Below are 63,674 nucleotides of genomic sequence, written 5' to 3'. Positions count from 1 at the left end.
CTTGTTATACATAAGCATACACGGGGGGGTAATGGCAACCGTCTACCTCTTTATCCTAGGGTCGTAGCGAGGAGCTGAAGACAAGCTGACACAGGGGGCGTAAGGCGGGTCACAACCTGGACATGTCGCCGGTCCATCACAATGACAACTGTGTTGGGTGATCGTTGTAAACAAGCATCAAAAGGTGCTTTCTTCACATTTGAATTGTCTCATTTTTGGTTTTAGAGTATTGATAATTACGATTTCTTTTTCCTTTTTAACCCAAATTACCCATGGTCATTTGCCGTGGTAATAATACACAACTCCTTATATGGACATCCTGTGGGGGGGTGTGTTTATAGGTCACAAATTCAGGCTTTTTGAAAAAAATTGGGTTATTTTCATTTTCTTATGTGTTGTTGAGTCACGTTTTTTAGCAGCGATATAAAGTAGCAATAATTAGACGTGGTTTTCTTTTCTTTTTGTTCATAAAAACGAGCCAAGTGAACTTTGAACTCTGACTTATTTCACAAATTCAATCCGATTTTAAACATTTCGAGTATACTTTTTGCTCAGGTGTGTTTAAATAGTTGGTGAAAATAGGATATAAGACACTTTATATTGCACATTCTTATAGCCTCTGTATATACTGTACGTAACTGATACATTTAATACATATTGTTCATTTAGCCACTCCTGTTAATAATAAAATAAATACGATTTCTATTTGCTTTTTAACCCAAATGACCTGTGGTAATAATACACAACTCCTTATATAAGGGTTCTTAATCTTAATATGGACATCCTGTGGGGGGGGGTGTGTTTATAGGTCAAAAATTCAGGCTTTTTTAAAAAAAAGTGGGTTATTTTCATTTTCTTATGTGTTGTTGAGTCAAAGTTATGATTCACTTTATATCACTTTTTTAGCAGTGATATAAAATAGCAATAATTGTGCAGAGGTCAAATTTAGACATAGCCTCTGTATATACTGTACGTAACAGATACATTTAATACATACTGTACATTAAGCCGCTCCTGTTAATTATAAAATAAATAAATCAGGCCAAGTAGGAAAATATGCTGTTGTTTAACTTTGTCTACCTTTCTTTTTTTAATTATTTTACTGTACTTGTTTATGTGCTGTAAGCAAATAAAAATAAAACACTGGGCTCAGCAGAACCAGACAATTAAAGCACAAACGTGAGCCTTAAAAATGAACAAGTAAAACTGAAAAACATGTCCTTGGATTGAACAAAGCACTGACAAACTACTGGGAAACCACTACTCTACACTCTTAGAAATAAAAGTGCTAAGTAGAACAACATTAGGTTCTTCAGCTTGTCCTCATAGGAGAACCCTTTTCGGCTCCAGTCAGAGCCTTTTTACAAAGGTTCCACCAAGAACCCTTTTAAAACCCTTTATTCAGGAAAGGGCTTTTAAAGGGTTCTCTGGATGCAAATGGTTCTTACTGGAACCATTAGTGTTACCAAGAACCCTTGAAAAACTTCAGGAAAGGGTTTTTTCAGAAGCAAATGGTTCCAGGTAGAACCTCAGCCCTTGTAGAAGAACCCTTTTGGAACCCTTATTTCTAAGAGTGTACCAAGCTGGTAGAGATATCTCGATTCTGTTGTTGAATGAAAGAATAATCCCAACATATTGATTATTCAGTACATTAATGGCAACAGTCCATTACATGAGACTCCTGACTGTCTTAGATCTATCTATCTATCTATCTATCTATCTATCTATCTATCTATCTATCTATCTATCTATCTATCTATCTATCTATCTATCTATCTATCTATCTATCTATCTATCTGCAGATGGAGACAGACTGAGTCAAGACAGAAAGGGCGGAGCGAGAGTGAGAGAGTGAGAGAGTGAGATGAGTGATAAATCCTCAGTGCTGCAGTATTAATTCTTAATTGGAATGAGATGCTGTTGTTCAGCGTGGCGACGATTCTGCTTCTGCTTCATCTATCTTACATGAAGAAGAGACCCAGGGCAGAGGGCTCTCTCTGTGGCTGCTAACAGAGAGCTCAGCAGAAAAAGAATCAGTGGAAAACAGGAGGAGGAAGAAGACGAGGAAGACGAGGAGGACGAGGAGGAGGAGGAGGAGGAGGAGGAGGAGGAGGAGGAGGAGGAGAAAGCTGCGGCGACACTACACCCCGACTCCAAACAACCCCCAATTCATCATAACATTCACACATATGCACACGCCTCGCAGATTTATAGACCGATGGTTTCTCATTTGTGATTGGCCGCAAATCCCTCACTGCTTAGCTTAGCCCCCCCCCCCCCCCCCCCCCAAGATGAGTGGACCATCTGGCCCCGATTTCTCCGTCCAGAGCAGAATGTAGAGCACAGACGACTCTGGTCCTGAGTCAAAGTATCTGTATCTGTATCTGTGCTCAACAGCAACGTGTCACAGGTTTAACAACGATGAAGTGAGAACAACAAACACTGATTGAGGGAAAAAAGTGTTCATAAATGCTGATGCAGGGATTTACAGTCTAAAACCACACCTTCAGTCTAAGTGATGTATTACAGAGTCAGTGGATGTTATTGGCTCTGACTCAAGAGGTCGTGGAGAAGACGTGTTTTTTTCACGGCATGACATAAACTATTATGTTGTTACTTTAAAGTCTCTAAAATAATCCCACTGCACGAGAACATCAGACAAAGAAAAACACGGCGAGTCTAAACGTTACATTTCCTTAGATTCGAGAGGTTTGTGAAGGTAAAACATGCAGATATTATATAATATACACAATATGCAGCTCTTTCTTTTACGTTATATGGAATTTAACAAGATGTTAAATGTCCCCAGACTTGGTCACACACACCAAATATTAAACACCATTATAAACAAACATGAGGGTAAAATCCAGATTATTCCCCTCAGACTATAATCTACTTTGTTTTGTTATTAAATTCAGTTGATTTTTTTACAGATTATCTCTTTACTTATTGTCATTAATGGAGAACAATTGTCTTCCTGTTGTCCTGACATGTGCTTCACGTCTTAATAACGAATGACTGTACATGATAATAATCAGATTAGATTAAAATTAGATGCATCACATATGACTTAATTGAAAAAAATCTTGAAGAATCCGATTTTTATCTTACCAGGAAGTCACATTGAGATCAAACTATGTCTTTTAAAAGTGAGAGCTAACGATGCATGTGTTCAGTTTGACTCACTAAAGTGTGTTCAGAACGTGGACTAAAAGAGCTTTTACGTTATAATCTAATCAGATTATATAACATGAGGGGAATAAAAAGAGGGTGATGAAGTGTTTCTGGTGTGGACAAGACTGAAGTTGTCTCCCCCCATCATCATCATCATCATCATCACCATCATCATCATCACCATCACAGCATCCATAGTGTCTCTAACCCACGGTGGTGCACGGTGGTCACTTACGTGTACTGCTGTGGGAAGGTAAGAGCTGCTGCTCCAGGCCACGACGCGCTCAGGAAGACGCAGATCATCTGGACAGATACAAGACAGACGATACTCCAGGACCTTCTGCTGCTGATGCTCCTGCTGCTGCTGCTGCTGCATATCGCCATCTTCCATTTAAAAAAATAAATAAATATTCTCGTCACGGGGCGGGTGATGTCGGTGCGTGGATGAAGCGCGTTGCTCCTGTGCTGCGTGTCGCCGGGAGCATAAAGCGACGACACTCACTTGGGTGGTGTTTTGTTGTTGTTGTTGTTGTTGTTGTTGTTTTTAATCTATCTTCAGTTCCCTGAGCTTCAGCTCATGTCCGTCTATGTGCAGGATGTGACCGTGAAGGCATCACGGACGGTGGTGGTGGAGGAGGAGGAGATGCACTGATGCAGCTGCCGAGATACTGCAGAGTCTGTGCTCCTGCTGCTGCTGCTCCCACATACATACATATACACCACACACACACACACACACACACACACACACACACACACGCACGCACGCACGCACACACACACACACACACACACACACACACACACACACACACATTATTGTACTTGCTGCATACTGAGGACTGGGTTGCTGACAAAGTGAGGACCAGCATTTCCACTTTATAAATCAACACAATTACAAATATCTACTTCATGAATGACATCTATAAAGAACTACTGGTTGCAGTACCATAAAATGTCTGCAGGTGGAGCCCCAGAGCAAAAAGGGCACAAAATTTGACCCAACATTTTTGGTACAAAATTTGACAAAAACGTCATACTATAGTATGTCGTCCAAAATTTGCAAAAAAAAATGTTTTACCCAAAATGTTTGGTCCAAAAATTAAAAAAAAAAAATTGGTCCAAAATTTGACAAAAATGTCATACTATACTATGTCGTCCAAAAATTGAAAAAAATAATTTGACCCAACATTTTTGGTCCAAAATTTGACAAAAACGTCAAACTATACTGTCGTCCAAAATTTAAAAAGAAAAAATTGGCCCAAATTTTTTGGTCCAAAATTTGACAAAAACGTCAAACTATACTGTCGTCCAAAATTTAAAAAGAAAAAATTGGCCCAAATTTTTTGGTCCAAAATTTGACAAAAACGTCATACTATACTGTCGTCCAAAATTTTTGGTACAAAATTTGACCCAACATTTTTGGTACAAAATTTGACAAAAACGTCATACTATAGTATGTCGTCCAAAATTTGCAAAAAAAAATGTTTTACCCAAAATGTTTGGTCCAAAAATTAAAAAAAAAAAATTGGTACAAAATTTGAAAAAAAGGTCATACTATACTATGTTGTCCAAAATTAGATTTTTTTTTTTTTTTTGACAAATTGAGTATAGCATGTTATATCAACCTAAGGAAGTGATTTCAATGAAAACAAAATGAGGACCGGACAAAATGTCCTCACTCCGTAAAAATGACCTCACTTTGTTGGTTAAAAACCCTCACTGGTCCTCAGTATGCCGCAAGTACAAGAACACACACACACACACACACACACACACACACTCTCTCTCTCTTGCTCTCTCTCTCTTCACCAGGCAACAGAGGAGCAGCAGCAGTAGTTAGAAGTGTCGACTTTTTGGATTTATTTATCATAATCTCTGCAGAGCCACGTGAGATTAGCCATCAGCATATATAATAACATTATTATTATTATTCTCTTTATTCGTGATTGTACTGGTGAGTCCTCGATCATGGTTCTGTGCTGCTGGGGGTCACTGTAGTTCCAGGAGGACAAGTTCAAGGGTCTCTGAATGCAACTACATTAAAAAATAAATAAATAAATAAATAAGGTCATCTGGATTTAATGAAGAACAAGTTAGATTTATCTAAAATTAAACATACAAGAAAACAACAGCCCCCCCTAAAATAAATAAATAAAATAAACAAGCACACAGAAGCTTAAGCCTTGTTTCCACCACTACACAATGGCACATTACCCTGATCTGACTTGTGTTTCCACTTCAGGGTGAACAGTCCATAATAATAATGATAATGACATATAGATGTACATATCTATGGTATGGTGTGGACTGCAGAGTGTCCGACTCCGCCTTAAAAAAAAGGTCTGAATATACTACGTAAGTATGTTTGTATAATTATATAATACTATAATAAAGAAGACAATATTTGTATACGTACTTCACAGGTAAGGGCCTTGAGGCTGCCATCTTGGGTCCAAGGACCAGGTGATGTGATGGCCGACATCTTTCTTCTTACGCGAAGATCGTAGAAGAGTCCTCTTCGTCACTTTTTCACCTAGGCCACGTGAAAACATAACGGAAACATAACGTAAAACAATCTTTTTTCAAAAAGGTTCCCCCACAAAAGAGGGCATCGTTTCAATGAAATGTCTCCGTCCACGCGGAAACGACTCAAAACGCTGCAGTACATACGCCAGGACTGTGAGTGGCGCTGCAACCTTACACTACAAAAAACAGAGGAGACGACGTTGTACGCGAAACGGAGACAGAATGAATCGAGCCAGTGGAAAGACAGAGAAATAACGTCTACGTTTAAGTTTCGTGCTGTTTCCGTGTGCATATATAGCGACGCTAGCAGTGAATAATAATGTCTCAGCAGGTCCTAAAAACACCATCTCAAAAAAAGTAGATACATTCACCTAAATCCATTCCCGTGTGGACGGTCTGCTAATTCTTACAAACTGCACCTTTAAACGAAGGGTATCATTAGTCTTCCATCCACAGCCAGTGAACACAACACTCTCTTTATGACCCGCGTGGACCTGAACTGTTCTGATCTGTCCATCATTGTGTAAGTAAGTGTGTTCCATCTGCAGACGACAGTCGTAAACAGTCCTTCAGACACACACCTGAGCATCCTTCACCTGTTAAACATACAGAATATTTCAGGAACAAACACAAACAAGGGAATGATGCTGTTTACACACACTTTTCTATCAAACACAGCCTTTCATCTGGGACAAAGCCCTGATTCTGTGGCGTCTCTGCCTATTTGTCTTGTCGCCGGCTTTCACAGAAACCTCTATCTTATCACTGCCCCTTAATTTTGGAGCTCTATAATGAGCATGATCATCATCACTGAACAGAGCAGGTGTTTTAAAGCATTAATAGCATTTCTTACTGGGGGAGTCAAGGAGGGCAACAGATTGTTTTGAATTTGTTTAGTTTACAATAAAACAGTCCACGGTAACCAAGGAAACACGTTTCTCAAGAGTCGTTTCCAACAATAATGAGTTTTTCTGGTCGGTTTTGATGACATTAAAGGTGCATTATGTAATAAATCATAAAATCCTCCTAATATTTCACAGACTCAGGAATAATGTTCATATAACAAACTGAACTCACCAACAACAACAGTACAGACAAAATATTTGCATAAAAAAAAAATATTTTGCAGAATGCAAATCATGGTTTGGCATGTGGCGCCACCTACCGCCGTCTACCAATCATTGCAGTCAGTAGAGTCTCAGCTGCCGAGCAACCACGGGTTGCCAGTTACGAAATCTAAAAGACCTCTGTATTTTGAATTTGAATGTTGTAACTGTTTTTGGCCACATTCTTACATATGACACCTTTAAGTTAGGGTGGGAGATTTTCTGTAACCCACACTGACATAAAAACGTCAGTCAGCTGTGGAGCGGACAGAACTGTAAAAACACCATCCAATCATATTGAACGGCCCGAACAAATTAATTGGATTGTGATGCCTCAATCAAACTGGCGTACCACTCTTCATGCTAAGTCACGTGTCAAACTCAAGGCCCGGGGGCCAGATGTGGTCCGCCACGTCATTTTATGTGATTAATTGGTCTTAAAAATCTGTGTTAAAATAGGTCTATGCTGCTTTAAGGCGTGCGTTGACCATAAACTACATTTCCCACAATGCATGGCGATTGTGTTACCCACAAAGTGACGGCACCGCCACTAGATCGCAGTGTATCATTGTATATGCATCGTGCGACGAGTGAAATTGAATAAGTAATAAATACAAATAAAGTTATTTAGCAACATGTTACGGAGTAGTTTCCTTTATTTTACATTATATTTGGTTACGTTTAGTTACATCTATTCTGTATAACAGTTACATCTGGACCTTTGAGGGTAACCATTATGCTAATGTGGCCCTCAGTGAAAATGACTTTGACACCCCTGTGCTAAGTAGACAACGCCAGCGCTTAAGCTAGCTTTGCTAAATCCAACGAGGCTCTGTTAACTATATTTCTTTGAGATCTTTTTCGAGTATTTGTTGTTTTTTCCATCATCACGTTATCATTTGAACAAGTATCCAAAACACAGTTAGCGTCACGGGAAAGTACCGAAGGTTAGCGATGCCGCGCAGTCAGCGCTCGTGAATCTGTGTTCGTTGCGTTTTCCTGTGACTCAAAGTGTGTTTCCAGGTTTTCCAACACTACCTTTGAATGACATTGGAAAAACAAAACTTTACACTAAACCACGGCTAATACTGAACAAAAGCGACAAAATAATTAGCAAAACGGAACCAGGTCAAACTTGGCCAATAAAGCTGATTCTGATAAAACTGTAAAATGTGTTTTTTTTTTATACTCATTGCTCATTCAACAACATCCTATGACAGTGAGTGATATAAACACTATAGCATTGCTAGTATTGCTGCTATCAGCTGTTTTTTTATGTTAAACACAGGATGTGTTTACTCCTTTTAAGACGGTAGAGCCAGTATTTCCTCACAGGAGCAACACAGCTTGAATAGTTTATTTATATATTAGTAATTTTTACTTACACTGCCAAAGAATTAAAAAGCCACTGGAGTTGCTTCGTGCATTAGCAGCTGTTGATTTTGTACCAAATGAAAGGAATTAATCAACCCCAACATGCACAGGTTAAAACCCAGCGAGCAGCCAGATGGTGAACGTGATGCATGAAGCACTAAATCATAGTCCTGACTGCAAGAGAGAGAGTTCGTGCTATTTCAAGTGAAAAGTCTAAACTGATCTGCACCACGTAGCAAAAAAAAAGAGTCGCACAACATACAGCATGAGATGTGCACGTATGCTTCTGCGATTATTATCCATGCAAATGTGAATAATAAATATCCCAACACGATGTGGAACGGTGTAACAAGACAAGGACAAACAGGCTCAGTGTGACCACAGCGATGTCATCATCACTGAGATGCTGACAAATGAGACTTCACACTCTGATTCACCACAAAACAGCTTCACGTACTGTATATTAGAGACTACCGTTCAATAGTTTGAGGTCAGTTAGAAAAGTCCTTATTTCTGAAGGAAAAACACTTTTTCCTGTCAATGAATACAACATTAAATGAATCATAAATACACTCTATACATTGTTAATGTGGTAAACGACTATTCTAGCTACAAACGTCTGGTTTTTAATGGAATATGTACATAGGTGTATAGAGGCACATTTACACTGTTCTAATGGTACATTGTGTTTGCTAATGGTGTTAGAAGACTATTGATGATTAGAAAACCCTTGAAAACCCTTGTGCAATGATGTTAGCACAGCTGAAAACAGTTCTGCTGGTTCTTTGACCAAAGGGCAAAATTATTATTTTGAATAAAAAATCATTATTTCTAATCTTGTCAATGTCTTGACTATATTTTCTATTCATTTTGAAGCTCTTTTGATGAATAAAAGTGTGACTTTTAATGGAAAACACAAACAAAATTGTATAGGTGACCCCAAACATTTGAACGGTAGTGTACAGAGAGTGGTGAAGCTATAAGAGGCATAATCAACTCAGCAACTGCACTCTTAGAAATAAGGGTTCCAAAAGGGTTCTTCTACAAGGGCTGAGGTTCTACCTGGAACCATTTGCTTCTGAAAAACCCTTTCCTGAAAAAGGGTTTTCTAAAGGGTTCTTGGTAACACTAATGGTTCCAGTAAGAACCATGTTGATCCAGAGAACCCTTTAAAACCCCTTTCCTGAATAAAGGGTTTTAAAAGGGTTCTTGGTGGAACCCTCCAAAAGGGTTCCAGGAGCCAAAAAGGGTTCTCCTATGAGGACAAGCTGAAGAACCTTATATGGTTCTGCTTAGAACTTTTATTTCTAAGAGTGTATAATAAGTCTTTGAGTTGTTGTTGTAGTATATAGAAAAAGAACATGTGGGTCACCAAACTTTGGATCTTCAACGTCAAATCAGTCCTGATCTATGGATCACGGAGAACAACAAACACAAGACACAAACCTTCATAAACACCTGTGTGTCTGGGAAGAATCTTTAAAATCAAGCGTGGTCAGACAACATCAGTGACCTTGAGCTGAGGGTCAGAGCGCAGAGACAAAACCCAGATCCTCACGAGGAAATGTTCTGTACATCACCTGGAATCTACAGGGCAGAAATAAGAGAGGGAGGCTTTAAAACTGCTGGAGAAGAGCAGATGAGGAGTGTTTGTAACAAATGGCAAAACCTAAGAACGTAAGTAAGTACATGTGTGTGACATCTTCAGTGAGACCATAGCAGGGAGCATGATGGACAGGAATAGACAGGTTAATTCTCCCTATGAGGGTAAACCCTGCTGCTTGGGTGTGAGACCTGGATCCTCACCTGGTGCTGATCTCTGACCTCGAGGGACTTTGTAAAGTAAGAAGGAGCAGAAGGAAATGTCAAATAACTGAGTTTAGCCTCGACAAAGAGAGACGCGGATGCTGCTGCAGCTGCAGCGGTGGAACTTCATGAAAAGCTGAAACTGAGCCTTTATTGACTGAAATATCAAACCTTTTCAGAAACACATTGTTGTAACGTGTTTTTCAACATGAACATGATATAAAGAAAATATATTCTTTCCTGTAAAAGCACAGTGTGTGTGTGTGTGTGTGTGTGTGTGTGTGCAGACACTCAGCAGCTGACCTGACAGGATGACTGCACATATTCCTGCTCTCGCTCTCTCTCTCTCTCTCTGTGAGAGGAAGGATGTGGGTTCTGCTTTTAGCCTCCTCCTCCTCCTTCTCCTTCTCCTTCTCCTTCTCCTTCTCCTTCTCCTTCTCCTTCTCCTTCTCCTTCTCCCTGACGGCACCATGTGCTCTCACTGCTGTCATGTCCTGGGGAGAGAGAAGACTAATTACCGAGTGCTCAGTGTCTCTCTGCCGGTTCCCCTCGCAGAACCACATGCTGTTAATTGGATGACAAATCCAAAGGGAGTTGAACTGTGGATGAGTCTGGCCTTTACTGCGTGTAAACATTACAAATCACAAGATTTATTTTATCTTGTTGTTCCAGTTACTCTCAATTTGGCTTTTTGTAATTAAAGTGCCTGTGAATAAATGTAAATATAACTGGACCTTGGCTTGTTCTGATGGGTTTTTAAATCTCCTGTGACAGTGGTGCTTTGAACTTGAAGTTATCCGATACGAGTCGTCTTGAATGTGAATATCTTTTGGCCACTGATATTACCGTAATAACCACACGTTGGCTTTGAAGTGCAGCTTCTCAGCTTCCAGAAACCGCTGAGATTTTCCCGATAGCACAAACCCTTGTGTAATTACAGTAATGCAAAGAGTCGTCTTGGATACGCTCAGTGTGAAACGGTTAATCCCAATGGGATCTTCCTGGTTAAATAAAAAAACTAAAATATTGCTTCTCTATGTAGCCTTTTTAGCTTTCTTCACAACATTAAATGCAGTATATTTAGCTTCTAATAATGAAACTCACTATAGTATGTACGCCTGGACACACTGAAGCAAATGGCCTGCACTTTGTGATAAACTAAAGGCCTGTACCAGTGCATTAAGTGCTTTAAAATGTTTAGAAATATTCTGCTGATGCAATTACAGTAAATTATACGACATGTACTTGAAGCAGACAGTTAAGAGGTTCAACGGCCATCGGAAGCGCAGCACAACTTAAGTTATGCACACAAACGTACTGTATGTAAAAGAGGATAGGACAATTAAAGTAATGAACAATCATATTTTATTTCATTAATAGCTCATTGAATAAAATTCCTTTTCTTAAACTGTCACTTTAAAACCAAGCTTCTTCACACATTCAGTCATGATCATTTATTTATTTATTTTTAAAATCAGCTGATTCTTACAGAAGAGGATTAGGGCCACACAGGAAAAAGATATTTGAGTTCTGAGAATAAAGTCAGAAATTCTGAGTTTAAAGTGAGAATTCTGTAAATAAAGTCAGAATTCTGAGAATAGTCAGCAATTCTGAGGTTAAAGTCATAATTCTGAGTTTTAAAGTCATAATTCTGATTCTAAAGTCATAATTTTGATTCTAAAGTCATAATTCCGAGTTTCAAGTCAAAATTCTGAGCATAATGTCAGAAATTCTGAGTTCAGTCAGAAATTCTGAGTTTAAAGTCGTAATTCTGAGTTTTAAAGTCCAAACTCAAATCTTTTTTTAATGTAGTTTACCCATCAGGTGATTTCTTTTAAAGACTTCACACACACACAGACACACACTCAACCCTGTCACGTTACGCTGTTAGAAATGCTGCAATAATGCAACGCTTACTACATCCTGAGAATCATAAATAATAATAATAATCAGAATAGTACCAAAAGCAAAAGTGCTCAGTTTGGCTTAGTGATAGTATTCTTTGGTAAAATCTGCAAATTATTCAAGTTAAATACTAAAGATCATCAGTAAAGTGTATGTCAAAGAATAGATAAGAAGATTAGGAGGCGAGAGTTCATCTAAGCCTCGTCAGGAGAGGCGGAGACAGCGGCGAGAGCCGGGATGAGCCTCTCGTATACGCTGATGCCTCTCAGGAAGACTTGCTCGTTCAGATACTCGTTGTGATCGTGCAGCAGGATCGGTGTCTGGTTCATGGGGGAAAAACCAATGGCAGGTATACCCACCTGGATCCAAACAACGTGACAATAAAAATAAAAGAATGAACGTTTATTTCCTAGAAGGCACTTTGTTATGGCTCCTGCTGCGTGGACTCATCCTGTGCCGGTACTTACCGCTCGAATGAAACGACTGTCTGTGGCGGCTGGAAATATCTCTTTTTCCAGAGTCAAATTCCTGCAGAGGAGATATCGACAAGAGGCTTATGCAGCGACGCACTCAACACAGCTCTGTGCTGTCCAATCATATTTACACTACCATTTAAAAGCTTGTGGTCACTTAGAAATGTCCATTTTTGAAGGAAAAGCACTTTTTTTCAATGAATATAACATTAAATGAATCAGAAATACACTCTATACATTGTTAATGTGGTAAATGACTATTCTAGCTGCAAACGCCTGGTTTTTAATGGAATATGTACATAGGTGTATAGAGGCACATTTACACTGTTCTAATGGTACATTGTCTTTGCTAATGGTGTTAGAAGACTATTGATGATTAGAAAACACTTGAAAACCCTTGTGCAATGATGTTAGCACAGCTGAAAACATTATTTCTAATCTTGTCAATGTCTTGACTATATTTTCTATTCATTTTTCAACTCTTTTGATGAATAAAAGTGTGACTTTTAATGGAAAACATAAGAAAAATTGTATAGGTGTGTTACAAGGGTTAACAATGGAAAACCATGTTTTTTAGAACTGGCTCCTCTATTGCTGTCATGGAAACAAGACCCACACACACACACAGCAGTTTTTCTTTTTTAATGAAGTGCTGTGAAAACACTACATAGACACACCCTTTCAGAGTCAGTGTCAGAGAGTGAGAGTCTGGATGTGAACTTTTAACATGAAAGTGAAATAAATAAAACAGCAGCAGCTGATGTATCAGCGTGTACTTACATTGACTTGCAGGCCGCACTGAAGGCTCTCCACCAGGGGTCGTTCTCCTCTGTGGACGTTGTATTCTGGTTCATGTGTTTCTGCAAAGAATGCAAGCTTTTAACGCCAGAGACAAACCCCACAGAATGCAGAGTTTAGGGCGTACCAACCTGAGCAAACTTGTAAGTGACGTCCTCGCCTGCCTCCTTACACCATCGTCTGATCTGACCTTCAAACTCCTGACAGGAGAGTAAATCATTTAGAGGTTAATGTGGAGTTAAAGCTGCGTTCCATTCACATTTCAGAGAGAAGTTGATAATAGGGCTAAGACTAATGATCGTTTTCTCCATTAATCGAGTACAAAATGTTGAAAAATGTTGATCAATGATTATCTCAAATGTCGAAATTATTCAGTTTTACTTATTTCTTATTTCTCAAAGAAACCAGAAAATATTCACATTTAAAGGGACACTGAGCAGAGGAGCAGTTCTTTGTTGTAAATTTCAGCCTCTCCTCTAGATGGCACAATAAACTACTTACTTCACCTTTAAGGATCTGAAAACTAATAATTGATTATTAATGGATTATAATTGGCGCAGCCCTCGTTGATAACTAACTCTAGTTGGTATTTAGTGAACACAAACAGCTAGCAACACGTCAACAGATAAAAATCACAGAGTACGATGTCTGCTACCGATTTACTGTGAAATATGACAGAAGTGCTTTAAATGGAAGTTGGAAATCAGAGTTCAGGGGGCGTTCCCGTTGAAAAAAAAAAACCTGTGATGTCTGGAAACTCCCAGTTTTGACTCCAAATGGAACGTAGCACATCACTGAATCTGTATGTACGAGTGACACAAAGTCAATCTACACACCTGTAGGTTTACTGTGGGCGGTATTCTGAGGTCAAAGCTCACGTCCATCTCAGCTGGGATGACGTTGTAAGCCACGCCGCCGTTGACCATCGTCATGTTCACCGTCGTGACGTCGCCAAGCGTGAAACACTCACTGGTATTCAGCCTGGATTTGACACACCAAGGCAGTAGCGGCATTAGTGGGACTGCAACGGGTTTCAATTCGTTTCCCGTCAAGAATGAAAATGGTAAAGCTGGTCCATATTACAATATGTAGTTCAGTAAATGCTCACCTGTGTTTCTCCTTCTCTCTGAAGTCGAGGAATGAGTTCATGACGTGACGCTGCAGAGGAAAAACACAGCAGTGTGATCGATGCATATACTCAGACTTCAAGCAGCTTTATTGAAGCAAAAGTACAGTATGTACATTTTGCTGAGCAACAGCAGCCTCTGCAGCCACAAGGGGGTTAATCAGTTGTGCTCTGCTGGTGAGTCTGGGTAGTTAAGCAGTGTTCATGTGCAGAAACTAAAAGACTATCAATCACTTGACAAGAACGCATTCACTGAACTGAAATATGGCTGAATGGTGTAATAAACGCATTCATTTACATACGTTTTGGTCGAGCAACAGGCATTTATTAATAGTACAAATGACAGAGACACTCTCTCTCTCTCTCTCTCTCTCTCTCTCTCACTATTAAGCCCAATTTATACTCCTACGCAGAGACTCTGCGTCGATGCAGAACCTGTTGAAGAGCCTCTGCGTCGTCTCCGACTGAACAAAATATTTTTTAAGTGTCCGTCACTCCGTCAAGGGACAACTTAGACGGCAAGAGCTGTGATTGGTCCTCAGGACAGGCCGAGCGAAGCTGCTCTGTGCCGGCTCACAGTGAGCACTGAGCGTCCACAGAGGCAGAGCTGATCACCGCCGACAACGTCGCTGCCAAACTATAAATACGTCATATCTTAACACACACAGCACATGTTTAGACTCTAAATGGACAATTTCTCACCTCAAATTATCTTAAAACTGCGTTCAGTGACACAGAAAAGTGAGAAACGGCAACTGTTTCAACAACAACAGTCTTTCTCTCTCGAACACCATTGCTCACTGTAGCCAAAAGCACAACAACCTTGCGCAGCGACCCCTACTGATCGGGCAGGAAATTGCAGTGCGTATCAGTCAACAACGCAGAAGTATGAAGGCTTGAGGCGTCTCCGTGGTGACGCAGTCGGAGAAGTATAATGTGGCCTTTACAGATCAATGTAGCATTAAATTTATTTGAAATTGTTATTTTAGTGCTCACACGTCACAGATCTGTGCCAGAGGTGCACCCATAGTAATTTGCCGTGGAAATAATACACTACTCCTTATATGGGCATCCTGTTTGTGTGTGATTATAGGTTAAAAAAACAGCTGTCTTATGTGTTATTGAGGTGACGTTTACATGATGATGGTCTGAACAGAAAACGTAAAAGTGGCGTCACGTCTACACATTTTATTCCGCGTATAGACAATTGTTTTTGGGAGGAAATCTGTGTGCATACAGTGACGCAAAATTGTGTGGAATTCGATTGGGTATGCATGCCAGGCAGCTAGGTGGTGCTGTGATACACTATCACACAACACCGCCATGTCTGAGCGAATGCGTAGAATCTTCCTTCTTCTCTTATCTACGCCGCGAAAACCAAAACATGGCTACTGTCAGTAATAAGAAGAAGTTTATTGGAGCTGACAGAGCAGCTTGAAGGTCTGACGCATGGAAATAATCTGACATGTTTGTTTATATCCCTGTACTGGTGCGTGTAGGTGACGTAAACGCGTATGCGACGTGAACAGATCTGAGCAGAGTATTGCGTCTTGGCAGTGTAGACGGAAACAATACGGTGGAGCGTATTCAGGTTTTCCACTCTGGTGGGTGGTTTCAGATTTTTGAGTTTTTAAGCCACAAAAACGCTGTCACCTTCTAAACAAAAGACACTTCCGATAAAAAATTACCCAGGCGTTCTCGGGTAAACGGGGCCCGAGTCAAAGTTGGGATTCATTTTATATCCCATTTTTAGTTGTGACAAAGTAGCAATAATTGTGCAGAAGTCACAAATTAGACGTATTTTTCTTTTTGTTCATAAAAACGAGCCAAGTGAACTTTGTACTGTGACGGATTTCCAAATTTCACAAATTCAATCCGATTTTAAACATTTTGAGTACTTTTTGCTCAGGTGTGTTTATATAGTTGGTGAAAATGGATTTCTAACACTATATGTTGCACATTCTTATAACTTCTGTATATACTGTATGTTTAGTAATGGTAAAAAACAGCCAAAATGCTCTGAGGGTTAAACAACGGTTGAATAGCGGTGATTTAACACCTACCAGCTTCTCAGCAGCAGTGTTCTCCACAAACCTTGACCCGTGACCAGGACTACCCGGGCAGTGCACTGTGATCCCTGAAAAGTGAGACTGACTATCATCCTTCACAGTAGGAAGCAGAAATACGTTTCGAGAGCTTGCGTTTGTGTGAATGTTGTACTCACACCAGGGATTCCTCTCTCCATAGAACACAGTGAACGCCTCACTGGTGTTTGCCAGACCTACAAGAAATTAAAGAAAAGCACAATCGTTTGGGCAAAGTAAAGACTTTTAACACAACCAGAGACTGAGAATTAACACACAGATCATTTTGGCTTCAAAATCAATAGCTGCACAGCGAGCAATTATGTTCTACAGACATTTCAATATTTTCATCTTCACATCTTAACCCAAATGACCACATACTGTCTCCGACTGTGCACATCAAATCAGATCCAGCTCACTCAGCAACTCTAACGTTCAGGTTTTTATTAAGTAACTTTGAAAAAAACAAAAAAACAGTTACTTATTTTACCTTCATCGAGGGCAAAGCCAATGTTTAGTTTTTTGAACTCCGGATGCTTCACGAAAGTTTCCATTCCCTTATGACCTCCGACTTCTTCATCTGAAAAAGACAAAAAAGCCACATTATGGTTTGCCAAATTAAATTAAATTAAATTAAATTAAATTAAATTAAATTAAATTAAATTAAATTAAATTAAATTAAAAGCTGTGGACATGTGCAGCAGAGCTATGACAGGAAATAATGTTTGTAAGTCACCACACGGTTCATTTCCGGTTTAGTCAGTGAAACTTGTACCAGAGGCTGGTGAAGTAGTGACAAACACTCCTGCTAATGACACTAACACTGTTAACATGGCTTGATATGGATTCATCTAAATGAATACTGCACTTGCAAGTTGTTGTAAAAGTAAAGTTCATATTAGAGGAAAACACGTTTTATCTCCCAATCAATGCTATTCTACTTTTAACCCTTAGTGCTGACTCAGCATGGATTGTAAATTGCCTTGGAATAATACACAACTCCTTATATGGACATCCTGGTTGTGTGTGTTTATAGGTCACATATTCAGGCTTTAAAAATGCGGGGGTTTTTTTTCGTCTTCTTATCTGTTGTTGAGTCATAGTTACGATTTATTTTATATCACATTTTTAGTAGTGATATAACATAACTGTTCATAAAAACGAGCCAAGTGAACTTTGAACTGTGACGTATTTCCAAATGTAATCCGATTTTAAACATTTTGAGTACTCTTTGCTCAGGTGTGTTTATATACTGTAGTTGGTGAAATTATTTTTTTTTTTTGCCTAGTTTGTGGTGACAAAAAGGCTATAAGACACTCTATATAAGACACTCTATCTGTGTTCTAAGGGGTTAACAAATTAATTAAAGCACATATTTTCAGTTTAAATGTGATGTGCAGCTGAATCTGGCAACCAAATGGAAGAAGTAGAGGATCTGATTAAACAGAGCAGGTGAGGCGACGCCTGTGTAAACCACTAAAGGCCACATTATACTTCTCCGACTGCGTATGCGTTATCCGTCTGCGTCACCACGGAGACGCCTCGAGCATTTATACTTCTGCGTCGTGGTGACGGACACTCGCTGCAATTTCCCGCCCGATCAGTAGGGGTCGCTGCGCAAGGTTGTTGTGCTTCTGGCTACAGTGAGCAATGGCGTCCGAGAAAGAAAGAGAGAGAAAGACTGTTGTTGTTGAAAAAGTGGCCGTTTCTCACTTTTCTGTGTCACGGAACGCAGTTTTAAGATAATTTGAGGCGAGAAATTGGCCATTTAGAGTCTAAACATGTGCTGTGTGTGTTAAGATATGACGTATTTATAGTTCGGCAGCGGCGTTATCGGCTGGGATCAGCTCCGCCTCTGTCAGGACGCCCGGAGCGCACTGAGAGCCGGCACAGAGCAGCTTCGCTCGGCCTGTCCTGAGGACCAATCGCAGCTCTTGCCGTCTCCGTAGTCCCTTGACGGAGTGACGGACACTTAAAAAATATTCCGTGCACCCGGAGACGACGCAGAGGCTCTTCGACAGGTTCTGCGTCGACGCAGAGGACTCTGCGTAGCTACGCAGAGCACTTTACGCAGGAGTATAAATTGGGCTTAATGGTTGTATGGAGGCACAGGAATGGAGGCGGGGGGTCCGGGGGCCGGGGGGCCGGGGGGGAGAAAAAATCTTACCAGGAACAAACATTAAGTGGACATTTCTCATCAGTTTCCGCCCCTCTGCCTTTAGTCTTCTGACTGCCTGAATGTACCTACACAACAAAAGAAACAACACATAGAGCACAGATGTGACAAGAGACAAAAACACAAAAGAGGACTTGCAATCTGAAGTGATAGGTTAGGATGAGTGGGTGTGAAAACAAGTGTGTCATTAAACATAAGTGACAAAAAAACAACACTAGACGCTAAATCCTGTTAGCTAAACAAGTTGTCAAGGCAGTTTATACCCACTGTATAGTCACACATTTCATGTCCTGTGATCCCCGGGCATAAATGTTGCCCTCTGCATCTTTGAAAGCACTGAAAGCATCGTATTTCCAATGTTCCTGGAGAAGAGATTGATATCAAATCCATTTTTTTTCCTCGATATCTATTTACAGGGTAACAACAGGATGTCAACGCCTTGAGCGAATGCGGACGGCGTACCTGGAAGACAGGTACAACATCTGTGTGGGAATTGAGCAGGATGGATTTCAAGCGCGGGTTCACGCCCTCCCACGTCATGATGGACACGACTCTGCCCGGGCAAACCTACAAGGGCGAGAGAACGACACGTGAAACGCTTGGAAATGTAAGATTATTATTATTTTAACTTGAGTGACACACACACACACACACACACAAACACACCTCAATCTTTTTCAAAGGTAGCTCAAGCTCCTCTGCTATCCTGTCCAGGAACCTAAGAGCAGCATCTGTGATATGACGAAGACAGAGATATCAGGTTATTAGACAAACATATGTGCTGCTGTTGTTAGTTGTTGTGTTAATAATGTTGGACTATCGCTGCGTTCAAGAGCTCATCCAAACCAGTTGGACGTGGGTCTTACCCTAACCCTCCAATTAGAAAAAGTGCACTTGAATACCTGTCGAAGTGGGACCTCCTTCTCGCGAAGTCGGGGCTGATCGACCTAACTCCACTTCACCAAAATGAAGTCGGAGAATAATGGCGGCTCCCATGGAGTCACATGAATAGGCTATAAACTGTACTTTTCTGCGTATAGAGTTGTTTTAGACACAGAAATTTTATCACAACTTGTTTTTCATGTTATGGCGTGAAATTATGTCGTCTTTGTTATCTGTTAGCATGTAGATATGTAGGGCTACGGTAAAAGTATGCTCATGACGTTACATATCGATTTGTAACGCTTTTACATATATACGGCTCGCTTGTGTATGTAAGTAGACTGAATTGCTGACAGTCAAAATGCCTCATCAAACATGAAGCGAAAGCACCGCGATCGTCCATGTTTTCTAACATTCAACTTTAATTGGCTGGAACGCTTTGAAGAAGGAGCTAGAACAATTCAGGTAGGATAAGTCCTACATCCCATGTGTTTGGATGGACTCTGGAACGCAGCATATGTTCAGGTCAGCAAACCAGGGCAGGAAAACAAGGAAGCAACATGATGTCATTACTCAGTGAGTGCGTTTACATGCACACTAAAAAAAATATTATTATCAGATTTTTGTAGTTATCTGGTTATTCAAGTGATCGTGTAAACGGAATAAATCGATATTCAACCGATATATCTGTTTATTGCCGTTATCGTTTTTTTGAAAAAGCTGTTTAACACACCTAGGTTCCTGTCAATAATCTGATTTCTTCAAGACATGTAAACACCTTAAACGGTTTATTCCAGTTACCCGATCATTGCCAGTAATCTTTCTTTTTTTTTTAGTGTGCATGTAAACGCACTCAGTGTATGGAGAGAGCACTGCAATCTGCTTATTCGGTCAAAAGCGTCTGACCTTTGCTAAGGGTCAAATCAAGTGTCTGCTCAGCAACTTAACCTTCTTTCCTCAAAACACAACATGATGACACACACACACACACAACTGGAGTCATGTAATGTCTAACTCAGGTCTAACTCAGATAAGACATGGACTTTGTGACACATAATGTGGTATTACAGAAGTTGCCAGGTGACACGTAAACAAAACACTGAGAAACGGAGGGATTTATGCTTAATCAGCACTGTGTTAACTAACTGGTTAACAATGGGTTTAACGGACAGTTCAAGCATTTAGAGCTGAAACGATTAATCGATGAATCGATTATTAATCGATTACTAAATTAATCGGCAACTATTTTGATAATCGATAATCGGTTTGAAGCTTTTTTCATGATTAAAACAAGATTTCTGATCGTTTTAGCTTCTTAAATATATTAATATTTTCTTCGTTTCTTTGTTCCACATAATTAAGAAATCATTAAAACTGAATCATTTTGGTTTGTGAACAAAACAAGACATTCGAGAACATCGTCATTTCCAGGTTTGACGAACACCGATCAACATTTTTGAACATTTTCTGACATTTTATGGACCAACCGATTCATCGAGAAAATAATCGACAGATTAATCGATTACAAAAATAATCGTTAGTTGCAGCTCTACAAGCATTACCTACTCCAGCTTTAAGATTCAACCATCGACCAACCAAGAAATCACAAACAGATGAACATTTAATCTTCCCACAGGAAAAATCAAAGCATGTGACATTTTCACAGGACGTTGGCTGAATGCAGTGCATTGTCATGGGGAGTGTGTCTCTCTCTTACCATAGTCAGGTCGTGGGTGGACAGTTTTCAGACGGAGATATTCTCTGAACAGACCCACAGAAGGATCCTCTCCTCCGGGAGAGCTGCTCTGTCCTCCTCCCAGAACCGGACCATCTTTGTCAGGCAACATGGCTCTGATTTTCCACTCCTCTGAGGACACATGGAGCAAAAAACACGTTACAGTCAAGCATAGCATACAAGCGTCAGCGGGATAATACAGTTACAGAACAACATGTGACATTGTTTGACTCGTTTTTTAGCTTAGTTGTCTTTAAAATTGTTGTTTGGTTTAACACACACACACACACACACACACGCTGGAGGAACAGTGTTGTGCTAGAACACTCAGCTAGCTTGTTTATGTCACTCTTTAAAGAAAGAAAACCAGCGGAACAAGCTACAGCTAAGTCATCACACGACCAAAATACGGATAAATAACCTTAAATGTGAACAATATTAAGCGAACAAAGCGCATTAATTCACTCCACATGAAGTTATTCCTCTCTTGTACTCACCGTTGTCAGTGGATCTGTTACCGTCAAGTTTACGCTAATGCTGCAGTGTGTGTCAGCGCTAACGGCGTTAGCCCTTCAAAATAAAGGTCTTAAGCGCAACATCATTTGGAATTGTTGATTGGATTATTCATCTAATATTTTATCCCTGGTGTATGTGTTTATATTTTATTCTAAAATTATTTATAACGAAAACGAAGATTGAAAAAACGTTTTCTTATTTAAAAAAAAAAAAAGAAAAAGTGGAAATGAATGAGCGCTTTACAAAAACGAACTACACTAATTGAAAATGTGCTAAGTTTTCATCTTTGCCCATTTTATTTCATACCTTTTGGGTTCATATGAAGTCTACTTATTTTTTCTCTGCCGTGCAATTTTTGAAAAGGTTGTATTTCAAATGACAAAACTGCTTTTCATCCACCTTTAAGTAACTGAAAAACAACTGTGGTAGAAGAATATTCAGTGTCATACATAGGACGTACCAGGCTTCTTATCATTTATTCATTTCAATATTATTCTAACCATTATCATTATTTATTATTGTACACTCGCATGTGAGCTTGACACACCATGTCAATGTAACACAAGGAGCATTTCTTTCTTGCTGTTAAACCGGTTTCTTATTTTGCACATGCGTTTTTCAGAAATGCACAATTCTACATCGTAATAACATACAAAGACAAACAAAGACACACAATTTAACTTTTATTTGAAGCTATGCACATCTCTTATTTCAGGTTTGTTTTCTGCATGATTGTCCAAAATTATTGCAAATATATTACATTTAACTTTATAACTATACAAATAAACATGAGCCTTTTTTTTTTTTTTCCTTCATAACGTTTTACTCATTTTTAATATTCGTTTGCATAAGAAGGGCCGTGTATTTTCCTGGAGGCTGGAATGATGATTAGCACATTAACGTAAAGCAAAAACAGAATCCACGGAAAACTACACACACACACACACACCTGCTACTTTGCATATTTACAGCAACCTTTACGCGTCACCTCCAAAAACAATGGTAACACGTTCCATAATTTCACATGCAAAGAAAGACGACAAACACATGGAGCTACAATATCACTGATATACACCTGGGATGCTATTTTATTTTTTTAAAACAAGCTCAGCTGAACTAGCTTCATGTTCTCGGGTGATAATATGGAAAATAGGAAAGAAACCTCTGTAACCACTGAAATATTACGTCGTTAATGTTACTTAACAACTTAACATGCCCTTTACTGTGTATTAAAACCCTACTCCGACACCAATGATCTTCAGGTAATGATCAAAACAGTGCAACGACCCCTAACCACTGATTTAGAGTTTTTGCCTTTCTGCTTCGTCCTTTTCATCGTTTCTCCATCTTTTCTACTTCATCTCATTTCAGCTTGTTGAGGAATTCGATCAAGGCCTGGTGAAACTCTCTGGGTTTATCCAAGTAGCAGGCGTGACCCACTTTCCCCAGCCTGAGCTCAGTGTGGTGTGGAAGTTGCATGAGGTTCTTGTGGGACTGGGCACCCAGATTAGTATCCAGTTCTCCATACACGATCAGAGTGGGAGTCTAAAGAGACAAAAAGCAAAATTAAATTTAAGACATTTTAAGACTTTTAAATACGGAAGCGTATTGCATTCACTTGAAAAAAAATAATTTAAAAACGGTTTTTCTCAGTAATTAATTTTCGTTTTGATTTTTTGAATAATTTTTTTCCTGTTTTTCTGTCTAATTTTTTTTTTCAGTTTTTCTGAGTAATTGTTTTCTCTGTTTTTCAGAGTAATTATCTTTCTGTTTTTCGTGCAAAATTTTTTTCCCCTGTTTTTCGGATTAAATTATTTTTTCTGTTTTTCGGAGTAATTTTTTTTTCTGTTTTTCGGATTAATTTTTTTTTCAGTTTTTCGGATACATTTTTTTTTCAGTTCTTCGGATTAATTTTTTTTTCTGTTTTTTGGATTAATTTTTTTTTCTGTTTTTCGGATTTTTTTTTTTTTCTGTTTTTCGGATAAAAATTTTTTTCTGTCTTTCGGATTAATTTTTTTTTCTGTTTTTCGGATTAATTTTTTTTCTGTTTTTCGGATTAATTTTTTTTTCTGTTTTTCGGATTAATTTTTTTTTCTGTTTTTCTGATTAATTTTTTTTTCTGTCTTTCGGATGATTTTTTTTTTCTGTTTTTCGGATTAATTTTTTTTCTGTTTTCGGATAATTTTTTTTTTCTGTTTTTCAGAGTAATTTTTTTTGTGTTTTTCGGATAATTTTTTTTTTCTGTTTTTCGGATTTTTTTTTTTTCTGTTTTTCGGATTATTTTTTTTTTCTGTTTTTCGGATGAATTTTTTTTTTCTGTTTTTCGGATTATTTTTTTTTTCTGTTTTTCTGTCTAATTTTTTTTTTCAGTTTTTCTGAGTAATTGTCTTTCTGTTTTTCGTGCAAAATTTTTTTCCCCTGTTTTTCGGATTAAATTATTTTTTCTGTTTTTCGGAGTAATTTTTTTTTCTGTTTTTCGGATTAATTTTTTTTTCAGTTTTTCGGATACATTTTTTTTTCAGTTCTTCGGATTAATTTTTTTTTCTGTTTTTTGGATTAATTTTTTTTTCTGTTTTTCGGATTTTTTTTTTTTTCTGTTTTTCGGATAAATTTTTTTTTCTGTCTTTCGGATTAATTTTTTTTTCTGTTTTTCGGATTAATTTTTTTTCTGTTTTTCGGATTAATTTTTTTTTCTGTTTTTCGGATTAATTTTTTTTTCTGTTTTTCGGATTAATTTTTTTTTCTGTCTTTCGGATGATTTTTTTTTTCTGTTTTTCGGATGATTTTTTTTTCTGTTTTTCGGATAATTTTTTTTTTCTGTTTTTCAGAGTAATTTTTTTTGTGTTTTTCGGATAATTTTTTTTTCTGTTTTTCGGATTTTTTTTTTTTCTGTTTTTCTGATTTTTTTTTTTTTCTGTTTTTCGGATGAATTTTTTTTTTCAGTTTTTCGGATGAATTTTTTTTTTTACTCCCCCCTTATTATTTACTTAATTATTCTATGTAAAATGGCTTTAAATAAAGTTTTATTGTCAGTTAATATAAAGGACTTAACCCTTAGAACACAGAGCATTTTGGCTGCTTTTAAACATACAGTATATACAGAGGCTATAAGAATGTACAATATAGTGTCTTATATCTTTTTTTTCAGCACAACCTTGGCATTTCTTTTTCATTTTCACCAACAATATAAACAAACCTGAGGAAAAAGTACTCAAAATGTTTGAAATCGGATTGAATTTGTGAAATTTTGGAAATACGTCACAGTTCAAAGTTCACTTGGCTCGTTTTTATGAACAAAAATAAAAGAAAAACACGTCTATTTTTGTGACTTCTGAATAATTATCGCTACTTTATATCACTGCTAAAAATGTTATATAAAATGAATCATAACTTTGACTCAACAACACATAAGAAGATGAAAAAATCCAGAATTCTGAATATATGTGACTTATAAACACACACCCCCAGGATGTCCATATAAGGAGTTGTGTATTATTTGCACGTCAAATTACCATGCGCGCACCTGTGGCACTAAGGATTAAATATTTAAATGCTGAATTGATTCACAGATTAACAGTAAATATCTGCCTAAATAAACATTTATAAGTGTTCCTACAAAACACAGAATGTAGAATTCTGCTGATTACTGACTTTTATGGGATAATAAACCCAAATTCTTTGAGGTTTAGACTTGGGTTTTGTCAGTTTGACAAAAATGAAAAAAGTAATGTCTTTTAGACTTGGACTTAACATTTTTTTGGTCATTTGTTTAACCACAAACAAGATTAGATGTTTATTTGATTTCACTGAACGGCTGAAAGGCCCATGCTGTGTTCAAGGCCTCTCACTTCTCTTATCTTCTACAGCCCCCTAGTGGTTTAATCCATTCATGCGTCACTTCACTCATATACAGTGTGAGCTAATGTTGTGAGTTCACGTTAACTCACCTGGATACTCTGGTACTGCTGCTGAGTGTAACTCCTGGTACCGACCGGTGCGATGGGAATGAAGCCATGCAGCTGCGCATTGTTCTTCATTAAATAAGGGAGGGAATATTGTCCACTCATGGAGGGGCTCAAGAGCACAGGCGCCCGGACGCCCAGAGCGTCCATGAACCTCGACAGCAGGTCCACTCGACTCTGGTCAGTATTTAGAGCCTCTGAGTTCGGGGATTGTCCATAGCCTTCAAGAAGATGAAGAATAGATGTCAAATAATTTTTAAAAAAAAGAAGGTTGTTGGTGTGATTTTGGACTTTGATTTGGAAGAATTCACACATGCATATTCACACCAGAGTGGAAATGTGCTGGGATTTTGCATAATATACTAAAATATGATGACGTGATGTGAACATGCTCAAATCCCTTAATTAAACACTGAACTCAAGATTTCATACTGTACAAATACATCTCAAAATTCAACAAAATCATCTGTAAATCTGAAACTATGAGAGCTCGTTTTTGTTTAGGGAGGATCGATATTGGACTTTTAACCAAATTTCGATATATCAATATATCGGGAGTGCTTGGGCCGACAACCGATACTGATACTGGAGCTGAAACAGTTACTGGAATAATCGATTCATTCATAATCGAGACAAATATATATATATATTTATATATTTTATATGTTATTCTTGTTTTGAATGTTTGAAAACTGAATTTGCGCATCCAAATTTGCGCCGTTTGAAGTCCTTTTCACCAAATTGAAAATGTTACCGTGTTTAAATGTTTATGTATCATATGATATGAAAACAGCTGATTCAAAACACAGTTTCATGCATGATTTACAGTATGTGCCCCAAGACTTCATTGGTACCTGGCAGGTCCATGGCCAGGGCCTGGTAACCGTTAGTTGCCAGCAGGGCCATCGTGCCGAGTTCTTCCCAGGCTTTGGACGTGTAGGCCTGGCTGTGAAGAAGCACCACTTGGAGCCTACATGAAACATTCATTTAATTTACACAAATCTTCTCAACAAGCACAGATGGTGCAGGTTATTAGCAGCATCTGTTTTAAAGCTCCCATAGAGTAGCACCATCGCACATTATACGTGAGTTATGGAAGTCTACTTACATACATTAACTTGTTTTTATGCTCAAAAACCTCAGAGTTGCTGCAAACGAGCCGAGAGAAATCTCTCCTCACTGAAGCTCTCCTCAGCCGCGCTGTTTCAGACTGAAATCTCACCCAGAAGACACAACTGTGTTGTGATTGGTCAGCCAACGAGAGCTTTCCAGACTGTCTTGTGATTGGACAAGTACCTGGAAGTGACGTAATTAGCATGTCAGCTCTCAGAAGCACAGCTCCCCCCTCTGGAATCGTGGATGCACTGCTACTCATTATCAAAACATTGTTTAAAAATGGCTTGGTCGCGACTCCCCGTCGCAGTCACTTTTACACCTTTGAGTCAGAAGACACTGTCGCTCGTGAAACACCTCCACAACGGACGTTCTTCTTCTTCTGTGGTTCAATGTACACAAACAGATGTGCCCGGACTAGTGCCCGGAGCAGGAGGATCTGCTGTTACAATAAAACCCAGCGTTCTCAGCAGTGGCTGAACTGTTTGTTTCCAAACTTTAGGGCTTTATAAACGAGGTAACGGCGCAGATTCACACCAAAAAACAGCGTTAATTGGAACGTCCGGTCTATGGGAGCTTTAATATGCACTTAAGTCAAAACATAACGTTCGACTTACCTCGGCACAGTCTGTCGTCCAGTGACGTCAATGGGTAAAGCCTCTCGGAAGAACAGCGGCGGGTCTCCAGGCAGCTGTCCGGTGCGGATGGACACGTTGGCGTTGGGAGGAGAGGTGGCCATCAGGCTCAACCTCTGAGCTTCAATAGACGGCTCCATGCTGCCCTGACGGATGGACGGCAGCAGCAGGTACAGCAGCAGCGTGGCCAACAGCACCATGGCCAGAACAACCAGACGATTACGCAGGAAATTCATTTTCTTTTACGACGATGATGATGATGATGATGGGGAAATCCTAGAGAAAGAGGCAGAGACTGAGAAGCCGTCGTAGATCACATTCACTCAGTCTTTGTTTTACGGAGTATAATAACAGCTCAATCACATCCAAGATAATGACAACACAGTCGTTCAACCAGTCTCTCGTGTTGATAGTGTTCACCGTCGTGGTTAATAACAAACAGGAACCAGGATATAAGCAGATGATGCCACATCATCCACCAGCAATTAGAGTTAGGAGTAAAACTTTATCATAACCAGAGCTGCAACTCACAATTATTTTCTCAATTAATTGAGTAATCGTATGTGAAATATTTGCAGGTAAACACTTGAGATAAATATCTGATTTTAGCTTCTTAAATGTAAATAAAGTGAAAAAGAAACTTTGGAACAAATAAACATTTTCAGGGTGTCTTCATTTTTAGATTCAGGAAATGTTAGTGTATGGATATTAACCATTTAATCCTAAAATAGTCTACCTTTTAAATGGATTATGAAGACAATTGGTCCATAAAATGTCAGAAAACTTTAAAAAACATTAAAATCTGGAAATTATGATGTTCTCAAATGTCGTGTTTTTTTTACCAAGAACCCAAAATGATTAACTTTTAATGATTTCTTTGTCATGTGGAGCAAAAAAACTAAGAAAATATTCACATTTAAGAAGCTAAAACAATCAGAAATCTTGTTTTAAATCATGTAAAAAGCTTCAAACTGATTAATCGATTATCAGAATAGCTTTGTAAAGGTATGGGAAATATTTGCAGGTAAACACGAGATAAATATCTGATATCTTATTTTAGCTTCTTAAATGTGAATAAAGAAAAAACTGGTTTATTCCAGTTACCCGATCATTGCCAGTAATCTTTTCTTTTTTTTTAGTGTGCATGTAAACGCACTCAGTGTATGGAGAGAGCACTGCAATCTGCTTATTCGGTCAAAAGCGTCTGACCTTTGCTAAGGGTCAAATCAAGTGTCTGCTCAGCAACTTAACCTTCTTTCCTCAAAACACAACATGATGACACACACACACACACAACTGGAGTCATGTAATGTCTAACTCAGGTCTAACTCAGATAAGACATGGACTTTGTGACACATAATGTGGTATTACAGAAGTTGCCAGGTGACACGTAAACAAAACACTGAGAAACGGAGGGATTTATGCTTAATCAGCACTGTGTTAACTAACTGGTTAACAATGGGTTTAACGGACAGTTCAAGCATTTAGAGCTGAAACGATTAATCGATGAATCGATTATTAAACGATTACTAAATTAATCGGCAACTATTTTGATAATTGATAATCGGTTTGAAGCTTTTTTCATGATTAAAACAAGATTTCTGATTGTTTCAGCTTCTTAAATGTGAATATTTTCTTTGTTCCACATAATTAAGAAATCATTAAAACTGAATCATTTTGGTTTGTGGACAAAACAAGACATTCGAGAACATCGTCATTTCCAGGTTTGACGAACACCGATCAACATTTCTGAACATTTTCTGACATTTTATGGACCAACCGATTCATCGAGAAAATAATCGATAGATTAATCGATTACAAAAATAATCGTTAGTTGCAGCTCTACAAGCATTACCTACTCCAGCTTTAAGATTCAACCATCGACCAACCAAGAAATCACAAACAGATGAACATTTAATCTTCCCACAGGAAAAATCAAAGCATGTGACATTTTCACAGGACGTTGGCTGAATGCAGTGCATTGTCATGGTGAGTGTGTCTCTCTCTTACCATAGTCAGGTCGTGGGTGGACAGTTTTCAGACGGAGATATTCTCTGAACAGACCCACAGAAGGATCCTCTCCTCCGGGAAAGCTGCTCTGTCCTCCTCCCAGAACCGGACCGTCTTTGTCAGGCAACATGGCTCTGATTTTCCACTCCTCTGAGGACACATGGAGCAAAAAACACGTTACAGTCAAGCATAGCATACAAGCGTCAGCGGGATAATACAGTTACAGAACAACATGTGACATTGTTTGACTCGTTTTTTAGCTTAGTTGTCTTTAAAATTGTTGTTTGGTTTAACACACACACACACACACACACACGCTGGAGGAACAGTGTTGTGCTAGAACACTCAGCTAGCTTGTTTATGTCACTCTTTAAAGAAAGAAAACCAGCGGAACAAGCTACAGCTAAGTCATCACGCGACCAAAATACGGATAAATAACCTTAAATGTGAACAATATTAAGCGAACAAAGCGCATTAATTCACTCCACATGAAGTTATTCCTCTCTTGTACTCACCGTTGTCAGTGGATCTGTTACCGTCAAGTTTACGCTAATGCTGCAGTGTGTGTCAGCGCTAACGGCGTTAGCCCTTCAAAATAAAGGTCTTAAGCGCAACATCATTTGGAATTGTTGATTGGATTATTCATCTAATATTTTATCCCTGGTGTATGTGTTTATATTTTATTCTAAAATTATTTATAACGAAAACGAAGATTGAAAAAACGTTTTCTTATTTAAAAAAAAAAAAAAGAAAAAGTGGAAATGAATGAGCGCTTTACAAAACGAACTACACTAATTGAAAATGTGCTAAGTTTTCATCTTTGCCCATTTTATTTCATACCTTTTGGGTTCATATGAAGTCTACTTATTTTTTCTCTGCCGTGCAATTTTTGAAAAGGTTGTATTTCAAATGACAAAACTGCTTTTCATCCACCTTTAAGTAACTGAAAAACAACTGTGGTAGAAGAATATTCAGTGTCATACATAGGACGTACCAGGCTTCTTATCATTTATTAATTTCAATATTATTCTAACCATTATCATTATTTATTATTGTACACTCGCATGTGAGCTTGACACACACCATGTCAATGTAACACAAGGAGCATTTCTTTCTTGCTGTTAAACCGGTTTCTTATTTTGCACATGCGTTTTTCAGAATTGCACAATTCTACATCGTAATAACATACAAAGACAAACAAAGACACACAATTTAACTTTTATTTGAAGCTATGCACATCTCTTATTTCAGGTTTGTTTTCTGCATGATTGTCCAAAATTATTGCAAATATATTACATTTAACTTTATAACTATACAAATAAACATGAGCCTTTTTTTTTTTTTTCCTTCATAACGTTTTACTCATTTTTAATATTCGTTTGCATAAGAAGGGCCGTGTATTTTCCTGGAGGCTGGAATGATGATTAGCACATTAACGTAAAGCAAAAACAGAATCCACGGAAAACTACACACACACACACACACCTGCTACTTTGCATATTTACAGCAACCTTTACGCGTCACCTCCAAAAACAATGGTAACACGTTCCATAATTTCACATGCAAAGAAAGACGACAAACACATGGAGCTACAATATCACTGATATACACCTGGGATGCTATTTTATTTTTTTAAAACAAGCTCAGCTGAACTAGCTTCATGTTCTCGGGTGATAATATGGAAAATAGGAAAGAAACCTCTGTAACCACTGAAATATTACGTCGTTAATGTTACTTAACAACTTAATATGCCCTTTACTGTGTATTAAAACCCTACTCCGACACCAATGATCTTCAGGTAATGATCAAAACAGTGCAACGACCCCTAACCACTGATTTAGAGTTTTTGCCTTTCTGCTTCGTCCTTTTCATCGTTTCTCCATCTTTTCTACTTCATCTCATTTCAGCTTGTTGAGGAATTCGATCAAGGCCTGGTGAAACTCTCTGGGTTTATCCAAGTAGCAGGCGTGACCCGCTTTCTCCAGCCTGAGCTCAGTGTGGTGTGGAAGTTGCATGAGGTTCTTGTGGGACTGGGCACCCAGATTAGTATCCAGGGCTCCATACACGATCAGAGTGGGAGTCTAAAGAGACAAAAAGCAAAATTAAATTTAAGACATTTTAAGACTTTTAAATACGGAAGCGTATTGCATTCACTTGAAAAAAAATAATTTAAAAACGGTTTTTCTCAGTAATTAATTTTCGTTTTGATTTTTTGAATAATTTTTTTCCTGTTTTTCTGTCTAATTTTTTTTTTCAGTTTTTCTGAGTAATTGTTTTCTCTGTTTTTCAGAGTAATTATTTTTCTGTTTTTCGTGCAAAATTTTTTTCCCCTGTTTTTCGGATTAAATTATTTTTTCTGTTTTTCGGAGTAATTTTTTTTTCTGTTTTTCGGATTAATTTTTTTTTCAGTTTTTCGGATACATTTTTTTTTCAGTTCTTCGGATTAATTTTTTTTTCTGTTTTTTGGATTAATTTTTTTTTCTGTTTTTCGGATTTTTTTTTTTTTCTGTTTTTCGGATAAATTTTTTTTTCTGTCTTTCGGATTATTTTTTTTTTCTGTTTTTCGGATTAATTTTTTTTCTGTTTTTCGGATTAATTTTTTTTTCTGTTTTTCGGATTAATTTTTTTTTCTGTTTTTCTGATTAATTTTTTTTTCTGTCTTTCGGATGATTTTTTTTTTCTGTTTTTCGGATGAATTTTTTTTCTGTTTTTCGGATAATTTTTTTTTTCTGTTTTTCAGAGTAATTTTTTTTGTGTTTTTCGGATAATTTTTTTTTTCTGTTTTTCGGATTTTTTTTTTTTCTGTTTTTCGGATTATTTTTTTTTTCTGTTTTTCGGATGAATTTTTTTTTTCTGTTTTTCGGATTATTTTTTTTTTCTGTTTTTCTGTCTAATTTTTTTTTTCAGTTTTTCTGAGTAATTGTCTTTCTGTTTTTCGTGCAAAATTTTTTTCCCCTGTTTTTCGGATTAAATTATTTTTTCTGTTTTTCGGAGTAATTTTTTTTTCTGTTTTTCGGATTAATTTTTTTTTCAGTTTTTCGGATACATTTTTTTTTCAGTTCTTCGGATTAATTTTTTTTTCTGTTTTTTGGATTAATTTTTTTTTCTGTTTTTCGGATTTTTTTTTTTTTCTGTTTTTCGGATAAATTTTTTTTTCTGTCTTTCGGATTAATTTTTTTTTCTGTTTTTCGGATTAATTTTTTTTCTGTTTTTCGGATTAATTTTTTTTTCTGTTTTTCGGATTAATTTTTTTTTCTGTTTTTCGGATTAATTTTTTTTTCTGTCTTTCGGATGATTTTTTTTTTCTGTTTTTCGGATGAATTTTTTTTCTGTTTTTCGGATAATTTTTTTTTCTGTTTTTCAGAGTAATTTTTTTTGTGTTTTTCGGATAATTTTTTTTTCTGTTTTTCGGATTTTTTTTTTTTCTGTTTTTCGGATTATTTTTTTTTTCTGTTTTTCGGATGATTTTTTTTTCTGTTTTTCGGATAATTTTTTTTTTCTGTTTTTCAGAGTAATTTTTTTTGTGTTTTTCGGATAATTTTTTTTTCTGTTTTTCGGATTTTTTTTTTTTCTGTTTTTCGGATTATTTTTTTTTTCTGTTTTTCGGATGAATTTTTTTTTTCAGTTTTTCGGATTAATTTTTTTTTTTACTCCCCCCTTATTATTTACTTAATTATTCTATGTAAAATGGCTTTAAATAAAGTTTTATTGTCAGTTAATATAAAGGACTTAACCCTTAGAACACAGAGCATTTTGGCTGCTTTTAAACATACAGTATATACAGAGGCTATAAGAATGTACAATATAGTGTCTTATATCTTTTTTTTCAGCACAACCTTGGCATTTCTTTTTCATTTTCACCAACAATATAAACAAACCTGAGGAAAAAGTACTCAAAATGTTTGAAATCGGATTGAATTTGTGAAATTTTGGAAATACGTCACAGTTCAAAGTTCACTTGGCTCGTTTTTATGAACAAAAATAAAAGAAAAACACGTCTATTTTTGTGACTTCTGAATAATTATCGCTACTTTATATCACTGCTAAAAATGTTATATAAAATGAATCATAACTTTGACTCAACAACACATAAGAAGATGAAAAAATCCAGAATTCTGAATATATGTGACTTATAAACACACACCCCCAGGATGTCCATATAAGGAGTTGTGTATTATTTGCACGTCAAATTACCATGCGCGCACCTGTGGCACTAAGGATTAAATATTTAAATGCTGAATTGATTCACAGATGTACAGTAAATATCTGCCTAAATAAACATTTATAAGTGTTCCTACAAAACACAGAATGTAGAATTCTGCTGATTACTGACTTTTATGGGATAATAAACCCAAATTCTTTGAGGTTTAGACTTGGGTTTTGTCAGTTTGACAAAAATGAAAAAAGTAATGTCTTTTAGACTTGGACTTAACATTTTTTTGGTCATTTGTTTAACCACAAACAAGATTAGATGTTTATTTGATTTCACTGAACGTTTGAAAGGCCCATGCTGTGTTCAAGGCCTCTCACTTCTCTTATCTTCTACAGCCCCCTAGTGGTTTAATCCATTCATGCGTCACTTCACTCATATACAGTGTGAGCTAATGTTGTGAGTTCACGTTAACTCACCTGGATGCTCTGGTACTGCTGCTGAGTGTAACTCCTGGTACCGCCCGGTGCGATGGGAATGAAGCCATGCAGCTGCGCATTGTTCTTCATTAAATAAGGGAGGGAATATTGTCCACTCATGGAGGGGCTCAAGAGCACAGGCGCCCGGACGCCCAGAGCGTCCATGAACCTCGACAGCAGGTCCACTCGACTCTGGTCAGTATTTAGAGCCTCTGAGTTCGGGGATTGTCCATAGCCTTCAAGAAGATGAAGAATAGATGTCAAATAATTTTTAAAAAAAAGAAGGTTGTTGGTGTGATTTTGGACTTTGATTTGGAAGAATTCACACATGCATATTCACACCAGAGTGGAAATGTGCTGGGATTTTGCATAATATACTAAAATATGATGACGTGATGTGAACATGCTCAAATCCCTGAATTAAACACTGAACTCAAGATTTCATACTGTACAAATACATCTCAAAATTCAACAAAATCATCTGTAAATCTGAAACTATGAGAGCTCGTTTTTGTTTAGGGAGGATCGATATTGGACTTTTAACCAAATTTCGATATATCAATATATCGGGAGTGCTTGGGCCGACAACCGATACTGATACTGGAGCTGAAACAGTTACTGGAATAATCGATTCATTCATAATCGAGACAAATATATATATATATTTATATATTTTATATGTTATTCTTGTTTTGAATGTTTGAAAACTGAATTTGCGCATCCAAATTTGTGCCGTTTGAAGTCCTTTTCACCAAATTGAAAATGTTACCGTGTTTAAATGTTTATGTATCATATGATATGAAAACAGCTGATTCAAAACACAGTTTCATGCATGATTTACAGTATGTGCCCCAAGACTTCATTGGTACCTGGCAGGTCCATGGCCAGGGCCTGGTAACCGTTAGTTGCCAGCAGGGCCATCGTGCCGAGTTCTTCCCAGGTTTTGGACGTGTAGGCCTGGCCGTGAAGAAGCACCACTTGGAGCCTACATGAAACATTCATTTAATTTACACAAATCTTCTCAACAAGCACAGATGGTGCAGGTTATTAGCAGCATCTGTTTTAAAGCTCCCATAGAGTAGCACCATCGCACATTATACGTGAGTTATGGAAGTCTACTTACATACATTAACTTGTTTTTATGCTCAAAAACCTCAGAGTTGCTGCAAACGAGCCGAGAGAAATCTCTCCTCACTGAAGCTCTCCTCAGCCGCGCTGTTTCAGACTGAAATCTCACCCAGAAGACACAACTGTGTTGTGATTGGTCAGCCAACGAGAGCTTTCCAGACTGTCTTGTGATTGGACAAGTACCTGGAAGTGACGTAATTAGCATGTCAGCTCTCAGAAGCACAGCTCCCCCCTCTGGAATCGTGGATGCACTGCTACTCATTATCAAAACATTGTTTAAAAATGGCTTGGTCGCGACTCCCCGTCGCAGTCACTTTTACACCTTTGAGTCAGAAGACACTGTCGCTCGTGAAACACCTCCACAACGGACGTTCTTCTTCTTCTGTGGTTCAATGTACACAAACAGATGTGCCCGGACTAGTGCCCGGAGCAGGAGGATCTGCTGTTACAATAAAACCCAGCGTTCTCAGCAGTGGCTGAACTGTTTGTTTCCAAACTTTAGGGCTTTATAAACGAGGTAACGGCGCAGATTCACACCAAAAAACAGCGTTAATTGGAACGTCCGGTCTATGGGAGCTTTAATATGCACTTAAGTCAAAACATAACGTTCGACTAACCTCGGCACAGTCTGTCGTCCAGTGACGTCAATGGGTAAAGCCTCTCGGAAGAACAGCGGCGGGTCTCCAGGCAGCTGTCCGGTGCGGATGGACACGTTGGCGTTGGGAGGAGAGGTGGCCATCAGGCTCAACCTCTGAGCTTCAATAGACGGCTCCATGCTGCCCTGACGGATGGACGGCAGCAGCAGGTACAGCAGCAGCGTGGCCAACAGCACCATGGCCAGAACAACCAGACGATTACGCAGGAAATTCATTTTCTTTTACGACGATGATGATGATGATGATGGGGAAATCCTAGAGAAAGAGGCAGAGACTGAGAAGCCGTCGTAGATCACATTCACTCAGTCTTTGTTTTACGGAGTATAATAACAGCTCAATCACATCCAAGATAATGACAACACAGTCGTTCAACCAGTCTCTCGTGTTGATAGTGTTCACCGTCGTGGTTAATAACAAACAGGAACCAGGATATAAGCAGATGATGCCACATCATCCACCAGCAATTAGAGTTAGGAGTAAAACTTTATCATAACCAGAGCTGCAACTCACAATTATTTTCTCAATTAATTGAGTAATCGTATGTGAAATATTTGCAGGTAAACACTTGAGATAAATATCTGATTTTAGCTTCTTAAATGTAAATAAAGTGAAAAAGAAACTTTGGAACAAATAAACATTTTCAGGGTGTCTTCATTTTTAGATTCAGGAAATGTTAGTGTATGGATATTAACCATTTAATCCTAAAATAGTCTACCTTTTAAATGGATTATGAAGACAATTGGTCCATAAAATGTCAGAAAACTTTAAAAAACATTAAAATCTGGAAATTATGATGTTCTCAAATGTCGTGTTTTTTTTACCAAGAACCCAAAATGATTAACTTTTAATGATTTCTTTGTCATGTGGAGCAAAAAAACTAAGAAAATATTCACATTTAAGAAGCTAAAACAATCAGAAATCTTGTTTTAAATCATGTAAAAAGCTTCAAACTGATGAATCGATTATCAGAATAGCTTTGTAAAGGTATGGGAAATATTTGCAGGTAAACACGAGATAAATATCTGATATCTTATTTTAGCTTCTTAAATGTGAATAAAGAAAAAACTGGTTTATTCCAGTTACCCGATCATTGCCAGTAATCTTTTCTTTTTTTTTAGTGTGCATGTAAACGCACTCAGTGTATGGAGAGAGCACTGCAATCTGCTTATTCGGTCAAAAGCGTCTGACCTTTGCTAAGGGTCAAATCAAGTGTCTGCTCAGCAACTTAACCTTCTTTCCTCAAAACACAACATGATGACACACACACACACACAACTGGAGTCATGTAATGTCTAACTCAGGTCTAACTCAGATAAGACATGGACTTTGTGACACATAATGTGGTATTACAGAAGTTGCCAGGTGACACGTAAACAAAACACTGAGAAACGGAGGGATTTATGCTTAATCAGCACTGTGTTAACTAACTGGTTAACAATGGGTTTAACGGACAGTTCAAGCATTTAGAGCTGAAACGATTAATCGATGAATCGATTATTAATCGATTACTAAATTAATCGGCAACTATTTTGATAATCGATAATCGGTTTGAAGCTTTTTTCATGATTAAAACAAGATTTCTGATCGTTTTAGCTTCTTAAATATATTAATATTTTCTTCGTTTCTTTGTTCCACATAATTAAGAAATCATTTAAACTGAATCATTTTGGTTTGTGAACAAAACAAGACATTCGAGAACATCGTCATTTCCAGGTTTGACGAACACCGATCAACATTTTTGAACATTTTCTGACATTTTATGGACCAACCGATTCATCGAGAAAATAATCGACAGATTAATCGATTACAAAAATAATCGTTAGTTGCAGCTCTACAAGCATTACCTACTCCAGCTTTAAGATTCAACCATCGACCAACCAAGAAATCACAAACAGATGAACATTTAATCTTCCCACAGGAAAAATCAAAGCATGTGACATTTTCACAGGACGTTGGCTGAATGCAGTGCATTGTCATGGGGAGTGTGTCTCTCTCTTACCATAGTCAGGTCGTGGGTGGACAGTTTTCAGACGGAGATATTCTCTGAACAGACCCACAGAAGGATCCTCTCCTCCGGGAGAGCTGCTCTGTCCTCCTCCCAGAACCGGACCATCTTTGTCAGGCAACATGGCTCTGATTTTCCACTCCTCTGAGGACACATGGAGCAAAAAACACGTTACAGTCAAGCATAGCATACAAGCGTGAAGCGGGATAATACAGTTACAGAACAACATGTGACATTGTTTGACTCGTTTTTTAGCTTAGTTGTCTTTAAAATTGTTGTTTGGTTTAACACACACACACACACACACACACACACACACACACACACACACACACACACACACACACACACGCTGGAGGAACAGTGTTGTGCTAGAACACTCAGCTAGCTTGTTTATGTCACTCTTTAAAGAAAGAAAACCAGCGGAACAAGCTACAGCTAAGTCATCACGCGACCAAAATACGGATAAATAACCTTAAATGTGAACAATATTCAGCGAACAAAGCGCATTAATTCACTCCACATGAAGTTATTCCTCTCTTGTACTCACCGTTGTCAGTGGATCTGTTACCGTCAAGTTTACGCTAATGCTGCAGTGTGTGTCAGCGCTAACGGCGTTAGCCCTTCAAAATAAAGGTCTTAAGCGCAACATCATTTGGAATTGTTGATTGGATTATTCATCTAATATTTTATCCCTGGTGTATGTGTTTATATTTTATTCTAAAATTATTTATAACGAAAACGAAGATTGAAAAAACGTTTTCTTATTTAAAAAAAAAAAAAAGAAAAAGTGGAAATGAATGAGCGCTTTACAAAACGAACTACACTAATTGAAAATGTGCTAAGTTTTCATCTTTGCCCATTTTATTTCATACCTTTTGGGTTCATATGAAGTCTACTTATTTTTTCTCTGCCGTGCAATTTTTGAAAAGGTTGTATTTCAAATGACAAAACTGCTTTTCATCCACCTTTAAGTAACTGAAAAAGAACTGTGGTAGAAGAATATTCAGTGTCATACATAGGACGTACCAGGCTTCTTATCATTTATTCATTTCAATATTATTCTAACCATTATCATTATTTATTATTGTACACTCGCATGTGAGCTTGACACACACCATGTCAATGTAACACAAGGAGCATTTCTTTCTTGCTGTTAAACCGGTTTCTTATTTTGCACATGCGTTTTTCAGAAATGCACAATTCTACATCGTAATAACATACAAAGACAAACAAAGACACACAATTTAACTTTTATTTGAAGCTATGCACATCTCTTATTTCAGGTTTGTTTTCTGCATGATTGTCCAAAATTATTGCAAATATATTACATTTAACTTTATAACTATACAAATAAACATGAGCCTTTTTTTTTTTTTTCCTTCATAACGTTTTACTCATTTTTAATATTCGTTTGCATAAGAAGGGCCGTGTATTTTCCTGGAGGCTGGAATGATGATTAGCACATTAACGTAAAGCAAAAACAGAATCCACGGAAAACTACACACACACACACACACCTGCTACTTTGCATATTTACAGCAACCTTTACGCGTCACCTCCAAAAACAATGGTAACACGTTCCATAATTTCACATGCAAAGAAAGACGACAAACACATGGAGCTACAATATCACTGATATACACCTGGGATGCTATTTTATTTTTTTAAAACAAGCTCAGCTGAACTAGCTTCATGTTCTCGGGTGATAATATGGAAAATAGGAAAGAAACCTCTGTAACCACTGAAATATTACGTCGTTAATGTTACTTAACAACTTAATATGCCCTTTACTGTGTATTAAAACCCTACTCCGACACCAATGATCTTCAGGTAATGATCAAAACAGTGCAACGACCCCTAACCACTGATTTAGAGTTTTTGCCTTTCTGCTTCGTCCTTTTCATCGTTTCTCCATCTTTTCTACTTCATCTCATTTCAGCTTGTTGAGGAATTCGATCAAGGCCTGGTGAAACTCTCTGGGTTTATCCAAGTAGCAGGCGTGACCCGCTTTCTCCAGCCTGAGCTCAGTGTGGTGTGGAAGTTGCATGAGGTTCTTGTGGGACTGGGCACCCAGATTAGTATCCAGTTCTCCATACACGATCAGAGTGGGAGTCTAAAGAGACAAAAAGCAAAATTAAATTTAAGACATTTTAAGACTTTTAAATACGGAAGCGTATTGCATTCACTTGAAAAAAAATAATTTAAAAACGGTTTTTCTCAGTAATTAATTTTCGTTTTGATTTTTTGAATAATTTTTTTCCTGTTTTTCTGTCTAATTTTTTTTTTCAGTTTTTCTGAGTAATTGTTTTCTCTGTTTTTCAGAGTAATTATTTTTCTGTTTTTCGTGCAAAATTTTTTTCCCCTGTTTTTCGGATTAAATTATTTTTTCTGTTTTTCGGAGTAATTTTTTTTTCTGTTTTTCGGATTAATTTTTTTTTCTGTTTTTCGGATACATTTTTTTTTCAGTTCTTCGGATTAATTTTTTTTTCTGTTTTTTGGATTAATTTTTTTTTCTGTTTTTCGGATTTTTTTTTTTTTCTGTTTTTCGGATTAATTTTTTTTTCTGTCTTTCGGATTATTTTTTTTTTCTGTTTTTCGGATTAATTTTTTTTCTGTTTTTCGGATTAATTTTTTTTTCTGTTTTTCGGATTAATTTTTTTTTCTGTTTTTCTGATTAATTTTTTTTTCTGTCTTTCGGATGATTTTTTTTTTCTGTTTTTCGGATGAATTTTTTTTCTGTTTTTCGGATAATTTTTTTTTTCTGTTTTTCAGAGTAATTTTTTTTGTGTTTTTCGGATAATTTTTTTTTTCTGTTTTTCGGATTTTTTTTTTTTCTGTTTTTCGGATTATTTTTTTTTTCTGTTTTTCGGATGAATTTTTTTTTTCTGTTTTTCGGATTATTTTTTTTTTCTGTTTTTCTGTCTAATTTTTTTTTTCAGTTTTTCTGAGTAATTGTCTTTCTGTTTTTCGTGCAAAATTTTTTTCCCCTGTTTTTCGGATTAAATTATTTTTTCTGTTTTTCGGAGTAATTTTTTTTTCTGTTTTTCGGATTAATTTTTTTTTCAGTTTTTCGGATACATTTTTTTTTCAGTTCTTCGGATTAATTTTTTTTTCTGTTTTTTGGATTAATTTTTTTTTCTGTTTTTCGGATTTTTTTTTTTTCTGTTTTTCGGATAAATTTTTTTTTCTGTCTTTCGGATTAATTTTTTTTTCTGTTTTTCGGATTAATTTTTTTTCTGTTTTTCGGATTAATTTTTTTTTCTGTTTTTCGGATTAATTTTTTTTTCTGTTTTTCGGATTAATTTTTTTTTCTGTCTTTCGGATGATTTTTTTTTTCTGTTTTTCGGATGAATTTTTTTTCTGTTTTTCGGATAATTTTTTTTTCTGTTTTTCAGAGTAATTTTTTTTGTGTTTTTCGGATTATTTTTTTTTTCTGTTTTTCGGATGAATTTTTTTTTTCAGTTTTTCGGATTAATTTTTTTTTTTACTCCCCCCTTATTATTTACTTAATTATTCTATGTAAAATGGCTTTAAATAAAGTTTTATTGTCAGTTAATATAAAGGACCTAACCCTTAGAACACAGAGCATTTTGGCTGCTTTTAAACATACAGTATATACAGAGGCTATAAGAATGTACAATATAGTGTCTTATATCTTTTTTTTCAGCACAACCTTGGCATTTCTTTTTCATTTTCACCAACAATATAAACAAACCTGAGGAAAAAGTACTCAAAATGTTTGAAATCGGATTGAATTTGTGAAATTTTGGAAATACGTCACAGTTCAAAGTTCACTTGGCTCGTTTTTATGAACAAAAATAAAAGAAAAACACGTCTATTTTTGTGACTTCTGAATAATTATCGCTACTTTATATCACTGCTAAAAATGTTATATAAAATGAATCATAACTTTGACTCAACAACACATAAGAAGATGAAAAAATCCAGAATTCTGAATATATGTGACTTATAAACACACACCCCCAGGATGTCCATATAAGGAGTTGTGTATTATTTGCACGTCAAATTACCATGCGCGCACCTGTGGCACTAAGGATTAAATATTTAAATGCTGAATTGATTCACAGATGTACAGTAAATATCTGCCTAAATAAACATTTATAAGTGTTCCTACAAAACACAGAATGTAGAATTCTGCTGATTACTGACTTTTATGGGATAATAAACCCAAATTCTTTGAGGTTTAGACTTGGGTTTTGTCAGTTTGACAAAAATGAAAAAAGTAATGTCTTTTAGACTTGGACTTAACATTTTTTTGGTCATTTGTTTAACCACAAACAAGATTAGATGTTTATTTGATTTCACTGAACGGCTGAAAGGCCCATGCTGTGTTCAAGGCCTCTCACTTCTCTTATCTTCTACAGCCCCCTAGTGGTTTAATCCATTCATGCGTCACTTCACTCATATACAGTGTGAGCTAATGTTGTGAGTTCACGTTAACTCACCTGGATGCTCTGGTACTGCTGCTGAGTGTAACTCCTGGTACCGCCCGGTGCGATGGGAATGAAGCCATGCAGCTGCGCATTGTTCTTCATTAAATAAGGGAGGGAATATTGTCCACTCATGGAGGGGCTCAAGAGCACAGGCGCCCGGACGCCCAGAGCGTCCATGAACCTCGACAGCAGGTCCACTCGACTCTGGTCAGTATTTAGAGCCTCTGAGTTCGGGGATTGTCCATAGCCTTCAAGAAGATGAAGAATAGATGTCAAATAATTTTTAAAAAAAAGAAGGTTGTTGGTGTGATTTTGGACTTTGATTTGGAAGAATTCACACATGCATATTCACACCAGAGTGGAAATGTGCTGGGATTTTGCATAATATACTAAAATATGATGACGTGATGTGAACATGCTCAAATCCCTTAATTAAACACTGAACTCAAGATTTCATACTGTACAAATACATCTCAAAATTCAACAAAATCATCTGTAAATCTGAAACTATGAGAGCTCGTTTTTGTTTAGGGAGGATCGATATTGGACTTTTAACCAAATTTCGATATATCAATATATCGGGAGTGCTTGGGCCGACAACCGATACTGATACTGGAGCTGAAACAGTTACTGGAATAATCGATTCATTCATAATCGAGACAAATATATATATATATTTATATATTTTATATGTTATTCTTGTTTTGAATGTTTGAAAACTGAATTTGCGCATCCAAATTTGTGCCGTTTGAAGTCCTTTTCACCAAATTGAAAATGTTACCGTGTTTAAATGTTTATGTATCATATGATATGAAAACAGCTGATTCAAAACACAGTTTCATGCATGATTTACAGTATGTGCCCCAAGACTTCATTGGTACCTGGCAGGTCCATGGCCAGGGCCTGGTAACCGTTAGTTGCCAGCAGGGCCATCGTGCCGAGTTCTTCCCAGGTTTTGGACGTGTAGGCCTGGCCGTGAAGAAGCACCACTTGGAGCCTACATGAAACATTCATTTAATTTACACAAATCTTCTCAACAAGCACAGATGGTGCAGGTTATTAGCAGCATCTGTTTTAAAGCTCCCATAGAGTAGCACCATCGCACATTATACGTGAGTTATGGAGGTCTACTTACATACATTACTTGTTTTTATGCTCAAAAACCTCAGAGTTGCTGCAAACGAGCCGAGAGAAATCTCTCCTCACTGAAGCTCTCATCAGCCGCGCTGTTTCAGACTGAAATCTCACCCAGAAGACAGAACTGTGTTGTGATTGGTCAGCCAACGAGAGCTTTCCAGACTGTCTTGTGATTGGACAAGTACCTGGAAGTGACGTAATTAGCATGTCAGCTCTCAGAAGCACAGCTCCCCCCTCTGGAATCGTGGATGCACTGCTACTCATTATCAAAACTTTGTTTAAAAATGGCTTGGTCGCGACTCCCCGTCGCAGTCACTTTTACACCTTTGAGTCAGAAGACACTGTCGCTCGTGAAACACCTCCACAACGGACGTTCTTCTTCTTCTGTGGTTCAATGTACACAAACAGATGTGCCCGGACTAGTGCCCGGAGCAGGAGGATCTGCTGTTACAATAAAACCCAGCGTTCTCAGCAGTGGCTGAACTTTTTGTTTCCAAACTTTAGGGCTTCATAAACGAGGTAACGGCGCAGATTCACACCAAAAAACAGCGTTAATTGGAACGTCCGGTCTATGGGAGCTTTAATATGCACTTAAGTCAAAACATAACGTTCGACTAACCTCGGCACAGTCTGTCGTCCAGTGACGTCAATGGGTAGAGCCTCTCGGAAGAACAGCGGCGGGTCTCCAGGCAGCTGTCCGGTGCGGACGGACACGTTGGCGTTGGGTAGAGGAGGAGAGGTGGCCATCAGGCTCAACCTCTGAGCTTCAATAGACGGCTCCATGCTGCCCTGACGGATGGACGGCAGCAGCAGGTACAGCAGCAGCGTGGCCAACAGCACCATGGCCAGAACAACCAGACGATTACGCAGGAAATTCATTTTCTTTTACGACGATGATGATGATGATGATGGGGAAATCCTAGAGAAAGAGGCAGAGACTGAGAAGCCGTCGTAGATCACATTCACTCAGTCTTTGTTTTACGGAGTATAATAACAGCTCAATCACATCCAAGATAATGACAACACAGTCGTTCAACCAGTCTCTCGTGTTGATAGTGTTCACCGTCGTGGTTAATAACAAACAGGAACCAGGATATAAGCAGATGATGCCACATCATCCACCAGCAATTAGAGTTAGGAGTAAAACTTTATCATAACCAGAGCTGCAACTCACAATTATTTTCTCAATTAATTGAGTAATCGTATGTGAAATATTTGCAGGTAAACACTTGAGATAAATATCTGATTTTAGCTTCTTAAATGTAAATAAAGTGAAAAAGAAACTTTGGAACAAATAAACATTTTCAGGGTGTCTTCATTTTTAGATTCAGGAAATGTTAGTGTATGGATATTAACCATTTAATCCTAAAATAGTCTACCTTTTAAATGGATTATGAAGACAATTGGTCCATAAAATGTCAGAAAACTTTAAAAAACATTAAAATCTGGAAATTATGATGTTCTCAAATGTCGTGTTTTTTTTACCAAGAACCCAAAATGATTAACTTTTAATGATTTCTTTGTCATGTGGAGCAAAAAAACTAAGAAAATATTCACATTTAAGAAGCTAAAACAATCAGAAATCTTGTTTTAAATCATGTAAAAAGCTTCAAACTGATTAATCGATTATCAGAATAGCTTTGTAAAGGTATGGGAAATATTTGCAGGTAAACACGAGATAAATATCTGATATCTTATTTTAGCTTCTTAAATGTGAATAAAGAAAAAACTGGTTTATTCCAGTTACCCGATCATTGCCAGTAATCTTTTCTTTTTTTTTAGTGTGCATGTAAACGCACTCAGTGTATGGAGAGAGCACTGCAATCTGCTTATTCGGTCAAAAGCGTCTGACCTTTGCTAAGGGTCAAATCAAGTGTCTGCTCAGCAACTTAACCTTCTTTCCTCAAAACACAACATGATGACACACACACACACACAACTGGAGTCATGTAATGTCTAACTCAGGTCTAACTCAGATAAGACATGGACTTTGTGACACATAATGTGGTATTACAGAAGTTGCCAGGTGACACGTAAACAAAACACTGAGAAACGGAGGGATTTATGCTTAATCAGCACTGTGTTAACTAACTGGTTAACAATGGGTTTAACGGACAGTTCAAGCATTTAGAGCTGAAACGATTAATCGATGAATCGATTATTAATCGATTACTAAATTAATCGGCAACTATTTTGATAATCGATAATCGGTTTGAAGCTTTTTTCATGATTAAAACAAGATTTCTGATCGTTTTAGCTTCTTAAATATATTAATATTTTCTTCGTTTCTTTGTTCCACATAATTAAGAAATCATTTAAACTGAATCATTTTGGTTTGTGGACAAAACATGACATTCGAGAACATCGTCATTTCCAGGTTTGACGAACACCGATCAACATTTCTGAACATTTTCTGACATTTTATGGACCAACCGATTCATCGAGAAAATAATCGATAGATTAATCGATTACAAAAATAATCGTTAGTTGCAGCTCTACAAGCATTACCTACTCCAGCTTTAAGATTCAACCATCGACCAACCAAGAAATCACAAACAGATGAACATTTAATCTTCCCACAGGAAAAATCAAAGCATGTGACATTTTCACAGGACGTTGGCTGAATGCAGTGCATTGTCATGGGGAGTGTGTCTCTCTCTTACCATAGTCAGGTCGTGGGTGGACAGTTTTCAGACGGAGATATTCTCTGAACAGACCCACAGAAGGATCCTCTCCTCCGGGAGAGCTGCTCTGTCCTCCTCCCAGAACCGGACCATCTTTGTCAGGCAACATGGCTCTGATTTTCCACTCCTCTGAGGACACATGGAGCAAAAAACACGTTACAGTCAAGCATAGCATACAAGCGTCAGCGGGATAATACAGTTACAGAACAACATGTGACATTGTTTGACTCGTTTTTTAGCTTAGTTGTCTTTAAAATTGTTGTTTGGTTTAACACACACACACACACACACACACACACACACACACACACACACACACACACACACACACACACACACACACACACACACACACACACGCTGGAGGAACAGTGTTGTGCTAGAACACTCAGCTAGCTTGTTTATGTCACTCTTTAAAGAAAGAAAACCAGCGGAACAAGCTACAGCTAAGTCATCACGCGACCAAAATACGGATAAATAACCTTAAATGTGAACAATATTCAGCGAACAAAGCGCATTAATTCACTCCACATGAAGTTATTCCTCTCTTGTACTCACCGTTGTCAGTGGATCTGTTACCGTCAAGTTTACGCTAATGCTGCAGTGTGTGTCAGCGCTAACGGCGTTAGCCCTTCAAAATAAAGGTCTTAAGCGCAACATCATTTGGAATTGTTGATTGGATTATTCATCTAATATTTTATCCCTGGTGTATGTGTTTATATTTTATTCTAAAATTATTTATAACGAAAACGAAGATTGAAAAAACGTTTTCTTATTTAAAAAAAAAAAAAAGAAAAAGTGGAAATGAATGAGCGCTTTACAAAACGAACTACACTAATTGAAAATGTGCTAAGTTTTCATCTTTGCCCATTTTATTTCATACCTTTTGGGTTCATATGAAGTCTACTTATTTTTTCTCTGCCGTGCAATTTTTGAAAAGGTTGTATTTCAAATGACAAAACTGCTTTTCATCCACCTTTAAGTAACTGAAAAAGAACTGTGGTAGAAGAATATTCAGTGTCATACATAGGACGTACCAGGCTTCTTATCATTTATTCATTTCAATATTATTCTAACCATTATCATTATTTATTATTGTACACTCGCATGTGAGCTTGACACACACCATGTCAATGTAACACAAGGAGCATTTCTTTCTTGCTGTTAAACCGGTTTCTTATTTTGCACATGCGTTTTTCAGAAATGCACAATTCTACATCGTAATAACATACAAAGACAAACAAAGACACACAATTTAACTTTTATTTGAAGCTATGCACATCTCTTATTTCAGGTTTGTTTTCTGCATGATTGTCCAAAATTATTGCAAATATATTACATTTAACTTTATAACTATACAAATAAACATGAGCCTTTTTTTTTTTTTTCCTTCATAACGTTTTACTCATTTTTAATATTCGTTTGCATAAGAAGGGCCGTGTATTTTCCTGGAGGCTGGAATGATGATTAGCACATTAACGTAAAGCAAAAACAGAATCCACGGAAAACTACACACACACACACACACCTGCTACTTTGCATATTTACAGCAACCTTTACGCGTCACCTCCAAAAACAATGGTAACACGTTCCATAATTTCACATGCAAAGAAAGACGACAAACACATGGAGCTACAATATCACTGATATACACCTGGGATGCTATTTTATTTTTTTAAAACAAGCTCAGCTGAACTAGCTTCATGTTCTCGGGTGATAATATGGAAAATAGGAAAGAAACCTCTGTAACCACTGAAATATTACGTCGTTAATGTTACTTAACAACTTAATATGCCCTTTACTGTGTATTAAAACCCTACTCCGACACCAATGATCTTCAGGTAATGATCAAAACAGTGCAACGACCCCTAACCACTGATTTAGAGTTTTTGCCTTTCTGCTTCGTCCTTTTCATCGTTTCTCCATCTTTTCTACTTCATCTCATTTCAGCTTGTTGAGGAATTCGATCAAGGCCTGGTGAAACTCTCTGGGTTTATCCAAGTAGCAGGCGTGACCCGCTTTCCCCAGCCTGAGCTCAGTGTGGTGTGGAAGTTGCATGAGGTTCTTGTGGGACTGGGCACCCAGATTAGTATCCAGTTCTCCATACACGATCAGAGTGGGAGTCTAAAGAGACAAAAAGCAAAATTAAATTTAAGACATTTTAAGACTTTTAAATACGGAAGCGTATTGCATTCACTTGAAAAAAAATAATTTAAAAACGGTTTTTCTCAGTAATTAATTTTCGTTTTGATTTTTTGAATAATTTTTTTCCTGTTTTTCTGTCTAATTTTTTTTTTCAGTTTTTCTGAGTAATTGTTTTCTCTGTTTTTCAGAGTAATTATTTTTCTGTTTTTCGTGCAAAATTTTTTTCCCCTGTTTTTCGGATTAAATTATTTTTTCTGTTTTTCGGAGTAATTTTTTTTTCTGTTTTTCGGATTAATTTTTTTTTCAGTTTTTCGGATAAATTTTTTTTTCAGTTCTTCGGATTAATTTTTTTTTCTGTTTTTTGGATTAATTTTTTTTTCTGTTTTTCGGATTTTTTTTTTTTTCTGTTTTTCGGATTAATTTTTTTTTCTGTCTTTCGGATTATTTTTTTTTTCTGTTTTTCGGATTAATTTTTTTTCTGTTTTTCGGATTAATTTTTTTTTCTGTTTTTCGGATTAATTTTTTTTTCTGTTTTTCTGATTAATTTTTTTTTCTGTCTTTCGGATGATTTTTTTTTTCTGTTTTTCGGATGAATTTTTTTTCTGTTTTTCGGATAATTTTTTTTTTCTGTTTTTCAGAGTAATTTTTTTTTCTGTTTTTCGGATAATTTTTTTTTTCTGTTTTTCGGATTTTTTTTTTTTCTGTTTTTCGGATTATTTTTTTTTTCTGTTTTTCGGATGAATTTTTTTTTTCTGTTTTTCGGATTATTTTTTTTTTCTGTTTTTCTGTCTAATTTTTTTTTTCAGTTTTTCTGAGTAATTGTCTTTCTGTTTTTCGTGCAAAATTTTTTTCCCCTGTTTTTCGGATTAAATTATTTTTTCTGTTTTTCGGAGTAATTTTTTTTTCTGTTTTTCGGATTAATTTTTTTTTCAGTTTTTCGGATACATTTTTTTTTCAGTTCTTCGGATTAATTTTTTTTTCTGTTTTTTGGATTAATTTTTTTTTCTGTTTTTCGGATTTTTTTTTTTTCTGTTTTTCGGATAAATTTTTTTTTCTGTCTTTCGGATTAATTTTTTTTTCTGTTTTTCGGATTAATTTTTTTTCTGTTTTTCGGATTAATTTTTTTTTCTGTTTTTCGGATTAATTTTTTTTTCTGTTTTTCTGATTAATTTTTTTTTCTGTCTTTCGGATGATTTTTTTTTTCTGTTTTTCGGATGAATTTTTTTTCTGTTTTTCGGATAATTTTTTTTTCTGTTTTTCAGAGTAATTTTTTTTGTGTTTTTCGGATTATTTTTTTTTTCTGTTTTTCGGATGAATTTTTTTTTTCAGTTTTTCGGATTAATTTTTTTTTTTACTCCCCCCTTATTATTTACTTAATTATTCTATGTAAAATGGCTTTAAATAAAGTTTTATTGTCAGTTAATATAAAGGACCTAACCCTTAGAACACAGAGCATTTTGGCTGCTTTTAAACATACAGTATATACAGAGGCTATAAGAATGTACAATATAGTGTCTTATATCTTTTTTTTCAGCACAACCTTGGCATTTCTTTTTCATTTTCACCAACAATATAAACAAACCTGAGGAAAAAGTACTCAAAATGTTTGAAATCGGATTGAATTTGTGAAATTTTGGAAATACGTCACAGTTCAAAGTTCACTTGGCTCGTTTTTATGAACAAAAATAAAAGAAAAACACGTCTATTTTTGTGACTTCTGAATAATTATCGCTACTTTATATCACTGCTAAAAATGTTATATAAAATGAATCATAACTTTGACTCAACAACACATAAGAAGATGAAAAAATCCAGAATTCTGAATATATGTGACTTATAAACACACACCCCCAGGATGTCCATATAAGGAGTTGTGTATTATTTGCACGTCAAATTACCATGCGCGCACCTGTGGCACTAAGGATTAAATATTTAAATGCTGAATTGATTCACAGATTAACAGTAAATATCTGCCTAAATAAACATTTATAAGTGTTCCTACAAAACACAGAATGTAGAATTCTGCTGATTACTGACTTTTATGGGATAATAAACCCAAATTCTTTGAGGTTTAGACTTGGGTTTTGTCAGTTTGACAAAAATGAAAAAAGTAATGTCTTTTAGACTTGGACTTAACATTTTTTTGGTCATTTGTTTAACCACAAACAAGATTAGATGTTTATTTGATTTCACTGAACGGCTGAAAGGCCCATGCTGTGTTCAAGGCCTCTCACTTCTCTTATCTTCTACAGCCCCCTAGTGGTTTAATCCATTCATGCGTCACTTCACTCATATACAGTGTGAGCTAATGTTGTGAGTTCACGTTAACTCACCTGGATGCTCTGGTACTGCTGCTGAGTGTAACTCCTGGTACCGCCCGGTGCGATGGGAATGAAGCCATGCAGCTGCGCATTGTTCTTCATTAAATAAGGGAGGGAATATTGTCCACTCATGGAGGGGCTCAAGAGCACAGGCGCCCGGACGCCCAGAGCGTCCATGAACCTCGACAGCAGGTCCACTCGACTCTGGTCAGTATTTAGAGCCTCTGAGTTCGGGGATTGTCCATAGCCTTCAAGAAGATGAAGAATAGATGTCAAATAATTTTTAAAAAAAAGAAGGTTGTTGGTGTGATTTTGGACTTTGATTTGGAAGAATTCACACATGCATATTCACACCAGAGTGGAAATGTGCTGGGATTTTGCATAATATACTAAAATATGATGACGTGATGTGAACATGCTCAAATCCCTTAATTAAACACTGAACTCAAGATTTCATACTGTACAAATACATCTCAAAATTCAACAAAATCATCTGTAAATCTGAAACTATGAGAGCTCGTTTTTGTTTAGGGAGGATCGATATTGGACTTTTAACCAAATTTCGATATATCAATATATCGGGAGTGCTTGGGCCGACAACCGATACTGATACTGGAGCTGAAACAGTTACTGGAATAATCGATTCATTCATAATCGAGACAAATATATATATATATTTATATATTTTATATGTTATTCTTGTTTTGAATGTTTGAAAACTGAATTTGCGCATCCAAATTTGTGCCGTTTGAAGTCCTTTTCACCAAATTGAAAATGTTACCGTGTTTAAATGTTTATGTATCATATGATATGAAAACAGCTGATTCAAAACACAGTTTCATGCATGATTTACAGTATGTGCCCCAAGACTTCATTGGTACCTGGCAGGTCCATGGCCAGGGCCTGGTAACCGTTAGTTGCCAGCAGGGCCATCGTGCCGAGTTCTTCCCAGGTTTTGGACGTGTAGGCCTGGCCGTGAAGAAGCACCACTTGGAGCCTACATGAAACATTCATTTAATTTACACAAATCTTCTCAACAAGCACAGATGGTGCAGGTTATTAGCAGCATCTGTTTTAAAGCTCCCATAGAGTAGCACCATCGCACATTATACGTGAGTTATGGAAGTCTACTTACATACATTAACTTGTTTTTATGCTCAAAAACCTCAGAGTTGCTGCAAACGAGCCGAGAGAAATCTCTCCTCACTGAAGCTCTCCTCAGCCGCGCTGTTTCAGACTGAAATCTCACCCAGAAGACACAACTGTGTTGTGATTGGTCAGCCAACGAGAGCTTTCCAGACTGTCTTGTGATTGGACAAGTACCTGGAAGTGACGTAATTAGCATGTCAGCTCTCAGAAGCACAGCTCCCCCCTCTGGAATCGTGGATGCACTGCTACTCATTATCAAAACATTGTTTAAAAATGGCTTGGTCGCGACTCCCCGTCGCAGTCACTTTTACACCTTTGAGTCAGAAGACACTGTCGCTCGTGAAACACCTCCACAACGGACGTTCTTCTTCTTCTGTGGTTCAATGTACACAAACAGATGTGCCCGGACTAGTGCCCGGAGCAGGAGGATCTGCTGTTACAATAAAACCCAGCGTTCTCAGCAGTGGCTGAACTGTTTGTTTCCAAACTTTAGGGCTTCATAAACGAGGTAACGGCGCAGATACACACCAAAAAACAGCGTTAATTGGAACGTCCGGTCTATGGGAGCTTTAATATGCACTTAAGTCAAAACATAACGTTCGACTTACCTCGGCACAGTCTGTCGTCCAGTGACGTCAATGGGTAGAGCCTCTCGGAAGAACAGCGGCGGGTCTCCAGGCAGCTGTCCGGTGCGGACGGACACGTTGGCGTTGGGTAGAGGAGGAGAGGTGGCCATCAGGCTCAACCTCTGAGCTTCAATAGACGGCTCCATGCTGCCCTGACGGATGGACGGCAGCAGCAGGTACAGCAGCAGCGTGGCCAACAGCACCATGGCCAGAACAACCAGACGATTACGCAGGAAATTCATTTTCTTTTACGACGATGATGATGATGATGATGATGGGGAAATCCTAGAGAAAGAGGCAGAGACTGAGAAGCCGTCGTAGATCACATTCACTCAGTCTTTGTTTTACGGAGTATAATAACAGCTCAATCACATCCAAGATAATGACAACACAGTCGTTCAACCAGTCTCTCGTGTTGATAGTGTTCACCGTCGTGGTTAATAACAAACAGGAACCAGGATATAAGCGGATGATGCCACATCATCCACCAGCAATTAGAGTTAGGAGTAAAACTTTATCATAACCAGAGCTGCAACTCACAATTATTTTCTCGATTAATTGAGTAATTGTATGTGAAATATTTGCAGGTAAACACTTGAGATAAATATCTGATTTTAGCTTCTTAAATGTAAATAAAGTGAAAAAGAAACTTTGGAACAAATAAACATTTTCAGGGTGTCTTCATTTTTAGATTCAGGAAATGTTAGTGTATGGATATTAACCATTTAATCCTAAAATAGTCGGACCTTTTAAATGGATTATGAAGACACATTTGTGAGTTGCAAACACATCAGATTCTCTCTCACAGAGCTTGAACGACGCCACTGTAACATTAGATCACTGATAAAGTGTCAGGAATCATCCAGGAAAAGGCCAAACGTGTAACAAGTGAAGAGACAACACGAGGGGGATAAAGAAACGAGTGACACTGCAGTAACACACACACAGCTCACATTAGCTTGTTGTGGTGTCGCTCGCTCACACACACACACACACACACACACACACACACACACACACACACACACACACACACACACACACACACACACACAAGGATGACAGACGGAAACACACATACCGACACAGAGAAGTAAACACGGTCACTGACAGAAGGTCGAGCCTCGTCGCTTTGTCCTCATGTCTTCGTCTCCATCGCTTCTGCTCGTCACTGATTGGAAATGTTGTCTGACGGGTCTGTGAAGGTAGAAGTCGGCGCTCGTTTTTCCCCGAAAAATCGGTGCCTCATGCTAGTAACCACATGACGTTTGTTTTGAAGTAGAAAAATAGCATCGACATTAAGTTTCAAAAGATAGATAATAGTGTAGTGTAATGGGGGAAAAATAAATATATATGTGTGTCGAGGAATGCAGAGAAAACCTGCTCCGTGGATGTCAGCGTTCTGCCGCGGACTGGTCTGACCTGAGCCGTCAGTTTCCCGTCGGATCATATTTCAAGCTGCACATATTAAGCGCAACGAACTACCGTCAACATGCGTCATTTCCTTAAACGATAATTAAATAAATAAACAAACAATACAAATAAACAAAAGGAAGAGAAGGAACACTAATGTTAAAAATATATAAATATACATGTTGGCTTTATAAATAATGGAAATTATAGTTAGTACGATGGTCGTTGGATATTGATATAAAGTTATATACATATATAAATATATATCAAATTCGTCAGAACATATATTATTTTAAAAAAAAAAATGACAATGTCTTCATTTTAAAATAAGTAAAAAAAGTTATTTTGTTTTCCCGCATTTTATGCTTAAATCCACTTAAAGCATCAAATATGGCTTTGGTATAAACTCTGCTTACATCAGTTTGAGTGTTTGTGAAAGTGATTTTTCCCATTTGAACAAAAACATGCCCGTGTTACACTGAAGAATTTATTTATTTTGCTTACACTAAAAAAGTTCCACTGGACTGCAGGTCACGTGAATAAAGCCCAAAAAAACTTGACAAGAACAATATAATTCAAAAATCTTTTAATATTGAAATGATTTTAGGTAAAAAGGATGAATATCAAACGTTTTTAAGTACAAAAACCCTTTGTTTTTTTTTCAGTTTGGTTTCAATCAATGATCCCTTTTAAAAGACCTTTAAAGTAAGCCTTTAAAAAAAATAAAAAAATGAATTAGCAATTGGACAAAATTGCTTCTCCAACACAGGCGTCAATTAATGTTCAATCTGAACAAACCGTTGAATGAACAAGACATTGTGGTAAAAAAAAACAACACACTTGCACAATTCCTTCAGGATGTTTACATACATATGAATCGAGATTTTAACTATTTCTGTTTTAATACTTCATCCAACATTTGATTTTCTGAGTGTTATAGATGTATCTGTTTCAGATAAGTCACTTGATAAGACCCTTGAAATCACAATAACCTCATTACTTTCTACGTGAAGCGGCAACAGCTCCAATACAAACCCCTCACATTATCTCCAAGGCTGACTTGTCACACTAAGCAGAGCTCTTGACAATAGGTGAGGGTGAGAAAACTTGAAAATGTAGTTACTCAAAGCTCCCTCTGCACCATGACAGTGCAAAAACACCTACAGTATATTATGAGCTGATCCACCTCGATTGATCTCCTGCTTAATCCTCCCCTCGCACATGAAAAAGAACCTGAGATAATAAAATTCCTCCAGATCGGGCAGCAACTCACTCCCAAGGCAAACATCAAAAGAACCATGACCGTCATTACCACCAGCTCACGCTTGGCTGCAAAGCTCTTTATTGTTCCCTGGGAGTCAGAGTTTGATGATTCCAGCAGAACCGCATCACTTTCCCCCTCAGCCGAACTGTGCCTTGAATATCCTGACCATTAATATCACAAACAAGATTAGGTAACCTTATACTATAGTCTACTAAAGGAAATGTGTGTTATTGTTGGTCTCTTACTACGGCGTGCTTTGTTTTAACACATTATGCTTTGAGATAACGGCAAATTAATCTGACATCTTACACGACAACAGAGTTAAAGTGAGGTTAGAATTCTCACGCACAAACACACATGGCACATTAAATGGGAAAAAAAGACACTTCCTGTACAGCTACAGGCCACTGTATCTAGCAAAATACCAGAATAGAAAATTAAAGTGCAGAATTAAAATAAAATAAAATCAAATAATAAAAAATCCACCATGCATATAATGTGCTATTGCAATACTGTTTTTCCAGTTAGTGAAAACAGGAACTCACTGCTAATCTTAATGTACCGTCTTCAAACGTTCCAAAGAGAACAAATATATATATATATATATATATAAAGATAAATATAAAACTGCCCAGCTAGTTTTAGCAAATATCTGAAAATGTAATCAAGCTACACATTAAACAAATCAAAACTGTTATTGTGCACAGACTCTGATCATTACTTAGTTAATATAGATATCGCTGTATAAAAAGTGTAAACTATATAAGCCAATATTATTCTTTTTAACCTATTATTTTCCAAATAATTACTTTGGTTACTTAAGATCTGAGTCTATAACATTTTAGTGTGTGTCTTCAAGAAAATAAAAATTTGATTAGGAAAGATTTGTCCCTTTTTTTTTCTTTTTTACAGCACTGTGCCCAAACAAGGCTGAGATGAACACAACAGCACAAACCTTACGTAATAATCACAATCCCTGTAAACAAAAGATTACCGAGTAGCCCAGTTAAGGCACAACTCTGAACTCAAACAGGCAGGTCCAGCCATGTTGTTTGTATAAGATAACCAACCACGTTCAAGACTGCGTTTGTCATCATTGTTCAGCCTCGAGAGTTTCAAAGTCATAACGGACAACAGTCATCGACAGCTTCGCGATATTAGGCAGCAATGTGACAAGGCAAAAATGACTAAAACGGTACCGTCTTATTGCACCAACGACTTAATAAGACCCAAATGTACCTTTCACCACCACAGCTTTGCTTATCGAGCGCTTTTAGCTGACGTCACGCAATTAGAATCGGAAAACACCACCATTTTGGCAGGAAACTGTGTCGTTCTAATCAGCAAGGGAATTACATTTCCATTATGTATTCTGTCTGACAAGTTTTGTGATAGATTGGTCAATCTGCATGGATTTAAAGTACACTCTAACAGAACTCTGATGGCTTGAGACCAGCAGTGGCTTTCTTGCAGAGGCCATTCCTGCCAATATGGTGGTGTAAACAAACAGTCAAGTGATGTCCGTATCCACATCAGTGTGGTGTCCAATACATGTGTTTATGTGTATATATATACACACATATATATATACACATACGTATGTGTATATATATATATATATATCTATATAAACATATAGATATATATTGTATACTTGCATACATACATACATATACAGGGTTCCTGCACATTTTCCATACTTTTCCAGACTCAAATTTCTCAGACTTCTCTGGGGATTTTTCAGTAAATATTAAACATCTGAATACCAATTGTTAGATGATTATTATGTAAATAAATGGTTTTAAAATCCTTCACTAATTTTTCATGAAGCCAGCCCTCGGAAAACTAGCATCGACCCATGACACCGTCGCGGCCGACAATGGGTGGCTGGCTCGATGACACGTATGGAAAATAATAAATAAATGAGAATCACAGTCAGTAACAGTGATCATGGAAACACGACACCATTCTACAGCCAGTTTGATTAGTCTCATATCATCTACAGGTAGGCTATGTTGGGTTAGTAACTTGTTGTTGTTTGTAATAGTCTGGAAACAACACAAACATTTAAACAACAATTAAATTCCATACTTTTCCATGCTGCGTAGGAACCCTGTTTATATGTTTTTACCATGTGTGTATGTGTAGGCACAGTCTGGAGGTCAGGGCCAGCATGGAACATGACAAAGGCCTTTCAGAGGTAAGATTTGACTTTCAACATCAATTGATTTATGTAAATAATCAGCTGCAAGATTACTTCCAGTAATGCAATGTTGAGGATCAATCAAGACAAAATCATTTCTATAAATGGCAAAAAAAAGAAGAAGTCACAATTGCATTGTAACCTAGCAAATCCAATCAAAGCTGCGTGAGGAAGTGAATAGTGTCCTCAGTGTAGCAGAGAGAGGAGACCTAGTGGAAGTAAAAAGCAAAGGGGCCAGGTCCCGAAGACAGAGGAGGCTCTATTCTGCCCTCTTTCTTTCTGAGCACAAGCCTCACCCCTGTACCCATGGTAGCATTGGCACTGGAAGTGTGTGCGGTAGAGTGTGAGCTCAGCTTGGCCAGGCGCTCCCGTAACCTTCAACAGGCCACCCTGACTGGTGATGCTCTGTGTCGAGGGGCTGAGGTGGAGGTACACGTCCTTGTCTGATACTTTGCGAAGACATCGGCCGTGAGATTTACACATTATTTGACTGCACTGCTCTGCTGCTGTGGACACATTGAGCAGGTACCGGCCCAGCGGTCCCTGAAGGTATTTATTTAGGACGGAGCAGCTGTCCTGGGGGACAAAAAAAACAAAACAAAGTCATGTTAACCGCACAGTACTAAATATAATTATTTAGTCTAAAACTGATGGGAATTAGCTTCTTGTGTTGGTGGCAGCACTTACACTGTTGCTTCCATAGGATGTGTCCCCCCAGAAGATTACACCTGCAGCTCCAAGAGCAACACTCTCACCGATGGTAGAGACCAGATCCATCTACGAAACATAACAGACATACAGGAAGTTCAGCATAATTCAACATAAAAAAGAAACAAATCAGAGCAGATAACACATTTAATACATAATTGTTACGGTGATCAACTAACCTCAGTTAGGAGTGTCATTTCATTCATATAAGTGGGTCGGGTATAAACAAAAACAGGATTTGCTAATCCATCCCCAACAGACGCCAGGCGCATCGCCTCCTTCACCCTGTTCCGGACAAAGAGACGTCCATACTTTGAAGAGCGAAGCACAGAACCAATGTAGATAGACGGGAAGAATGCTGTACATTCCATCCACAGCCAGTTGAGTTGATCATTGCGCTCCATCTCCACATGAGGGCAGCGGCCTGTGTAGTTCTTCAGGCCACCTTTGTAGTCATGGTTGTAACAATCTGGAAAGAGGTAGAAGCCCCACAACTGATTGGGCCTCAAATTCTTGGCGTGTTTTAGAGTCTCCAGCATGAATTTGCGAGCCGATAGCTCAAACTCCTGCTGTGAAACCTTTGCCACTTGTTCTTGGGTCCACTTCTGGTTCTTTTTGGCCACCATCTCACAAGATTTTTTACGATAGACGTCTTTAACATCCCAATTTCGGATCCATAGTGGGCGCCACTCCTCCCAGTCAATAACAGCCAAACCTTTTGCCTGTGGCTCACGTATGTATTTCTGCACATCGCCAGGCATCTTTTTATGGTGCTGAGTGAGACTGGCAAGCTGCGGAAGGCCTCCGTTCACCGCAGTGCCATCGCGCTCATAAAAAGGATATAACCCAAGGCGCTCCTTGTAGAAAATGGTGAGATTCTGACGCACAAAGCCCTCATTGGGAGATGCCACAATGTCAAACTGGTCCAGAGACAATGTTACATGATGCCATGGAGCACACTCCTGTGTTGGGGCATTCCAGGCAAGAACAACGGGCTTCTGGGAGTATAATGGCCATCTTGTCTGCTTTATGTCTGCTGAACACAGGACCGTCCACAGTGCAGACAGAGTCAGGAGCAAACATGGCAGCTGTCCAGCCGTGGTGACGAGAGAATGAAATACAGCCTCCATGGTCACTGCTCACCTTCTCTGTTCTTTCTCTGATAAAAATGAAAAGATTTGTTAAATTCAGTAAAATATATATAAAAAATGTGTTGTAGTGGTAGAGAAATTATTCTATTATTTGAGGCAGGGCCAGTCCAAGCTTTTGTGGGGCCCTAAACTGAATTTGCTTGAGTTTGACCGTTATCGATAAAAACATAACAATATAGACTGCGTTATTTAAACCAAAATAGTGTCACCCTTGTTTTTTTAAACCCTTACAGGGTTAAAAGCGACCAAATATTCATTTGCATTTGCATGTTCATTTCGTCCGTCATTGTGTGCAATACCACCGGAAGTCATGGGGGGCAGTAGAGAGTCTAGTCCAATCAGTCAGGAAACAGAGAGTGACTGCCAGGCGCTCAGCTTCAATCACCAGCATGCTGTAGTTTGATTTGAGGTGCTGTCCGGTGAAAGCAAGTTGTCAAAAGTCATGGCGGACATAAAGATTTATTGAAAATGCCGCTTCTCATCAATCTCTCTCAATGGTAACACCAATTAGTAATATTCTCCATTAATGACTTAATTAATGGACTTACATTTAGTGGTCTTAAATTCAACTACCACAAAATTTGTTGCGTTTCAGTCCATTTGGGCTCAAGCACAATAAAAAAAAACAATTTTACTAGTTGCTGTGTTTGTTGATGCCATCATCTTGCTACACGGCACTCCCCTCAAGAGGAAGTATTGTGTAAACGCCCATACCGCAAAAGATGCACAGGGGGATGTAGGGTAGTGGCAGAGATGACGTTTAGACAGACGTAAAAGGAGCATAAATGGGCCGTTAAAACAGATGTAAATGAGTCATCTTTAACTCCAAAATAAAAGCAAATAGCTGAAGTTCAACACTATTTAGATACCTAAATATAGCTTAAGATATCCTCATTTTCTATAATAAGTTAAAATGTTTTCTCCTCACACTATGGGGGTCCCTGTGGTGATCGGGGGGGCCACAAGCAGTCGCTTAGTTCCCTTTTGCCTTGGGCCGGCCTTGATTTTAGGTTATAATAACTAACGTTCAGGTGCAGTGAATGTGTCCAGATTTTCTGATTCTGATTCTGATTTATTCTACACACATCTTAATACACTACTTAATAGGTTGTAAACCGACAACACGTACAGGTTCTGATGATCAGTCACTGATGAAGACAGGAAAATAAGGATTAGCTTTGGTCAACAAAGCTTTGATGACAATTACGACTACATGCTCAATAACTGCTAGAAAGTTCTACAGAATGATTTCTATTTACCGAAAAGATGGTTTGACAATGACAATTACTTGTAAGATCTGCCCTCTGTGTCACGAAAAACGTTAATACAATACAACACAACAACTTATTTTAGTGTAATCGAGTAATTACAGCGACAACACAATATAATCACATCAATTATAGTACAATGACAATGTGTGATTGTAGACATAAATAAATCCTACATTAAGACGACAATAACAAAACTGAAGTAACAGTTATATTATTATTATTATTATTATTATTATTATTATTATTATTTGTGGTCTATTATGACCACATAGATTATTTAATGGTCAAGTTCCTCTTCTGATTTCCGGTCCCACTTTGCTTTGACAATCATTGTTGACAGTGTGACAGTAGCATCATCTTCAAGAAAAACACTTTCCCATTTTTTTCCGAACCCGAACCACATTCACCAAACTTCGCTGAATTAGCTCTCAGGGTTTCATTGAAACGGACCGATGTGCTAAGTTAGCTGCTAACGGGTTATTTCTACTTCCTGTTCAGTCTGACCTGCTCCGGGGAAGCCCACGACACGGGTGTAGTAGTAGAGGTCGTCGTCCACTCGTGTGCCCATAAAATAAATCCCTTTTCCACGGTCCTGCCATGTGAAAAGTAACAGCCATAGTCCGTTTAATCCATGTTTGTCTGAAGACTCCACCGCTCAGCGTTAGCACGAGGCTAACAGGGAGGATGCTAACAGGGAGGATGCGGCTACAGTGATGGGTGAAGCGGTGACGGTTAGCAACAACAGCTCAGTACGAGGGGGGGGGGAGGAGCTTCCGAGCCACCGCTTCCCCTTTAGTTGGCTTGGCTTAGCTTAGCTTAGCTTAGCTTACATTAGCTTAGCTTAGTTTACCTTAGTTAGGAATGGTGTCTAACAAAGTAGTAGAACAGTGGAAAAGTATTGGAAATCAACATAATACCGTCAGGTATATTCATATTATGCACAAATAACCCTGTATATTGTATATTTCTCATATAACTTTAAGCTTATTTTAGGGTTAGGGTCCTTTTCAGTAATTGCTTTTCTTCATTTCTGAACCCAAGTCTAACTTTATTCTTATTTTCTTGTAAGAAAAACTAATGATATATATTTAGAGAATAAACTCGTAATATTAAAAAGGTTGTAATATTAATAGATTTTTAAAATTATATATTATTTGTTGTTTGGCCCTGAAAAGCACCAATCTGATTAAAAATATCACACACACACACAAACGTCAACAAAAACCATAAGGATTTTTGAGGAAATTAGAAACAGAAAAATAGAGGAAAAACAATGTTGAAAGCAACTTTTTTTGCCATTTCCTGCTTTTTTATGTTGTGAAATGGTGTTTAGTTGGTGGATGTCACAATATTTTGTGGTAAAGGAATTATACAATCGACAGTCATAACATATCAGTGAAGACAGTGCAGATCAATTTAGTTAATTTTTAAATATGGAAGATGGTGTTATAATTAAATATATCTATATCTAATGCCTCGTTAGAGGATTTCAGTCATTGTCACTATAAACAGATACGCAGCCATTTAGCAGTTTGAGTCAAGTTTTGCTTCCGTTTCCACTTAAAAAGACACAATTAAAAATATTAAAACAAACAAGAGTTACTTTGATTTAAAGGTTGTTGTACTGTAGGCCTTCTATACGTGTGAGATTGAATGTGACCTAATAATGCATTTTGGCAAATTGAAATTTGACGTTAAAAAGACAAACAATATGATTCTTTACAACATAATGTTTTTATGTATCTAAACACTTACCAGCTGCTTCACTTCCTCTCCAAAGGAAAGTAGATGACTGGAGCTGGTCAGAGTGTACACAGGTAAAAAGATTGTTATTATTCTGCTAATATTATATTCCCTTTAACAGAAGCAGCTGTTTGTGCTCTGCTGAAAATCACCATGGGCTTGAACTTAAATATCCTGGAGACTCCACCTCAGTTTGAACTCTGACATGCATGGAAATGACCTCACTACCAACTTTTCCTTTTTTTTTCTTTTTTTTTTTGTAAGCAGTGTTAAGGTAAATTATTCAAATTAATCATCATTTTTAAATCACAAAAAAAGTTAATGCTTAAGGAATGACGTCAAAATGGTTTGAGATCTCTTGTTTGAAGGTGTTAAAATGATTGAACACATATTTGTAATGTATTCATGATTATACATTAGTAATATAATGATTACCATTGAAATATACACATTGAGACACTTGCTGATAATAATTTATCTTCTGTTCTTACGGTTCTGCATTTTTAGACAGCGCTGGCTGTCAGTAAGGTAAAATATATATTTTTTTATAGTTTTAGTGTATAAATAACTGCTTAACTTTGGGATTTCATGTTTTAAAATGTGCAGACCACGTTTGTGTGGCTTACTGAGTCAACTCTTTTCCTTCAACACCAACACTGCACTTCTCTGCCCGGCCCTTGAATATCATTACAGTTTCGTCAAAGTAAACAACTAAAAGTAGCTGCGTTGTTATCGTGTCTGTAACCAAAGACTGGTTTGAAAAATAAGAGTTTGCCCAGAGGACACGCAAGTGCTGAGCAAATTCATTTTCAGGAAAACAATAAAGTGGAGTGGATTTTGGCGCAGCCCTCTTTCATCCTTTAAGGAGCACAATATCAGACAGGGCTTTACACAAAACCCTTTCTCATTATTGAGATTGTGTAGATAATCTCCACACCTCATTTACAGACACACGTGCACAATTCACCTGCATTACATTTTTGACCTCACAATTTCCTCCGTATTTGGTGAATTTAAATCACGAGTGATCAGGAGCTTCAGCAACTGCAGGTCACGTCTGTTGATTTTAGTGTTTACATACAGGCTTTGACAAAAAACATCTTATACGCCAACAATTGTTGTATAAAGTCAAGGCTGGGAACCACATTTTACACTTAAAGGGACACTGTGTAGTATTTATAGGTTTATATAACCCAAAATCCACTTTTTTATACATATTATGTGCTCCTGCATTGTCTAGTCGCTGTATAATAGTTTTTGTTTCATTTTCGTAGTGTTTCAAAAAGTCATGTAAAATAACATGGTCGCGGGCCGCGGTTGCATAGCCACTGTTAGCAGAGAGACGCCATATTTCTACCGGAGCCTGTAAGGACAAACGCGAGAGAACAAATCAAGCGTCTCTTTACTTGTAGCTGAAGTCCCGCCTCCTCTCTCTCCCGCGGTAGCTCCGCCCTCTCCCTCGCCTCACGAACCTCATCTGCTGACATGGAGAAAGACGACGAGGATGACATTTGACCCTCTGAGGACACCGTAGCGCTCAGGGAAGGGAGGGGTGAGCAGAGGAGCAGTTCTTTGTTGTA

The 63,674-nt window shown here is 37.5% G+C and overlaps 6 protein-coding genes across 6 annotated transcripts; all 6 read right to left on the bottom strand.

The window, feature by feature from the left end:
* Positions 1–11,374: 11,374 nt before the first annotated feature.
* Positions 11,375–21,694, bottom strand: LOC310929546 (aminoacylase-1A-like). The gene is made up of 15 exons (XM_083892336.1): positions 21,666–21,694; positions 21,151–21,300; positions 19,218–19,282; positions 19,014–19,118; positions 18,819–18,913; positions 18,543–18,619; positions 16,866–16,955; positions 16,516–16,572; positions 16,355–16,428; positions 14,274–14,323; positions 14,002–14,146; positions 13,297–13,365; positions 13,148–13,227; positions 12,362–12,422; positions 11,375–12,253 (listed from the first exon to the last, which is right to left on the bottom strand). Exons 2-15 carry the CDS (start codon positions 21,278–21,280, stop codon positions 12,089–12,091), a joined length of 1,263 nt encoding a protein of 420 aa, XP_083748462.1. The 5' UTR covers positions 21,281–21,300; positions 21,666–21,694; the 3' UTR covers positions 11,375–12,088.
* Positions 21,695–22,354: 660 nt separating this feature from the next.
* On the bottom strand, positions 22,355–29,505 carry LOC310929548 (protein ABHD14A-like). The gene is made up of 5 exons (XM_083892338.1): positions 29,405–29,505; positions 27,377–27,670; positions 26,501–26,616; positions 25,632–25,867; positions 22,355–23,229 (listed from the first exon to the last, which is right to left on the bottom strand). Exons 2-5 carry the CDS (start codon positions 27,628–27,630, stop codon positions 23,047–23,049), a joined length of 789 nt encoding a protein of 262 aa, XP_083748464.1. The 5' UTR covers positions 27,631–27,670; positions 29,405–29,505; the 3' UTR covers positions 22,355–23,046.
* Positions 29,506–30,610: 1,105 nt separating this feature from the next.
* LOC310929547 (protein ABHD14A-like) lies at positions 30,611–38,406 on the bottom strand. The gene is made up of 6 exons (XM_083892337.1): positions 38,373–38,406; positions 37,817–37,966; positions 35,779–36,072; positions 34,903–35,018; positions 34,034–34,269; positions 30,611–31,485 (listed from the first exon to the last, which is right to left on the bottom strand). The coding sequence occupies exons 3-6, from the start codon at positions 36,030–36,032 to the stop codon at positions 31,303–31,305; spliced, it is 789 nt and encodes a 262-aa protein (XP_083748463.1). The 5' UTR covers positions 36,033–36,072; positions 37,817–37,966; positions 38,373–38,406; the 3' UTR covers positions 30,611–31,302.
* Positions 38,407–39,063: 657 nt separating this feature from the next.
* Positions 39,064–46,692, bottom strand: LOC310929475 (protein ABHD14A-like). Its single transcript, XM_083892246.1, has 6 exons — positions 46,659–46,692; positions 46,080–46,229; positions 44,036–44,335; positions 43,161–43,276; positions 42,292–42,527; positions 39,064–39,938 (listed from the first exon to the last, which is right to left on the bottom strand). Exons 3-6 carry the CDS (start codon positions 44,293–44,295, stop codon positions 39,756–39,758), a joined length of 795 nt encoding a protein of 264 aa, XP_083748372.1. The 5' UTR covers positions 44,296–44,335; positions 46,080–46,229; positions 46,659–46,692; the 3' UTR covers positions 39,064–39,755.
* Positions 46,693–47,349: 657 nt separating this feature from the next.
* Positions 47,350–53,734, bottom strand: LOC310929364 (protein ABHD14A-like). The gene is made up of 5 exons (XM_083892093.1): positions 53,423–53,734; positions 52,324–52,626; positions 51,448–51,563; positions 50,579–50,814; positions 47,350–48,224 (listed from the first exon to the last, which is right to left on the bottom strand). The coding sequence occupies exons 2-5, from the start codon at positions 52,581–52,583 to the stop codon at positions 48,042–48,044; spliced, it is 795 nt and encodes a 264-aa protein (XP_083748219.1). The 5' UTR covers positions 52,584–52,626; positions 53,423–53,734; the 3' UTR covers positions 47,350–48,041.
* A 3,673-nt stretch (positions 53,735–57,407) lies between these two features.
* hyal2b (hyaluronidase 2b) lies at positions 57,408–60,937 on the bottom strand (the record flags this gene model as incomplete). The annotated part of the gene is made up of 4 exons (XM_083892216.1): positions 60,856–60,937; positions 58,109–59,088; positions 57,909–57,998; positions 57,408–57,797 (listed from the first exon to the last, which is right to left on the bottom strand). The coding sequence occupies exons 2-4, from the start codon at positions 59,057–59,059 to the stop codon at positions 57,408–57,410; spliced, it is 1,431 nt and encodes a 476-aa protein (XP_083748342.1). The 5' UTR covers positions 59,060–59,088; positions 60,856–60,937.
* Positions 60,938–63,674: the final 2,737 nt, after the last annotated feature.

The sequence above is a fragment of the Microchirus variegatus genome (assembly GCF_963457635.1).
Source record: "Microchirus variegatus genome assembly, chromosome: 7".
Lineage (NCBI taxonomy): Eukaryota > Metazoa > Chordata > Actinopteri > Pleuronectiformes > Soleidae > Microchirus > Microchirus variegatus.
The sequence above is the reverse complement of the archived record's forward strand: the minus strand, read 5'-3'. Positions and strand labels throughout refer to the sequence as shown.

Excerpts from the sequence above, each read along its gene's own strand:
- LOC310929546 (XM_083892336.1), bottom strand. The coding sequence starts at position 21,280 with ATGTTGCCTGACAAAGATGGTCCGGTTCTGGGAGGAGGACAGAGCAGC. Across the intron at positions 19,119-19,217 it reads TACCTTTGAAAAAGATTGAG|GTTTGCCCGGGCAGAGTCGT; the intron begins GTGTGTTTGTGT and ends TCGCCCTTGTAG. Across the intron at positions 14,147-14,273 it reads AGAGAGAAGGAGAAACACAG|GCTGAATACCAGTGAGTGTT; the intron begins GTGAGCATTTAC and ends TGTCAAATCCAG.
- LOC310929548 (XM_083892338.1), bottom strand. The coding sequence starts at position 27,630 with ATGAATTTCCTGCGTAATCGTCTGGTTGTTCTGGCCATGGTGCTGTTG. Across the intron at positions 26,617-27,376 it reads GGACGACAGACTGTGCCGAG|GCTCCAAGTGGTGCTTCTTC; the intron begins GTAAGTCGAACG and ends TGTTTCATGTAG. Across the intron at positions 25,868-26,500 it reads CCTGGCCATGGACCTGCCAG|GCTATGGACAATCCCCGAAC; the intron begins GTACCAATGAAG and ends ATCTTCTTGAAG.
- LOC310929547 (XM_083892337.1), bottom strand. The coding sequence starts at position 36,032 with ATGAATTTCCTGCGTAATCGTCTGGTTGTTCTGGCCATGGTGCTGTTG. Across the intron at positions 34,270-34,902 it reads CCTGGCCATGGACCTGCCAG|GCTATGGACAATCCCCGAAC; the intron begins GTACCAATGAAG and ends ATCTTCTTGAAG. Across the intron at positions 31,486-34,033 it reads AGCAGTACCAGAGCATCCAG|ACTCCCACTCTGATCGTGTA; the intron begins GTGAGTTAACGT and ends TTGTCTCTTTAG.
- LOC310929475 (XM_083892246.1), bottom strand. The coding sequence starts at position 44,295 with ATGAATTTCCTGCGTAATCGTCTGGTTGTTCTGGCCATGGTGCTGTTG. Across the intron at positions 43,277-44,035 it reads GGACGACAGACTGTGCCGAG|GCTCCAAGTGGTGCTTCTTC; the intron begins GTTAGTCGAACG and ends TGTTTCATGTAG. Across the intron at positions 39,939-42,291 it reads AGCAGTACCAGAGCATCCAG|ACTCCCACTCTGATCGTGTA; the intron begins GTGAGTTAACGT and ends TTGTCTCTTTAG.
- LOC310929364 (XM_083892093.1), bottom strand. The coding sequence starts at position 52,583 with ATGAATTTCCTGCGTAATCGTCTGGTTGTTCTGGCCATGGTGCTGTTG. Across the intron at positions 50,815-51,447 it reads CCTGGCCATGGACCTGCCAG|GCTATGGACAATCCCCGAAC; the intron begins GTACCAATGAAG and ends ATCTTCTTGAAG. Across the intron at positions 48,225-50,578 it reads AGCAGTACCAGAGCATCCAG|ACTCCCACTCTGATCGTGTA; the intron begins GTGAGTTAACGT and ends TTGTCTCTTTAG.